Here is a 71797-nt window from a genome sequence, read left to right on the forward strand (position 1 = left end):
CTTAAACTAAACCCATATACAAAAAGCAATCGTTTTAGATTGTGCTGAATGTACTATATCAGAGACACGTTAAGAGGAAGGAAAATCTGAGATATTGAGAATAACATTTACATAAATTAAGACAAAATTATAATTAAGAACAATTAAATAAAAAAAAAGTCTCATCACTATTAGAAAAGGAAACTGAGAAAGAAATTCATATAATACAAAAAAAAGGAAATTTGAAAGAAAAAAAGGCGATATCACGAGACAATAGTAATTGTTTTTATAAAATCACACAGAAAAAGTTAAATTCAAGGAAAAAATCTGGTTGTTATGAGAGCAAGTTGCAATATTTATAAAATAATTACATATTTGAAAAGTTGGAATTTTACAGTTATATTTCAATAACATTGAATGTTCTTTAGCTTTCTTCTCACATCATCATGACTTCTTTTTTAATGATCTTATTTCTTAATTCATTATATTTACCAACTTCTTTTCCTAAAATATCGCAACTTTCTTTCCTCAAAATCCCAATTTCATCTTTGTGACTTTTTTTCACATTATAAATTAGTTTTTGCTAAATATTACAGCCTTTCCTAAAGTAAACAAAAAAATGTACTTACAGAATTCTGACTTTTTCTCATAAAATACTACAGTTTTTCCTCCAAATTACAACTTTACTTTGATAACATAACCCTTTTTCTCAGAACATTTAAACTAAAAGGAATTTGTTTTAAACAGTGGCCCTATTTTGATGAAACCAAATTGGGTTCATGTCCTCTGGCACGTATTCCAGAATGAGCTCCTGTATGTGGCACACACACACACTGTGTGTATGTCTTCAAGATGCTGGTTTGTGAGGCACAAGTAAAGACTCACAAACATGCATTGCCAGATTAAAACACAACAGCTGTTCTTCTACTATTGAAACATCTGTCAACAGCTCCTTTTGTTGTAATTATTCCAGACCAAAAGGACTTTCCCATGTGATCATGCATTCAGACATGAACGGTCTCTCACACAGCAGGGGATGTTAGTGCCCTGACAACATAGACATTTCTGCAACCACAGCCCTCTGACAGCATAAGGTGAAATTAACCAAGAGGAGAAGAAACTCAAGTTGAGGCCAACTAGGGGACACTTCTGCTGCATGAACTGCTGATGGTTGTCCCATCGTGTTTCATTGTCATTCCTCACATCAATGTGTCTGAATTTGTCTCCTTTATTTGAGGCCACATCCGAGCGCTCTAACCACCAAACATCTAACCGGCTGCTATTCTTCTTCTTCCGATATGACGTCTCCCTGAACAAAGGTTCTTCTCTTCTTTTGATGCCGCATGTTTTCTGAGTCTTCTTCACTTTAACCCCCCCTCCTCCTCCCTGCATATTTTTGGTGTTGTGTTTTTGGTATGCTCATGAAAAGGCCCGCAAAGACGGAACAATAGGGCACCTGCCAGAATAATGAGCCCTCAGAGAGAAATGCAGCTGGGCCGAGAGTCATACAGGAACGCTGATGATGGCCCTGCTTTAAAGTGGTCAGAGATGATCCTCAGCCACACCTTATATCCCCCTGGCTGGAATTTCCCCTCTGACACACACACAGACACACACAAAGCAGTCATGCTCAAGCACACAAGGTGCACACACGCTGGGGATAAATATTTTCTTCCTTGTGCCTTGTGTTTGTCACAAAGGTATCAGTGTTGGTCAGAGTGTGTGAGTAGGTTCATTCACACACGCTGCCGCCGATAACTGCCAGCCTATCAGTTAGCAGACTATCGCATATGTAACTTGGAACGGGAACTATGTCCTCGGAAAACAAAAGCCAGACTGTTTACATACTGGTTCTACATTGAACTTCCAACAGCACACGGGATATTAGTCACCAGGATTCCTTTCCCTTTTAAAGGTTTAAAGAAATAAAATTCCATCATCAGACCGAAATACCATCAGCGAGCTAAATTTAACTGGTCAACAGTTCCGGGGGGGGTTAGACAGAGAATGAGGGGGGGCCGCTGATTATAGAGCCACATGGCGTGTTTCTGTTTGGAGCAGATTCTAGGACCTTTCATTTGTGCAGATCAGGATAAAGACGTCACCACTCTGGCTGAAATGAATAACCACTGTGAACCAATGTGAAGATATACAGTTATTATTTCAATAGAGTCATGAGGCATTTAATTGATTCATCAGTTTAAGTCATTTATCAAATAAAAAAAACATAAGTTCTCTGGTTCCAGCTTCTCAAATGAGAGGAGTTGGTGCTTTCTTTGTTTGTTGTTTGTATCTTTTGCCTCTGGGAACTTCTCAATAAGCATTTTCAATTATTTTGTGACATTTTAACCATTAGTTCAGTAGTACAAATTAAGTACTGGACATCAAGGGATAGTTTGTATGTTTTGAGGTGGGGTTGTATGAGGTTCTTCTCCATAGTCAGTGTATTACCTACAGTAGATGGAGTTTGGAGAAACAGACAGGAGAACCAGCAGGAGAGCAAAGCAATACATGGCTATGGATAGGGGCATCTTAGCCAGTAAAGTAAAATACAATTTTGTGGTACTTTACTGGAGTATCTACGTTGTATGCTTATTTATACTTGTAGCCTACTCCTCGTATCAGAGAGAAATATTTGACTTTTTACCGCACTACATTTATCTGACAGCTACTGATTAGCTTTCAGATTATGATCATAAGAAAATAGCAATATATAACAGTAAACAGTAAACGGGAACGAGATGCCTTCAATCCAGTAAGGCTTGTTGTCCAGTATCTTGTTTCACATACCAGTGCCAGAGCTGCAGTACCTGGCTGTTTGCTAAGGTATTAGCTGTAGTTTTAGAAGGTAGTATAACCTCCTCCTACACCTCCAAAGTTATCTGAAACTTAGACCATTATTCAGATGTGAATAATGGTTGGGTGGATGGATGGATATATGGATAAATGTATAGATGGATGAATGGTGATATGGATAGATGATAGATGGATGGGTAGTTGTATTGATTGATGGAAAGATTGAACGTATGGATGGATGGATGGAAGGATGGATGTATGGGTATATGGATATACTAGTAGATATCCATATACGTGGATGGTGTATTGATTACCTTAGAACATTTCCCATTAAGTGCATGTGTAAAAGCCCTGATTTAAACCAAGTACGTTTCTATTCTGTTTGGATAAAAGAACTAACTGATGGTGAGCTTGCACCCTTACTCTCCAACCATGACACCACCTTCACCTTCCATTCCCAGCATTACATCGCTCCACTCACTGAGTGGAGGGGATCCCTATGCAAGCACCAGCCAGCGTTGACAACACAAATGAGGGCTTTGTGGTCCCTGAGTGTGCCTTCAGTACTTTGGGGGCCAGGAGGTCAGGATTGTGGAAAGGTGGGGTGAGGAGGTGGGGTGGTTTAGGGGCTGATGGGGAGACATAGTTCGAGGGGGAGGGCTGAGTTTAGTGACAAGGCTTCAGTTGTTTTGCCAAAAACTGTGAGGAACAACCATGACATTATGACATTGTGAACTAACAAAAATACACACACGCACACACACCATGCACTGTGGCATGCTGACCCCGTCACCTCCTCAGCTACAACATTTAAGAGACAGAAAATAGAAGTACTGATCTGGTAACAGCATTGAGAGGCAGTGTTTATGGTCTATTCTCAGTGCTGGACTCGGTCTGGTGTCAGTCAACTTCAATGTTATCATGGTTGAATGTGTCTGTCAACTGCCAGTAACAATGATTTGTGACGCATGTCCACTGCTTCCCCAATGTTTTGAGTGGATTTGCACATACTGACAAGGACTACTATTTGCTGCATAAAGTCAATAATAAAGCTGCTGTTACACCATTGCACAGACGTTGTGTAGCTGATGAAATCCAACAATATTTTTTAGGATCTTGCCGTCTTTTTAAACGAAACAAAAAGAGCAGACAAAGAGAGAGAAAAGAATGCAGCAATACTGAATGCAGCCATTAAAAAATGATTGGATTAATGAAGTTTTTTTGCTCATTAGTGTTCAAAAATATGCTTTCAAGTTGCAAAGCCTTTTTTCTCCTCCAGTAATCCGCCGTGAGAGAGAGCTTGCAGGGACCTCAGTCCACGTTGCTCCAAAGGTCAAAATGTCACTTTGGGTTGTAGGGAGAAGTAAACAAGGGTGGAATAAGCCTCCTGTCTTAGGGGGCCCACACCATAAATCCTTAGAATAAGAGTGACTCTACATGCTCAATGGAAACTGAAACAAAGCGTCAGGCTTTAATCGGGTCTAATAGAAATCCTGTTGCGTTAGCTCAGTGAACTTAGCAAAGCAAAAAAAAATCTTTGATGGAGTTGGATTCTGTGAAGAAAATTGAAATTACATTTTGAGACTTCCTTTGGTGGAGGATACGTGAGGGATCATAAAAATCACCAGCAGCGTGTGCGGTGCAGTTCTCCAGACCTGTTGTTTATTAGGGTTCCCAAATAAATCAGCAGAATTTAGTTTATAGTCGTATTTTGTCTTTATTTACTATTCAATCTGCAGTACATGTTTGAGACACCTGAGAGGCCTAAATGTTCAAATTGTAACGATAGCTCTAGCCTACCTATAACATTAAAACTAATACTGGAGGCTAGCATACATTCTGTTTGTTAACTGATGAGATGGAATTTAAAGAATGAGATAGCTGGTTAACTCTGCCTGAATCTATTGTGTCTCATTTATTTAGTATTTAAATGTGTTTATGTTTTCAATAACTCAACAAAGTTATGATTTATTACAAATATGTCATCTTAAAGGTTGGTGGGTCTCCAGACAAAAATTGTTTGGGGAAACGCAGCTCCAAACACTGGCGAGGCCGGAGGAATGCCTGGCCCCGAGCAATGAATAGTCATAAATTCATTAGTGAACGCGGACTGAGCTGATTTGGAAGAATGAATGCTGTTGCAGTGATAAACCAGCTGACCCCGTCAACTTGGCAGCTGTCATGACCTCAACCTGTGGCAGTATTAAATGAGGGAGGGCAGAGGGACAGTATTTGTTTAAGCTGATAACTAGGGGTTGTGGAGGTTGTGTGTGTGTGCACGCTAACATGTTTGTGTTTAGTGTCCTGTTTATGTGTGAGTGTGACTTTGGGAAAGAGCACAAGTAATAGAGCACGGTACAAACGTCTACACGAGAGCATGCTATGGGATATATCCATACCTTCGTTCCAGCACGTGTTGATAGGAAGGAGATGGACGCGAGTGTGTGGCCCCGCAGCATGCTTAACGGCCTGCAGCTCCTGCAGCGTCATTAACATTCCAGCTGTGGAGATTTTGGCGTGCATAGGGAAGAATGACAAGACAGCTACACATCTCTCTGCTCTCAGCACAGACTCTCATTTGTCTAGGAGAGGCGGAGGCTCCACTAAGGGGGTTAAAAAACAAACCCAGTCGCTCTGACAGATCATTTATCTTCTTGTCGGGCTGCTTGTCAATCACATGCACCATAATATTGATTTGTTCTCTCCCTTTTTCTGTTTTGTTTTCTTAGAGAGACTTGTTACAGCTGCTGCTGCTGCTGCTGACTCTTCCATCCAGGCACAGGTACAGCTATTTACACTGATCCCTCCCTTACATGCTATTTTCCCCTGCGGGCAAACATAAATGATTGCACTCCGTGGCACGTCCTAATAGATGCATTTAGAGTGATTACCTGGCTGATTTTACACAGAGACATGTGACGTGTCTTGATGGAGCCTCGCAGAGTTGGAACTGTTGGTAGGTGTTGGCCCAGGCAGGCGTTCAGTCGGGCATGCCTCGTGCTGTTTCACAAAGTGTTGACGCGCTGCGCCTGACATGATAGCAACTGTAAACCTACCTTGAGAAACAGAAACATTGTGTTGTGTTGCAGAGGGAGGAGTCGGTGGGTGAACCGCTGTGATGTAACAGACAGCGCTGCTGCACAAAAAAACGCGCCGCAGGAACACTGCCAGTTACCCAACGAGCACACATGTGCACAAGTACAGATACTGATGCACAATTATATCTGGCATGCACACGCAGACACACATCAACATGCGCTGCCGCCAAGAAGAAATCAAGCAGGTATGTGAACGTCTGTATGCTGGCAGCCATGCTTGGATGCCATCATGCTGTTAATCATAGTTAGTAATTACTGTTGTACTCCTGTTTATGAGAGACACTCAGTCCCAACAGAGATGTTTCAACCGGTATGGACGGAGATTCGAGTATTTCAGCCTCTCCTTGTTGTTTATTGAGGTATCAGCCCAAAGCACCTTCTATCACCAACATTCAGATACAGGCACAAAACCAGGAGAACACAAAGTCTTGAATTTAAGTTACAAAATATTTAAGAAAACATTTTTATTTCACATAAACTGTACAGATGACATTTGTTTGACTAAATGATTCTTAGACAGGAACTAAAAATAACTTTCTTATTAAATAGAAAACTTAAACAAAAAAAAATCGATTAAAGATGAAAAAAACGAAGTGTTGCTTATTGTACAAAACAGAGAATGAAAATAGAGCTAAGGAAGGAAATCATTTATCATACCCTGATACAGTGGTAGGCCTATTGCGAATGATCAGAAACAGTATTGTACACACTAACTCAATGGCCTTGCCATCTTAGTACAATAGCTAAAAAAATCTTGGCCTCTTTGGTTCCATTAATTAGGTAAAATACATTTGAAACAAAATTCAATTTACTTCTATAAAAATAACTTTTCAATGGCAGTTTTTGTTTCGCTAATCCCGCAACTTTTCAGTGCAAACGTCACAACAATCATTCGCTTTGGAAAGGAAGCGAAAGATTACATTTCAAGTATTGATAAAGAGTGGAGGACAGAAGCGAGAGAGAGAGAGAGAGAGAGGGAGAGAGAGAGAGAAGAGAGACAGGTGGAAAGAGAATTCAGTCTAATAGAGCATGTTGAGTATGGGTATAGGTTACTATACATTGCATAGCTCATGTGGCACTTAGCGATAGGACAGGACACTCAGTACCCCTTGGAAGGCATTTCTTTATACAAGTGCTATTCAGGGTGTGCATTTCAGTTTCTGCAAGTGCTGCACTGCACCTCGGCGACCCACCAGGGCCAAAACTAGAGCCTCCGCGTCCAGCAGGCCCACATCTACTGAGCCTCAGGGGGCAGGAGGAAGCAGTTCTCTCTTTTTGTCGCTTTCCAGTGCACAAATGATGTGCACCTCAGAGATCCATCTCCGCCTGGTTGTCACGGTAGCAGGGCCTGCCGCCGTCTTGACAGACAGGAAGTTGAGGTCGAGGCCTGTAGTCAACAGCGAGAAGGACAACGGCAGCTCTGTGAAGGACTTTCTTTTGCCTTTCTGTGGAGGGGTATAATCCTGCGAGGCATTAAGCGCTGCCGGTCTAATTCCACCAGAGGGGACAGTCAGACTGTCTGTTGGCATAGTAGGGAAGTGCTGGTGTTCTGAGTTGTATAAGCTGATGAATTGTCAGTGCTTTCTAAAAAACAAAAGTCTGTAATGTGCTCAAAGTACTTAAGAGGGTTGGAGGAGCGGGGGTTGGAGCCAATAATGTCATTGGCCGATCCTGTCGCTTTCCTTAAGCGCTTGTTATCTTCATTCAAGATGATGAGCCATTATTTTTTGACTAGAAATGGCAAACTAGAGCAAAAGTATCATTTGGTGATAATCGTTCCCTTCTCGTCCCATCCCTGACCAGTTGTTGTCCGACGGACTCAACTTGGACAGGAAAGCATGTCACTCAGTCTGATAAATACACACACTCGCACTTACACGTACAAACACATGCATGCACACAGGGACACGGCACTGGTACTTGCATTTGCTAGACATACCAGATGCACCAGTTTGCGTGCTGCTTGCATATACAGTAGGTATAGATATATTGTATATGTGTACCGTACAACAACGTCCAGTTTGTACAAAAGGCCTGTCTGACTGTTTCAAGTTCAGAGATGACGAACGGTCGCGGGCGGACTCAAGCGCAGCCGCACTCCTCCACGATCATGTTGGGAACGTCCCTCTTTACTATGTTGTATTCATCGTCAAAGTAGAGCATGGACATAGTACTGAGCTTGGTGGGGATGCAGCAGGAGTTGACCGAGCCGGGGCTCATCCCTCTCAAACGGTACTGGTTCACCACAGCAGTGTGGAAGGATGAAGCCGAGCCCGGCACACCCGCCATGTAGGCCGGGCAGCTGCCCTCACAGTAGTTGCCATAGTAACCAGCCGGCGCAATGATCCAGTCATTCCAGCCGATTAGGCGGAAGTCTATGTAAAACTGCTGCCGGCAGCATAGGCCCCCGCTGGTGCCATCGCACTCAAGACCCCGCTTACGAATGCGGTGCTTTCCGTCCACCTGGCGCACACGTACCACAAGGAAGGGCCTGTGGGACGGGTCGCTGGGGTCCACCAGCACTGGGACCACGCCGCCTGTCTCGCAGCCATCGCAGTGGACCTCCAGGTCCTGGCGCCGGCTGCCCTTTACGAACACGGCCCGCACCGCCTCCGAGAGGGGGAAAGTATGCCAGCCGCTGCGTTTCAGATCCACCCGCTTCTCCACCAAAGCCCAGCGGCCTGTTCCCCCTCCGCCGCCGCCGCCACCGCCACCGCCACCGCCCTCCGCACCGCCGGCAGTCCCAGCCTCCTGGTAATGGATCTTGACCGTCACCTTCCTCCGGAGGCCCTTCTCAGGACCGGCTGGCAGTACTCGAAAGTAGAGCCACAGGTTGGCCTGGGACACATATAGGTTCTGGTTGCCCTCGTTTGAGACGAGGAAGAACAGACCGGTCTTGGAGGATGTGTGATCATCTGTTGGAAACAGTAAAAACAGGAATGGGTTATTCTCTTTATTCTCTCTGCCATCCACACAATAATTAACCATTCAATGTAAAAGGAAAAAAAACATGACACATTGGTCATTTCAATAGTGTTTTTAAAATGTTCTTTGTTACAATAGAGATTCAAATGTTGCATACGTAACAATCAGTGCATTGACTTGGATTTAGTTGACTAAGAATTCCTAAACAAAGAATGGTTCAGTTATGAAAGGTCACATGATCACAGGTGTTCTTATGGCGGGCGAGGATGATCTCTGGCATCGAATTACCGAAATTCCATACTGAGATCACATGAATACAACTGAACCGTCTCCATGACAACTGAGCCATGAAATGTGACGGAAAGCTTGGGGAAATATCCAGTAAGTGGACCATTCGCTTATCTTTCTTTTTTGTCAAATACATTTATGCTGTTTTAAGGGAAAGGGCTGTGGACTGTTTCCCTTATTCACACATACTGCATAAGCACACATACACACGCACACACACACACACACACACACACACACATGTGCCCATGTAGAAAGCAGAAAGCCTCCCATAAAGGGCACAGCTCCGTCTTTAAGGGCTGTTTTCCCCCTCGTTTTCTCTGTTCACCCTCAATCGCTGTGTCAGGTGACCTCTGTGGCAGCCCCTGATAGGCCGCTGTGACCAGGCCAGTTCTGGGATCAGGCCCAGTTGGCCTCGGGTCCAGCTTTGTAAGTGACAGGGCCAAAAAGAGAGAGAGAGAGAGAGAGAGAGAGTGTGGACGAAGGGACCGGGAGGAGAACAGAGACGAGGAAGACGAAGGAAAGAAGGAAGGATGCAAGTGGGAGGAGGTGGGAGGGTGGCGAGCACCGCCAAGGACCCCAGGGGGTTCATTGAGTTCGCTGTTAGTGCCCCCCCCCCCCCGCCCCAAACCCCCACAACACACCCCTACCCCTCGAACCCCACCCCCACCCTACCCCACCCCTTCCCCCTTCCAGTGCGAGCACCCTGAGAGTGACAGCACAAAGCCCGCTGTGAGGCACTGGGAGACAGCCGTGCTGCAGCCCACCATTGAAACGCGTGGCTTTCCAGCAAAAAAAGCATGATGAAGCAAAAATAAAGCCATTTACATGACACTGGCCACTTTCTACAGCAGCACAATGAAGAGATCCCGGGAGTCTAAAAGGTGGCGATGGGCTCTCCCTGGCACTACTTTTTTTTCTCTCTTTTTTTTTTCTCTAAGCCTAATGATGTCTTCCAAATTACCACTGAGGTAACTTGAAAGGTTTCTATTTCAGGAGATTTGGTACAAGGCGCTCCAGCAGCAGTGCCTTTGAAAGCAGCTAAATGACTTTGTTTGCCGACTGATTAGTGTGTGTCAGTGTCAACAGGTGGCCACCAAAGACGCCCCCCCGCCTCTTTAAGGCGCCTCACGCCTCTTCCTCCTGTAAACCACGGCTTTACATTTACAGAGGGACATGTTCAAACCAGCTCTCCACTCTGTAGCATGTCCGCTGGGAGCTCAAGCACACACACACACACATTTGCACACGACCATGCAAACACGCACACCCAAACCCTGGAAAGCAATACACCAACCATCAGCCTTCTCAATACCAAAGCCCGTGGGTAAAGTATCAAGTGCACAGTGGGAGCAATCTTACTTGCCTCGACAGCTCCGAATTTAGAGGGAAAGAGGGAATCGTTCAGCATAGTGTCAGCGTGATGAACAGACAGGGAGTGGAGCCTGGCAATAACACTTAGCATGAGTCTTCCAGTCAACTTGATGCAGTTTGCTTATAAGGTGAATGGTTCCCTTTCAAGATACACAAGTTACCCTTAAGGGTAGGATCCCTAAAGCATGTGCAGAGCGATAACTGAGGGTCGACAGGTTTGCATTTCGTTAATGGGTCAGTGACACCAGGGATGCTCTTATAGTTGTAAATGTCATTGTCCACCAATCTGCCATATGTTTATCCTAATTAATCTATTGATTAAAAGTCATAAAAGTCACTTTTTCCTAAAGGCAAGGATCATCAAATTGCTTTTTCTGTCCGACCAATACGCCATTACAATCGCATAAGCCAAAGAAAGCCTCAAATCATCACAACTGAGAAGGTGGAACGAGTTCATTGATTATATATTTTGCTAACTTTCAGGTTCATACTTGTATTTTGGGTTTTTATTAAAACATGTTTCTCCTGCCTTTCCAACTGAATATACCTGAAATGCTCTGTTTTAGCGCCTGTCTCTTCACACTCCCCTCCTGAAAAAAGCCTATCTGCTCATCTGCCTTTGGCGTCTTCACGGCACCACTGCAGCCGTGTACTCACTGTGTGTCAACTACATGGGGTTTAGCGGCACCTCTACCGGTGACTGTATAGTTGTGACGGACCTTACAGAAGTCCCGACATCTCATTTAAAAGCACAGACTTGGAAACGGACCCATCTCAGACTTCTTGTCTGTGATAGCTCTAGAATAAAACTGTAGAAAGTGGCTAAATACGACATCTACAATCTCACAACAACTGGCCACAGACGTCTTCATATGCTGATAAAGATCATGTGATATATCTAAAGCTACTAAATTGTCAACTACTGTTTCCAAGGTCAAAAATGAACTGTCAACCAATAGTCTACAGCAAGGGTTAGCAACCTTATGCCGGGTTCACACCGAGAGGGAAACAGCAACAGGCTTCAAGTCAGTTTCAATGGAAGCCGGTTACGTTAAGTGCCGCCCAACAAGGGCGTGACGCTCTACAGAAAAGTTGAGCCCTCTCAGTGCTATTTAACAACATAACTACGTCGACGAGCGCCTGAGCAACACTTTAATGACGATTGCGAAATGCATCCCACTCACGCCTAAATTACCTCCTTCACAGCAGTTGCAAGGCCCTTTTATTTATGGTAGTTGGATGATTGATATTTTCCACAGCCACATACTACGAAGAGCCCTACTCTGCCTCTGATTGGGTTGCGCTAAATTTTATTGACTTAATTTTCTCCTAATGTTGATATGGCACACTTATAAACAAGAAAAGAAATGGCACTTAAAAACTAAAGAAGGTTAGACACCCGGTCTACAATGTATTTGATTGGTTAAATGAATGAAACACTGCAACACTTAACCCAGCTGGTCATTGTGGAATAGAGGAATATGAAGCCCTCACTGTAAGCAGGACACTAAGGATCCCCCAGTAGAGATGTTTCAACCAACCTCAGCGTTTCATACAGGTTTGATCTTTTGGCTCCCTCAGTATTTAGAGCGTATACCAACATACCGCATGACTTATTTCCACTGAGCTCCTTCGAAAGAACGAATTGTTCTCGTCATCCAGTGTTGCAAACAATATGGAGCTGGCTCCGACACGCCCTCGCCTGACCCCGCCGTGGAGAAGTGGCTGGTGAGAATCAGCATGCGGGACACCTGGGTGGGCTTGTGAGCTGCTTCAGCGTGTCCCCACCTGCGCCACCAAGTCAGGGAGGAGGCCGCGGAGGCAGGCCGGCCGCCCCAGAGCTCATTACTCAAAGCTGCTGTCGACAAGACCACACGCCGTGGAAGGACAAGGGCGCGGCACGGAGCATTGGTGGGCCTAACGCGAGCAGAGGCGTGCGCGCACACGGCAGCCGTCCCTCAGGCCCGAGCCTCAGCACTCCAGGAATTCCACATAGGGTGAATGTGGTGAGGGAGGGGAGATGGAGAGCATGGAGCCTTAGGCTCTCTTGTTGTCATTGAAGCTTTACTGCGGGGGCATTTTTTAATAATGTTGCATAAATCATTTAGAGGACCACAAGCTATAGAGAGGCAGCCAGGCCCATTGAGGACTGAAACCTCACTTGTGGCTGAATGTGGAAAACGTCTGGACCAGGTCCAGGAGGGCCGTGACTGACAGCTCCTCATGAAAGAGTTGTGTCCTGAAGTAAACCTGCCAACCTGATCCTCTGGAGGAACCAGGCCGGAGTTAATGACCTCCTATAATGAAGTCTTAATTCCGTGTCTTGGACCACTCGCCACAAGTTCACTGGGTCCGAACGGCTATAGTGAGCAATCAAGAAGCGCCGATCTAAACTTCTCCTTCGACCCCTCTTTCTCTTCCACCCCCTCCCTCCTTTCCTGCCTGTGAACCCCCGCTCCGCTCCCGTGGATACGGGACACCGAATCCCTCGGCGAGGACCCATGGGACCATGTCAGGAGAGAAAGGAGATTGGCACCTGCCCGGGGCCACTTGGCAGACTTCTTCCCTCTGTGCCATCTCAACTGGAGATAAGACTGCTCCCTGGCCGACAAGCACACAGTTAACCCTGTGATGGGGGGGGGGGGGGGGTCTAGTTTATGTGCGGAGCTTACTCCTCCGCACATAAACAAGGCACATAAACACCTAACCACCTCTATAGTAGCTCGCTGCTGTTGGCTAAACATGTTTGCAACTGCCTTGTCCTAAACTGTGACAACAACAATTCTGGCTCCCTTATGCTTTTGGGGAGGGGGGGGGGGGACAAGCTCCCCTGGCTTCAGAGCTTTCTGAAGCCCTTGCCTCTGAGCCATGCCCCCGGCTGGCAGCATCCGATCTGGGGAGGTGGGGGAGGGGGGCGTGAGCCAGCTGGCCAGGAGGCAGACGGGGTCTAGGGAGCAAGGGACCCAAGCCAGCTCCATGGTACAATGCCACACAAAGGCTCAAAGGTGTGAGGAAGAATAGAAGTAGAAAAAAGACACAGAAGTAGAAGAAGAAGAAGAAGAAGAAGAAGAAGAAGCAAAGAAGCCCAGCGAACCTTTGGAACGACAAAAGCATTCTTTACAACATCGCAATATGGGCACACACACACACACACACACACACACAAACACACACACATCCCTTTACCATCACCAACACCATACCCCCTCCACCCACCAGCCCCACAAACTCAAATGTCTCATGCATTATTCTGAGCAATTTCTTTTGTTTTCCTTGCTTTATTTTCCCCCCTGCTCAACGTTGACATGTTGGGTTCAGCAGGAACACATAGTGCTCTTCTAATAATTGCCTGGCTTTTGTTCCCTTGTCATGAGGGTGCTCAGATCATTCCCATTGGAAGGCGGGACCTAGCAGCCCATTCAGGCTAATTGTACTGTCAGAGCCAATAGGGAAACACAGGATGGCGTTTGTGTGTGTGTGTGTGTGTGTGTGTGTGTGTGTGTGTGTGTGTGTGTGTTTAAGATATCCCATTTTGGTGTCTTTAATTGTATGTTTTCTTTTTGTTGAACAAGCAGTTTGTGTCAAAGACGCGGTTCTCAGAGCGCTAACTGACAATTATTGGATTCTGTCAAGCGCAGATGATTTTAGGTGTGTGTGTGTGTGTGTGTGTGTGTGTGTGTGTGTGTGTGTGTAGTAGAGGGGTGTGTGAGAGAGAGAGAGAGAGAGAGAGAGAGAGAGAGAGAGAGAGAAGAGAGGAAAGGGTGTTCTCTTTGGACTTCTGAGAATTAGTTAGATACACATTCTTAGAGGAAGGGATAAATGGCCAATTGAGAGACTTTGTCCGTATTTAAAAGAGGGCTTTTATACATTGCAGTATTGAGTGTGAGCACAGCTTTAGTGATGAAATTGGATTCAGAGGTTCTTTTTATCCCCTAGACAACACATGGGGGTAATTTAAGGACTCTTTCTCTGGTTTCATTTCTTTTTTTTTATTTGCATTTGCTCCTAAATCCAGGAGGATTTCAGAGCAGACACTGGCTGCAGGCCGGAGAGAGAGAGTCCTGATGTAATAAGATGATGGGAGATGATGAACGCACCGGATCCAATTAGTTCATGGCTTGTATTTTTAAACTGCCGGTGTGTCCATCTCATCCATTCTCTGCTGCTTCGTCATTATCAACGGGATAAGCTCAACAGTATGAAATTTCATCTTATGGATGAGAGCGATTTTAAGTCATTAACACACCTGCTGCCCTGGGCTTCCTGTTACATAAAGTCCAAAAGGTGACCTGGGTTCATGGAGGGGTCGCTTTGAATGATTGATTATTACCTGATTCGGCGAAGCTGATGATCTCAGAGTTCTCCGCTTGAACCTCGTTGCTGTACGCGGCCTGTCCGTCAAAGCTGGGGATCTCCATCCGGCCGTCCTCACGCACTTTCCCGGCGTGCAGCCTCCGGAGCGCCGTCACCATCGCAGCCTTCGGGATGGGGTGGGTGATGTTGGGTCTGTCCCGCATCTGCAGCCGGTTCAGTATGTGCCTCTTCACCGCCTCCAGGAAGTCTATGTTCACCCGCTCCGACTGATCCGGAGCCCTGAGGCCGCAGGACGCGCACGACTCCTGGGGCGAGCCCTGCGTGTCCGCGCCGGCCACGGAGAGGACGCACGCCAGCAAACAGCACAAAGCCACGCTGTAGAGGCTCATTTTTGGGAAAAAGTTAAGGTCGCAGTCCAAACACTACAGAAGAGATGGTGAAGGTGTCAGTCAAACACAAAACACACACACACACACACGCGTTATGAGGATTTTAATTTCAAATGTGTAAGTTCCGGAGGGAACATCCACTTGTGCTCCAAAAGTGAGACGCCACACGAAATCCACAGAAGCTAATGAAATATTATTTTTGTTGTTGTATTCCCAAACATACAAGAAGGCTAGTTAACCCGAGTCAGTGTGCGTTCAGGTTGTTATCCAGCGACGCGTCAAATACAAAAAAAAAAAAAAAAAAAAAAAAGTTCATCTCTCTCTGATTGACAGGCGCTCTCAGAAGTTTTTGGGGTCGTGGACGCGCTTCTGTCGCACTGCGTTCCTCTTGTGATCTACCAAAACAAAGTGCAGCGCCTCTCCGACCAGTCTAAACGATAAACCCCCCCCCCCCACCCCAACACCAACACCCACCCCACCCCAACACCCACCCCCCTTTCGTCGTCCAAAGGCGCGCAGTCCGCTCGTTCCCATTCAAAGAGCGCGCAGCAGCAAACTCCGCTTCCACAGTCCTGTGTGTCTTTTTTTCTCCTCGTGTGTACGCGCCTCGGGGCTAGCGTTATGCGATGCGCGCGGTTGTGGACGGACAGCTCAGTGCGCGTTCTTTGCAAGATGCTGCTCACACACAGCCTTTCCTCACTTTGCCATCACGACAACAGGGGCTCAGCGCACCCGAAGTCTTTATACAGGAGGCGAAACCACGTGGGGGTTTCCACCAACTGGACCAGGCCAGGGATTATTAGACTACTACGTCTCCAGAGTAGGGTTTTATTATGGTAACTCAGGTTGCATAATATAATATTCCCCCCCCACACATATTTAAATCTTTGCGTTATTTGATTGACTGAAACATAATGTCACACACAAATTTGAGATTTGAGGTCATTTTTAGGTAGTGTTTGCTTTCTGTCCTGCTAAAACTGGGATTGAGGTTAGGTCCCAGTTTCCAGACTGATCTTAAAAATATATTTGTATCGCTCTATAGAAAGTGATTAAGACAAATATTAAAACTTTTAAATATATATATATATATATATATATTTTAAATAAGCCAGGCATCCATATGATACACAACGTTAATGTTTTTTTTTTTATAAGAAATGTTTGCATATAGTTTAAAAATACAATGTTTAAAACTTAAAATATAAGTGAAATATTAAAAAAAAAAAACTGGGGAAGGAATATTTACAAGTTGGAACTTTAGTTTAGCGTTCTAACCGAACTAACAAGTAAACATCGCCATCTACCGGTATAAACCACTTATTACATATCAATGATAGCTAGATAGATAGCTAGATAGATAGATAGATAGATAGATAGATAGATAGATAGATAGATAGATAGATAGATAGATAGATAGATAGATAGATAGATAGATAGATAGATAGATAGATAGTATACACTGTACAATGACAGTGGCCATTACTATATTGTAAGAAAAGAAGAAGTGCAAGTCGAATAGATATTACTAGTGGTATCAAAACTTTCCTATAATGCATTATAAAAATAATCTCATAGAACAGTATGATTATAAGCACTCATATATATATATTTACATATATACATACATACATACATTTATATCAATTAGCATAACACATTGCAGTATAACGCATTTTTATGATGTTGTTAATCCCATAGTTGTGATGCATTATAATCACTGCTATAATGCATTATAATGTAATTTTAAGTTACCATTAGTGGCCATTGGGTGCTTTAAGTAAAGTAAAAAAAAAAAAACATTAAATCTGCACACGAAACATTGTCAAAGTGATCATAATGCATTATAAAGTGATCATAATGCATTGTGAAAGTGATCACACTGAATTATATGATTTCAATGTTTTATAACAGTGTTCATAATGCATGATAAAATGGACTATATGTAGAATTGTAAATTATGTTACAATATAAAGTCAAGAGGTAGCAAATAATAATAGTAAATAGTACTTGAGGCTACTCACAATTGTTATTCAGGCACAAGTGAAGTGTCTGTTGATGGTAGCATTAACTGTGAACTTAATGACTCTACTGCTGACTCTGAGCTGAAAAATACACTATTTTTACTGTCTAACTAAGAAACAATAATATAACTTTAGTTACACAAAATGACATCTTTATTTTCACGTAAAATACTGAATGTTTTGTGTTTTTCAGCATTTTAAAACCATTGAAATCAAATTACGTGAGAAGAGGAAATCACTTTTGTGTTGAACTGCTCACTGCTCATGTCAGCGCTAATACCACCACCTGTGATAAGGGGTCACTAGAAGAAACTTCAAGGGGTCACAAAGGTCGCTAATCTCTGCCATAGACCTCATAGTAACAGCCAATCAGATACATTATTGTCGCTCGCATTAGACATAAAATATAGCCTATGACAGCAATATGGGACACAGAGAACACATGATGTGACTGTGGTCCGTGAGGTTCACATTATGCATATATGACCTTATCATGTCTTGGTTCATTTACTCTCCAAGGTCCCAGTAGGAGTACTCAGTAGGAGTTTTCAGGAGCAGGTTTGTGTGGAGTGGGAGCAGTAATGTAGGTCAATAGGCCAAACCAAATGAGGCGCAGCAGAAGTGATGGATTAGAGCAGCCTGATTAGTTTACTTTCCTACAGGTAGACTCACATGTACTCCTAGATGACGTTTACATTACCTAATGTCATCCGATAGAAAAAAAAAACAATGTTTACACAAGAGCCCTAGAGTTTAATTAGACATGACTCAGTTATTCCTTATTTATTGTTAGTTTTCTTCTTGGATTTTAGTCGTATTGAAGGGGACCTTATCCCCTTAACAAGCAGAAGGCTGGCAACCTCTGCAGCCAAGAAGTGTTTAGACCCACGGAGGTTTAATATTAAACTCAAAAGTTTTCAAAGATATGCGGGAAATGTGTCTGAAATGACACACGTGACATTCAGAGTATTTCTATCTGATGAAACCATGCAGCCATGAATAAGTCTTGGGTCTTTATAATTCTTGAATATTTAACTCAGCGTATATATTATATTGCTTACATATAGAGCTGGCAGATGTAGATACCAAAAGACATACGATTATGTCAGGAAGTTTCTTTTTTTTTACTGTCAGTAAATAAAAGACCAAAACCAACCATGTTTTAGTCTGTTTTTCAATACTTTCTTAGCTTTAAGCCCAATGTTTCCTAATCTAGATGTAAATATCTATCAAAGGTCACATACATAATTCATAATAACATTTATTAAAGGCTCAGTAATTGTTCTAAAACAGATGGTCACTGTAGCTTTTAGCTTACTTTACTCAAACAAAAGGAAAAAGTGCATTTGTCAGTGACTAATTTCAGCTGTAAATGAATACAGTACACTATTGGTTCTCTAGTGAGTATCTGTGGCAGCAGGATGGTGTGTGTAGGACTGAGTCAAAAACAAGACAAAAGAAACAGTTCACGGTCACCAGCCTCATCTCTTGTTTAAGGTGAAAGATCTCCGTTTCATACTCTTTGGCAGCACTTATGGCCAAAAGCGGTAATTGCAGGTGCATTTGCTGGCTTTCACTTCCCAGAGATCCAAACTGTTGTCGCATTTTTCCAGGGAATGTGGCCACAATACTGCAAATGCAAAGAGCTTTCATCAGCGGGCCATAGGCTTAATCCCTATTATGTGACCTCACCAGGCAATTTAATGGACCCTTTTTCATGAAAAAGTAAAAAGCTTGAAATTAAATCACAGCATGGTCTGTGCTAACTTTGATTTGTCCAATGAAGTGACATCTGATTTCTATTCAGAGGCACATCTGAAAGAAAGAGATATTCTCTGAGTTGACTAGTTGATAGTGGCCATGTTGGCACTGATGCTAATACAGTACATCCCATAACCTGACTCCTTCACTCATAGGTTGGACAGAAGGAGCAATGGCGCCATCATGTGTAATTCAGGTGTTATTATAGGCATTATTATAAACACCATGTTTGCAGTTTAAATGAAATCTCTCTGTTTAACACAGTTCGTGGGGCTGAAATATGTCAGACTTTTAGTGCCAATGAAGATCAATGTGTCACAGCAGTACAGTTTATACAAGAGAACATATGGTGCTGTAGGAGGAGGTGTAGGGTTCGGATTGGTGATCCTGTTTTCTGTCCATTTTTCTGTTCATGTTATGTATGTATATATAACAACTGTAATAATTGAGTAATTCACCTTAATGCCAAAAATCCTTATCATTTATTTGAGTACTGCAAAAAAGAATTGTGTACATTCATAACATTAAAACTCACAACAAAAGTAAAATTTGTAGAAAAAAATAGTAAATAGTAAAAAGTAATTTTCTTGTATGTCAGTAAACTATGGAAGTGATAATCTAACACTGAGGTTTTTTGCCATATTTCTCTCATAGAGTAGATGTTTGTATATAGGCTGCTAAGAGTCAGTCAGAGTCATTTGCCATACGGAGATAGGACTGTGTCCGGTGCACGGTCTTCCTCCCAGCACCAGCAGCATATCGGGCAGATGCTGGGCGACATCTTCGTCCTCCTCATCCAGCAGGTCCTCCTCTGTGCGGCTCCACTGTTTCCTGAAAGCCTTGTTCTCAAAGGTCATGCAGTTTCCGATCCGCTGTGCGTCCGTCGCCGTCAAGCCCTCTGTGCTGTTGTCCAGATTGGGGGATTGTTCGAGTGTTTTGCTACCGTAGCATCTGTCCGGGCTGAACGTCTCCAGCTCTATAGCTCCCTCTGATCCTAGAAACTCGAGTGGGGCAGGGAAGCACTTGTTCTTGAATGGCCTCAGTTTCCCTCCCAGCAGCCCCGGTTGGAGTCCTGAGCTGGAGCAAGGGCTGCCGGTGTTGGACTTGTAGCTGGGACCCAGCCCAGCACAGCAGTGGTGGATCTTGTCTGGGGGGTTGGAGCCCGGGAGTGTGGCCACCTGCCCCCAGCTCTGAGTGGTGAAGTTGTACCTCCACAGGCAGTTCTTTGGAAAGTTCTGGCTCTCACCTCCCCAAAAATAAGCATACTGTCTTTGTGGACCACAGCCGAGTGTCCCATCAGCCTGGAGGGACCGGACCTGAGGGAAAAAAACAAGAGGTGGTGTCAGCAGGAAGGAACACAAACAATGTCTACTGTGTGAGCTGGTTTTCTGTCTTTTAATGTGTGCAACCTCCAGCTGTGACAGTGATGGGGGGGGGAATCCCCAGATTATACTGAACGCATACTGTGAAAAACGCTCAAGAGGATTTTCTAACTCTTTATGTTGACTCTTTTTTCTACTTTATACACACTGCTTCATACAGACACGTCCTCTCCTCGTGTCACCCTGTGTTAGCGCAGCACAGCCGGGTGGAAGCTGATCCCTGGCTGTTCAGCAGCTGTGGAGGCATCCTCAGTATTACATGAAGGGGGGGGATCCCAACTTCGGCGTCCAGAGATATAGGCCTCCCCGACGCCACTCTCCCACCCGCTGGAGATCCAGGAGCCTGAGCGACGGGGCGCAACCACCGCGATCCTCTTCCACCATGCTGACGCTCCAACCCTTCATCCCCTACCCTACATCCCTTCATCCCACAACCCTTCATCCCCTACCCTACATCCCTTCATCCCCTACCCACATCCCTTCATCATCCCACATCCCTTCATCCCACAACCCTTCATCCCCTACCCTACATCCCTTCATCCCACAACCCTTCATCCCACAACCCTTCATCCCTTCATCCCACGACCCTCATCCCTTCCTACCTCAACCACCTTTCGCTTCTGAAGTCCTTACCTCTTACTCTTATAATCCATTTGAATTTCATATCATTATTAGCGTGGAATATGTTAGTGAAATTAAGTTTTATAAACTGAGTTCAGGAACAAGGACCACATCCCTTCATCCATTACCCTGCATCCCTTCATTACATGACACCATCCCTTCATCCCCTACCCTACATCCCTTCATCCCACGACCCTCATCCCTTCCTACCTCAACCACATTTCGCTTCCGAAGTCTTTACCTCTCAATCTAACATGCAATAAACCATTTGAATCTGGAAAGCAGGAAAGCATTGCAGCATTTTAAGAGAATCTACGGAGGCCCGGTGTGACAATCCCAGGAGTAAACATGACAGTCAACACATGTCGCTTAACGTCGAGCAGTGTCGTTAGCTGTTAACCCAAGGCACAAACCTGACCAGGACAAACTGACGGATGAAATCCTCACCTGTTTTTGAGGGAGCTCCACGTGTGGCTGGTGGAATTCCACTTCCAGAAGTCCCTCTGCTCCCGCAAGCATTTCAAACCTCCAAACAGGTACATGCAGCTCTGGTTGGCCACGGCTGAGTGACTGTGTCTGGGGCCCGGGCCTAATGAGCCCTGCTGAGAACCACTCAGCAGGGACCAAGCCATGGTATCTGTCATGCATACAAACACACACAGGCGTCTACAATGAATGCACATACTGGAGCTGGCTGTCAAGATACTGAACACACAGCCAGTGTGTTGTTCTCTGCAGAAATGCTTTGACGATTAAAAAGGCACCTCCCCTTATAATTTGTACAATACAGTGTATGCTGTGTGTCAAAAGGCAAAAAAAAAAAAATATATCTATGTCTGTTTTGTCATCATTAGAAGTGTTTTGATACCTGACATAGTGTCAACATCAACAAATGAAAAAATCTGAGGATGTGAGTGTTTGAGGGTGGATTGGTCACTTTTGCTCCCTCAATTTATCTGCCAACTCAATTTAACAATACACTGCACAGATGGCTGATAAGAGAGCAGATTTCTGCATCTGATTGTTTTCCATGTGGCTAAGTATACATTTCAGGACAATGGAGGACAATGGAGGAGGAAAAATAAAAATTGACATATTCAGTCAGTGAGCTACGGATCCTGATCGATGAGGTGCAGAGGCATTCCTCAAAACCTCCGGCAGGGAATTTGAACGTGACGAGAAACCATATTTGGTAAAGAATGTCCAATTCTGCCAAAGATGGCATGATTCGAAGCGGGGGGACAAAAGTAAAAAAATAGGATTTATTAACTGCGTTTAGCTTTCAGCGCTGATCGTTGTGAACTGGACTGTTTTTCATGAGGCCTGTCTGCATAGAAAAGAGCCCAATATTGTGCAGAATTTCCGTATATAACCTCATTTAAATACGTGCAGCACAGAAGCACTGACACTCTATTCGCTTGGCAGCGCAGTTAAAGGTGAATTTCAGCCTTTATGAACCAAGTGGTTTCTTTTTATTTGTGCAGGTTTAACAGCTGCAAAATCAGTGTTACCCTTTGGTGAAATCGGCCAAGTGTCAAGTGTTTTATTAAATGGGAATAAAAGCAACTCTAAACTCACCGAAGTCCAAACTCCAGAAGTCGTGCGAGGATCCTTTCATGTCTACGAAGCCTCCGTACACCAGCATTGCAGAGCCGACCACCACAGCACTGTGGGCTTTTCTGTTGGTCGGCATTTGGGTCTGGACACATAAACACACATTACATTACATTTACATTACAGTCATTTAGCAGACGCTTTTATCCAAAGCGACTTACAGGAAGTGTATTCAACATAGGTATTCAAGAGAACTACTAGTCACCAGAAGTCATAAGTGCATCTCCTTTCTTAAACAAGCATCTTAAAGCATAAGCCAGAGCAAAAGTATAGTGCAGAGGCAGATTACTACGAAAACAATAATTGCAACAGACTAATACGAATATAGTAAGTGCTACAAACTACTACGAATAGGATAAGTGCAGTAAACAAATACAAATTCAATAAGTGCAGCGAACTGATACGAATACAGTAAGTGCAACAACTAATACGAGTGCAATAAGTGCTACGAGGAAGGCTCAGGGTAGTACTTCTTGAAGAGGTGAGTTTTCAGCCTGCGCCTAAAGATGGGCAGCAACTCTGCTGTCCTGACACACAAATGTACTCTAAGAGTCAGCTGTTTACTAAGAAACCCCAGGGCTCTATTGTCATTAGCAACCTGTAACTACGCTCATCTTTACTTTATATAATTCATTCACATTTCTCTTGTTTAGGTTCCATGGAGTCTACAGAATCCCAGATGTGATGTGGGCCTTGATTTAGGGGTCTGTCAGTTTTATGAGGCTACACCTGAACACATTCTGCTGCGTTCAAGACAGCCGGGAGCTGACAGTCCTCAAAACTTCTAATTCCTTTTCAGGAACTCTGGACGTTGTCGGAGCTTAAGTTTCTCTCGGTTGAACAATGTGAAATTCAATGCCTGCTTATACACGAAACACAGGAAGTCCTGCTGTCAAATTCTCTTTTAATCTAACTTATTTGCCCTGCAATGTAAAAATGTATATTAGTGATATAAGTCATGCATTAAGCATTTCACGTTCATACCTACAAGTCTGTGCCATTGTGTAGATAAACATGAAAGCACAAATCAAAGAAATGAATGTGCTGCACGTTGCTTTCGTTCACTAGTGCAACACACATACTTCTGTTTCTTTGTTCTTTCTTTATTAAAATGTTGCGTATCATATATTTAAAACAGGATTTAGTCCGTATCGATTGTTGTCAGTAAAAACACTTGGCTTCATATCATGTGTTACTACTTGTAAAGTCTCTCCGTACCTGAAGAGGGCTCGTCTTCTCCTGGCAGTGCATCCACTTCTGTTTTGCTGAAACAAACAAAACAAAGGAAAGTAGAGCTCAGTTTATAAAAGAAGCTACAGATCAATTATATTTTAGATAATGATGGTCAGTTGATGTCAAACAGACAGCTGATTGAGATGTATGAAAATAAAAAGAGGTTTTCATACGTTATAAACACAATTGTAATTTGTGCAAACCAAAAAAAATAAAGGTCTGATAGAAAGACCATACAAAAAAAACAGAAAATACAAACTTCAGGTGAAAACATAGTTTTTCATGCACTGGTCAGATTTGAGATTTTGGGCTGTTTTGCCTCTATAACTTGTCTCCTTTCAGACTAGTAGAAAGAATCCCATCCAAAATACACATTTAGGTGTTTGTTTTACTACTTTGTCTATTTGTGTCTGTAGATTTCTCCTAAATGAACCAAAAGTTACCATTACACAATGCCTCATTTATGTATTTAAACAAAAAAAGAATGGTCCTAATGTAAATAATCAACTGGGAAACATATTTGACTATATTGAATTTAACAATCTATATCTTTAAGGCCATTTTACTCAATGAGTTTTCTCTCAGACTCTCTGAGACTCCTATCATTATTCTGAAGGTTTTTACAGAGGGGGTTGTTCATACATCATTCATAGCTGGATTTATAAAACATTGTGTGTTTTTTTTTTGTGGCTGATGACAGTATTTTCTGATTTATGGAGTGATACAAAGAGATCCAAAATCTCCCTCCAAAATCCTGAAAATCAAAGATTTTGTTCTGGAAATGTATGCAAATAAGTACATATTTATTATGTTAGGGCCTTATTTGGATATTTAAACATACATCTTCAGAAAACTTGTAAATCAGAAAAAAAAAAAAAAAAAAAAAGTGATCTATTGGGGAAGTTTTATGGTGATAACTATCAGTAACACTTTCATCTATACACATGTAGTGTCTCCCCTCATATAAGCTTGCATAACTGCTACATAAACATTCTCTTGAACAGTCTCCTATGTGCAGATTTTGTAACAATGACACTGAATCATCTCACATAATTTGGTTCTGCCCTCCTTTGGAAGTTTTTGGGACCAAAGTGGAAATATGGTTCATACATTGTCTTCTAAAAGCTGAACTGGAAGTGCAGTACTTTTGGTGATTTAAAAAGTATAAATGTTGTGGTGAGCAGGACCATCATTCCATTTCAACACAAACATGAACGCAGAGTGGAGTTGTGTGCATTTTAACTCACTAATAAATAGTAGAAACTCTTTTCCACATGATTAGTATTTGTCAGCTTAATTTATATTATGCTGTTATTACAGTTGCTTTTAACACATCATTTTAACCTCTTTGTTCAAACTTAAAAAGAAAAAATATGTGGAAAAGTTCCCAACAGAGGCGTGGGACTGCAGTCGACATGCAGCAGCACGTTTTGTCTGTCAACCCTGAGTATTTGAAGGCAATAGCCAACATAAGTTGCATCATGCATACGCCTCCACAGTGAAACTCACCAAAGTCAAACACCCAGAGGGGACATCTCAACGTGGTGTATGCAGAATCCAACATGCCTCCAAACACGTACAGGAAGCCCTGCAAAGACAACTGTTGTTACACATATTGTTCATATTAGCAGAGAAACTATATATGATAGTTCTTATTATTTTTATGCCATCTAAAATGAAAAAAGAGTTTGTACCTCATGAGCCACCATAGCATGTTCCTCTAGTTCTTCTGGTGCAGCTTCACCGTTGCAGTTCAACTCTGTCCAATCGTTACATACTAAAACATAGCACACAATTAGATTAGTTTCTTTCGTGCATCATACCTCATATGAAAGACTGTAATAATGATCCCAAGATAACAGTCAAATGGTTGTTTTGATTTCAACAAATCCTTTGTTTTTTGTGGCTATAAAGGAAAGCACTAGAGTAAAGGGACAGTAGCTGTGTATGTGGCCCTTACCTACGCTGTACTTCCAGAAGTCCCTCAGACAGCTGTTGCCTCTTCCTCCCAGGATGTACACATTCCCATCATAGCTGCAGCAGGCGTGCTTGTAGCGGTCACACGGGGACCGGCTGCTCTGGGGGAGCCTAGTCCACAGGCAGGGACTGCTTTGACTCATAGCTGGCACTGGACCATTTTCTAAAAGAAACAACACGTTAGTGTTTAGGCAAGATAATATTCTACGGGATGAAGCAATAGCACTTTCGCAACAAGGTGTTTTTTCTTCTGTCATGCAATGTATGAGTGTTACGGGATTAATCAAAATCAAAAATTTCATTGGAAGGTGTGAAAAAATGAAATATTCCAACTGTAATGACCTGTTGAAATTGAAATAGTGCAGTCTCTGAGCACAACAGAGCGTTTGAAGTAGTTCGTCTTGACGATTAGCTTGACCTATTGATCTATCAGTAAACTAAACTCATAGATAACACCGCGGAGGACACTAGCGAGCAAAACCATGCTAATCTGATAATCACAACAATAAAGCACCTGAGAAGCAGAGCCTGGAAGTAGTTCTGTTTCACGCCGTGGATGGCAAAAAGACGAAAAAAGAAAAGGATGTTTGCCTACTTTATAAAAAAGCAGATGCTCAACAACCATTACAAATCTGAGGACTGAACTGCTACCTTACATCCCAAGTGAGACATCCGAAAAGAGTGGAGCAACTTGAACCTATTCTGACTGCCTACTAAAGACATGGGAAAATATTAAGACTCTACTGAAGGGTAAGACATGGCAGAGGCTGCCGCAGTAACAAAGACAGCACTGGTTGAGACACGTTCGGACAGTACAAGGAGAAATACGTCAGAGTGATCAGAGTGTTTTCATTTTAAAGAAGAGCAGAGAACCCCATCGCTGCTCCTCCAGAACATCCTGTGGCTGAAATCAACCAAACAAGCTCCAGGGGGAATCCCCTTCTGTTCAGCTCGATATAAAGCACGATTATGCTCTGAAAATAACAGGGGCCTTGCAACGTTATGGCTCCCAGAACAGGAACAGAATAAGTACTTATATCAAAGTTATAAATCCAAGTAGCACTGTGTTACTGTGTCAGTTAGGTCAACATGCATATTTGCATCGTGTCGAGTTGAACTTTGGTGAACGTCCGGGAAAATATGGCCTGTGTGACCGAGCCCTGAGGGAGAGGAAGAGACAGGCTCGGTTCCGTCCAGGGTGCAAAAGCATGCATTGCACCCTCAGTTTAAATTTAAATTCATCTTTGAATGATAAAATGCCAACTGCAAGGAGGTAAGAGCACAGACCATGTGGTCATCTCTGTGCTGTGTTCTGTTTGGGTTCATGTATGTGCAATGACCACATGTCAGTCACATCACTGCTCTCATAGTTACTCCTGAGTAACACTGCTGTTGTCCTTCCACATCTGATGACACCTGATATCCTCTCTCCAACTGCTGTAGCCTCCTACAATGACAGAGTGCCACATGGCACGACAAGCCATTGTGTGTTAGCAGGGTAGTGTTGGTTGTTATGGTTGTAGAGAGCTCTTATTAGTGTTCAGCTGGGACTCGGACTCACAGATCACCTGACTGCTGCTATAGGCCCTGGTGTCAGGGGAGACACCCAGAGCCAGAGCAGCAGAGCTCTGGGGACAAGCTCTCTCGTTTATTATACACTTGGCTCCCTTTAGCTACAGTCAGGATGATTTGTTTTTTGTATTTATAAGACCACTTAGGAGGCAGAATTGATATAACAACACTTGTGGCATCATTTAGATCAGTCGTTCCCAAAGATTGGGTCTGGACCCACAGCTGGGCCGCAGGAGATTTTATGAGGGTCGCCAAGTAAATGAGTTTCTTACATCGTCTTTTATTTAGCAAGTACTTCTTGATTTATATCACAGAAAGTGGGTACCCAGAAAAAAACTTTTGGGAATCACTGATTTGGGATTCTGGGAATAATATCAACTTCAGTTGACATTCTAAATTAAATACAAATATTGATATTACTGAATTAGTTGTGGATACAATGGGGTTTCAAGAAAAGTTACATTTCATTATTGATTTTATAAAACGGGAAGCTCAAATCAAGCAGTCTGATTGGTTCATAGCAGAGACTCTGTGAAAAGGACGTGGTCTTCGTGACATCACCCATTGGTTTGTGGACAGCAGTTTTGGCCGTCACCATCTTGGATTATGGCTGTCGCCATGTTGGTTTTTTGCAACCATAGAGGGGAAGTGACCATATTTGGAATGTGGGGGGAGTGACGTAGGGAAGCCGTCTACTGCTCTGGTGGTGGCAGCAACCTGTCAATCACAGTAAACCCTCACTAAATAATGATCTGCTTTATGGTCTGTTTGACTCTAAATGGACCATACTTTACTAAATGAACATCATGCTGTATTGAAGAAGACTTGAAACTAGAGATTGAGACCATAAACTCATGTTTACAATGTTTACTGAGGGAATAGAGCCATTTTCTTATGGACTTTTATACAAACAGGCTTTTAGCAACCAGAGGAGTCACCCCCTGCTGGTCAGTAGAGAGAAAGCAGGTTTAAGGTACTTTTGCATTGGCTTCACACACAGAATCAGAAGTTGCTGCTTGGTTCATTGCCGTGATTTAATACCCACATATCACTGATATGACGTCTACTTCCTTCACTCTGTGATATGTTGTGATTATATCACAGATAAGGGTGATGTCGTCCCTCTGCTTCACATCAGGCCAAACAACAGCCGTGATATGCATGAATGTTAGTTAGAGTCTGATGGTGGCACCTTGCATGGTAGCCTGTCATCAGTGTGTGAATGGGTGAATGATATGTAATATACTACTGATTGTAAGTCGCTTTGGATAAAAGCGTCTGCTAAATGACTGTAATGTAATGTAATGTAATGATATAATCACAATATACCACAGCCTGTGGTGAGCGTTTGCTTTAGTGCAGCACTAGTTGTACACACACACACACACACACACACACACACACACACACACACACACAATACTAGAAAAGCAAAGGTTGCGAAATCTAGAGTTGTTCCCACGAGACCAGTATCTAAAACCTAAAATGCTGGATCAGGTATCAGCCAGTACATGAGTCAATCTGATATCACATTATCATATCATTTATCAGCTCATTTACATAATATAGGAACAACAACACAAGTCACTTTCTACCCGGTCCATACATCCTGAACAACTCTGAACAGAGATGAGAAAGAAGCAAGATGGCTCGCTCCTTAGCTACTTCTACTATCAGCTCCAGAAATCTGTCCAACTAGATAACAACAGAAATTCCAGATGCGTTTTATGCTGTTTATTTAACCAAAAGACTGACAATTAAATACTATACTGGAACAATAAAAGCAGGATGTGATGGATCCTCCTCACCCCTTTGTCAGAATCCTGATGTACAAGTCAACAACCAAATAATGTGGAACCACAGCCATATGCCCATTAGCGATGGTAACAAAAAAAGAACAACACAGGCTAAATGCTCATTTTGGCTCCGACAAGGTCGGTTAATGTTTTGCACTGCAGCATGTCTTTAATGAAAGGCCATTTTAAGAGAAACAATGATGAAGTTGTCGTTGAAATTGGAAACAAACTAGATAACACTCAAATAAATTAACCAAATTTTGGGGTTGCATTTCATTAAATCTTATGGAGGTAAGCTTATTTTATTTTTAAATAAAGACTGTGGATATGTTATTTGATCCATGGCACTGACAGAGCGCAGGGGTAAATAATGCAACATGCACATATGATATGATAATTATAATTTGGATCATTTGCTTGATCTGTAAAATATCTGATATCGATATAAAATGATCAGACATTTAGTGTACTGCATTGTTCCACAAGGACAAAGAGCGAATCGTCACATCTGAGAAGCTGGAACAATCAACATGTTTGGCATTTTACCCCGATAAATGACTTAACGCGATTAATCAACTATCAAAACAGTTACTGGTTAATTCTCTGTCAATCAACTGATAATTAATCCACCAATTGTTGCAGCTCTAAAGTACTCAACTACCTGACTCTAACTAAACTCAGTGATGCAATACTATCCAGGCAGTTGCTCTTTGTTGCATTTGACCTTAAAAAAGAAAAACCCACAAGTGATTTACGTAAGAGGAAGAAATGATGATGACTCACTTCAGCAGCCTTTTACAGCATTCATGAAGATTCCAAGACGAGGTTAAATATTTTAGCTCTTTGTGTTTCATTATCCACAGTAATTTTCCACTCCACAATATCTACACCCGGGGAACTGAACTTTTCCAGTGACACAAGAGCCTTGAGCTGCTGCAAAGTTCGCTCCTCTACTACATCTTATCAGAGTGTCACATGAGCAAACGGCTCCGAGGTCGTGGCATTGATGTGACACACCTCCCTCTGCCTTGTTAAACACCTGATTGTTACTTATGTATAAAGAGCGATGTGGTCAGTAAAACAAACAAAATCACTTTTCTGTACAGCTATTTTGTTTTTAAATGTCCCACTGAAAATAAATAAAGGCAAGATAAGAAATTATTAAATACATTAGAATATCAAATATACATTATCCTCAGTCATGGAAGAGGGATGTAGTTTGTGTTGTTTTATTGACAAATATTATTTTAGAATTATATTGGAAGTCATTTCTAATATTTTTGCTCTCCTGCATGAAGTTGATTAAGTGTCAAAAAGTGTCTAATCTTTTGGTCTTTCTCTCTCTCTCTGTGTGTGTAATAATAATATAGTTCAGTAAATGTTTCTAAAACCTGGCAAATAGTGTTGAAAAAGCTTTGTTTTCACCCTGATATATCAGTAAGTAGTTTATATCTTTCAATAAGTTTTCAGCTTTTAATCATAAAGGAATGTATCCGAACTGAGTACTTGACACATGTCGGTTCATTAGATATAATAATAATAATAATAATAATAATAATAATAATAATAATCATTATCTATGTAGCACATTTCATATGTAGCTCAAAGTGCTGTACATATAAAAACAAATAAAAACAGACAAAAAATGAATAAAAGTGGTAGGAGGAAAGCGTGCATTTTGAACATACATTTTAAGCGTTGATTCATTCTACAGATGAATCAAAACTGGAACACATTTTACATATAATATCAGGGCAACTCAGATAAAAAATTGGCTCAGATTATTTAATTCCTTTGGAGTAGATGCTTGGGAAGAGAGGAAAGATTCATTCATAAGTAGGGTGTGGTTGTGGCGTAGTGGAGAGCAAGGTAGTTCTCCAATCAGACGGTCGGTGGTTCGATACCCGGCTTCGGCAGTCGATGTGTCCTTGGGCAAGACACTTAACCCCAAGTTGCTCCTGAAGGCTTGCCATCGGTGTGGACTGGATGTTGCATGAATGTTAGTTAGAGTCTGATGGTGGCACCTTGCATGGTAGCCTGTCATCAGTGTGTGAATGGGTGAATGATATGTAATATACTACTGACTGTAAGTCGCTTTGGATAAAAGCGTCTGCTAAATGACTGTAATGTAATGTAAAAGTAGGGCTATCTTTGTTTTTTTACTTTGCACTATCTTTGACTAGAAACAACTGTATCATATTCTGTGGTAGGATACTCACCAGACCTCCTCTTGCTTTAATGGAACTCCAACAGCAGAATGTCAACAGAGAGGCTCACCGCCGGGTTCAGGATGCTGGAAATGATGAGGAAAGGTCGGAAGAGTCAGTGTCTGTAGCGGGGTGTGTCCCCAGTGTTAGCCTGTTAGGAGATCACTGCAGACGAGTCACCGACAAACTCACGGTTCATCTCAGTTCACCACACCGGGAGGAAGCAGCTCGCTGGCTGGCGTCAGAAAGAGAAAAAAAAAAAAAATTACTTTAATGTTCTTATTTCTAAAATATCCAAAGTATTTGCGTGTTTTGTTAAGATATTAACAGCACATTTACACCTACTGTGATCCTTAAAACTCCTAGCTAAGCTAACATTTTGAACATTAGTTTAACGTGTCGGGTAAACTGGATTACTCCAACACACATGCGTTCATCGTCCTTAAAAGGAGCTAGTCCTTAAAAGGAGTGTGACGTAGCTGTGAGTCACTGGCATAACGACCGATAACAACTACTCCGGGAGGAATGCGACCCGTTAAACACGACCCGTTAAATGCCAAACACGTATTTAAACGTTTTTAAATGAATAAAAATGTACGTAACTTTACAGTGGTAACGTAAAGTATCACTCTGACTAATTAAAGCGCAAACATTGTCACGTTGGTAACGTTACGTTACGTTAAAGTTCAAGAAGAGGAAACGAGGAGATGAACTTTTTTTTCTTTTAGAGCTTCCTTTGCAGATAACCTAGTAAGGTTATCCGATGCAGATAAGACTTAGGACAGTCTGTGTGTCAGTGCCGAACTGCTTTTATCCTGAAGAAAAAAGAGTGTGACGGCGTTTCATGCGTGAAGAAAGTTGCTGTCATCAATAATTTGTTACTTACGAGATCCTAACTGTTTCTCACGGCCTGACTGTCGTCTCTGTAAACGGGCTTTTGCTGCATTCAGGGTCTCCTCGTAAACTGTGACTTCTTGCTTGGAAAGTCCTGAAAACGTAAACATTCCATATGTGTCCCAAGTTTATCTCCTTTTGCAGTGCTTTTTTTTTTTGTAAAGTTTTGTTTATGTATTTTTTTTGGACAAAATACATGGTAAACATATAACAAATACGTAAACAGATAATGCCAGGCCAATACAGCTGATTCTGATTCTGAAACAGATCAGTGACAGAAATCATAAATTGGTTCATAAAAATGACAAGAGATAAGATAAGATAAGATAAGATAAGAGAATCCTTTATTAGTCCCGCAGCGGGGACATTTGCAGGCTTACAGCAGCGTAGGGTAAAGTGCACACAAGAGACATAGTAAAAGAAAGACAAGATAAAAATGAAATAAAAAAACAAGTATTATAAATAAGCAATAAAAAACTTATTAAAGCTATAATTGCACAGTGTATTGTATTGCACGTGTCACGTGTCATGTGGTCTGCTGGGAGCAGAGCTGGTTGTGCAACCTGACAGCAGCAGGAAGGAAGGACCTGCGGTACCTCTCCTTCACACACCGGGGGTGAAGCAGCCGGTGGCTGAAGGAGCTGCACAGAGCTGCCAGGGTGTCCTGCATGGGGTGGGAGGTGTTGTTCATCAGGGATGACAGCTTGGCCATCACCCTCCTGTCTCCCACCACCTCCACCGTATCCAGTGGACACCCCAGCACACTGCTGGCCTTCCTGACAAGTTTATTCAGTCTCTTCTTGTCAGCTGCTGAGATGCTGCTGCTCCAGCAGACCACTGCATAAAAGATGGCTGATGCCACCACAGAGTCAAAGAAGGTCCTCAGGAGTGCTCCCTGCACTCCAAAGGACCTCAGTCTCCTCAGCAGATACAGTCTGCTCTGACCCTTTTTATACAGTGAATTTGTATGATTAGTCCAGTCCAGTTTATTGTTCAAGTGAACACCCAGGTACTTATAAGATTTCACAATCTCAATGTCCTGTCCCTGGATGTTCACTGGTTCCGGAGGACAGTGTTTACCCCGGCAGAAGTCCACCACCAGCTCTTTGGTTTTACCAGAGTTGATCTGGAGGCGGTTCCGCCGGCACCATCCTATGAAGTCCTGGTTCAGTTCTCTGTATTCCCTCTCATCACCGGCGGAGATGAGGCCGACGATTGCAGAGTCATCAGAGAACTTTTGCAGGTGGCAGGTAGCAGAGTTGTATTTGAAGTCTGATGTGTAGATGGAGAAGAGGAATGGAGCCAGAACGGTTCCTTGTGGGGCCCCCGTGCTGCAGGACACCCGATCTGACTCACACTCCCGTATCCTCACATACTGTGGACGGTTGGTGAGGTAGTCCAGGATCCACGCAGTGAGGTGGTGGTCCACCCCGGTCTGCTCCAGCTTGTCCCTCAGAAGCAAAGGCTGGATGGTGTTGAAGGCACTGGAGAAGTCGAAGAACATGACTCTCACAGTGCTTCCAGCCTTTTCCAGGTGAGAAAGGCATCTTTGTAGCAGGTAGATGACAGCGTCATCCACCCCGATGCTTCAAGGTTTGCTAGCATTTCTAGTTTTATAACATATGATTGATGCAATGTATTGTTTTAATTCATTTTCAAAAATTAAAAAGGATGGTTTGTGATTGGAAAAGTTAGATTTCTGTATATTTTGCAAGTAATAAGCTTCAATTCATCATATAATATTGATTTGCTGCAATCTGGAGCCAGATGACAAAATTAGCAGTCCACATCAATCTCCATTTTATATATTTTTTAGAAATATCTTGGATGGATAAATGAGATGAACCATTTAAAAAGTTATTTCCTTAACCTTTTAGGTTACACCGCAGGTGTTATTCACCCAGAATATAATAGTTCAATTTATAACATGATTTATATGCAATTCAATTCAATTCAGTTTATTTTGTATAGCCCAGAATCACAAATTACAAATTTGCCTCAGAGGGCTTTACAATCTGTACACATGAGACATCCTCTGTCCCGGAACCCTCACACAGGAAAAACTCCCCTAAACCTTTTAACAAGGAGAAAAAAGGAAGAACCCTCTGGGAGAACGACAGAGGAGGGATCCTTCTCCCAGGATGGACAGAATGCAATAGATGTCATGTGTACAGAATGAACAGCATAACAGAGATACAACACATTCAATGCATATGACATAAATTATTCATATAATAAGAGTAGTAAGCAGAGTAACAAAGGGGAAAAAAATTAAGACCAATTATAATAACAGCAGCAATTATTATAGTAGAATTATAATTATGGTACTGTATATAAAGTATACAGTACCATGCTACTGCTAATACCACAATTGAGCCTGATAGTGACACTAGTCTCAATTATCAACAGTTTTTTTTATCAACGCTGAGCTAATTGAAAAAAATATATATTTATTTTTAAACAAAAAAAAAGCGATATTCAATAACAATTTTTTTTTTTTAACCCAATATAATATTTTTGTGTGTGTTGTTTAACACCGCAGAGTCAACATGGCAGGCAGCAGGTACATTAAGAGACACTGTTGAGAAAAAAATAATAGTGTCCTCTGTTCATAGATGAGACAACGCAATTGACTTAAGCCTTAAACCAATAAAAATGTTTACTTTATTCATAGTAGTATGAAAATCGGGAGAAACATGTTTTTTTTGCAATCATGGTTACAATGAAGCATGAGAAGTCCCAGTATTTCCATCAGTAAGTGAAGGCAGCTCCAGTGCACCCATCAGGAGGAGGAGCAAGTGTGTGAAAGGAAGGGTGTTGGTTGAGCTCCATGTGGGGAGGATGTGTGGCTCAGCTCTGTCAGGGACAGCTGGGCCCGTTCATTACCACATGACAGCCCGTCTATCGTGCTAGTTTTGTGACTGTCGACTGCTTTGCTGTCACAGCTTGGACTTTGGACAACTGTAAGAAATGTGATTATTTTATGGTTGAAAAGCAATATGTTTCTGACCTTGTACTGGGACTATGTGGCCTATAAATGTTAACATTTTACTACATTGTTACGGCACAAGACACAAATCTACATGTAGCAGTTTTTCAGAGGGGCATCAGGGTCAATGTCATTCGAAAAATTCAAATATTCTCAAATATTCAAAAAAAAGTTGTCAGTCTCCTTACTATGACTTCTACATCAAATGAACACGTACACTATAAAAGCCGAGTTAACAAATACTACAGTTTAGTCAGAGAGACTTCAGTTTAGACAGAGATTTCAAAACCCTCAAGAATTAGTTTGTTGTCCGCAACAGATTTCAATTGGCCGCTAATTCAAGCAAATTGTTTTTCTATGCATGGGAAAAAGAGTGAGTATAATTGCCTACAGTTTGTTCTAAAATACTGGCTCATGGCTCTCTGATCAAAACTGATGAGTTGATTCTTTCATCGTTTGTGCCATCACACGATAAATTATCTGTACATTTATCAAAATCTGTCAGTCATATTAAGATTACGTCATGCCACCGTGTCATGTCATGTCACCTTGACATGGTGTTAAGTACGGTGAGGAGGTACAATTTCTTGTGTTTTACTGAGCTACCGCAGTTTCTTTCATTGTTACAGCAGGGTTTGGTTGTCTTATGTCTATGATTTAAGATCAAAGGGGGATTATCTGTTTAAAGTACATGTAACACATTGCTACACATATATATATATTTACTGCATGTCTTTCTTATGTGTACTACAGTGTATTAACTTTTCCCTGTAAACCTTCAGGTAATGTTGAAAAGGGAATCTTAAAAGCTCAGTGTGACACACAACAGCATTCGGTTAGAAAACACTGACATTCTTGTATAGCACACTAGCAGTAGGTGTCCACAAAAAAGTAGAACAAAACAGAGATCAGTATATACGAGACCACAGACTGTATAAGAAGAGGACATAGTCAGCAAGAACCCATTGGTTTGTGGACTACGATTTTAAACCTTACCTGCAATGAAAACATATACACTATAGATAGATGGATTTTCAATTACAGTTACTTACTGTAGCAACAAATACTTAGAGTAACGTGAGAAAAAGAAGAAACTAGCTGTACACAAAAATTACAACAACTAAGGAAACCGATTACCTGCTACTCTATGAAGTCTAGTTATTCAATAATTATGAAATTACATCAACTGAAAACTATTTATACAACAAATCATTTTGTGGAGAAATCCACAGTTCGGTGGCAAACAGTGAGCTACACATCTGCTGTAAAGTAATTTGTGCTAACTGATGCTTAAAATAAATTTCCTTCTATGTTCTCAAATATGGCAAAATAAGTGAACAGTGGAATTCTAATTGCCTTGTAATTACTATATTACATTTGCATGTCAGTTTGTCATCCATCATCATGCCCCAAACTCTCTTTTAATGAACTCCATCTATAGGCAGTGAAACGTTTTTGGTCAGCAAAAAACATAAAGTTAGTTTAGTTTAAATTTTGGACAACTTATTTTCATCAATATTTTAGCTTAAAGATTTACTTTGACATTGCATTCTGCTAAAACTTTTAAATCAAATCTTGAAATAAAAAATGGTGTCATCCGCAAACATTGACGTGTCTAAACTGTAATATGTTTATTGAGTTGAATACTCATATTCACATCAAAACATGAATTGTTACAACAAAATACAGTACCAGTCAAAAGTTTGGACACATCTTCTCATTCAATGGTTTTTCTTTATTTTTGTTTTTATTTTTTTCTATATTGTAGATTAATATTGAAGACATCCAAACTATGAAGAAACACATATGGTTTTATGTGGTAAACAAACAAATGCTCAACAAACCAGAATATGTTTTATATTTTAGATTCTTCAAAGTAGTTGAATGAGAAGGTGTGTCCAATCTTTTGACTGGTACTGTAGGTAAACAAATTACACAAAAATGTAAGTTTTTGGATAAACACATATCATTTAAGAAAGCACGGTTCTTAAACATAATAGGAAAGCAAAGATGTTTTGTAAAATACTTTAATATACATCCATGAAATTCTGAATTTTCTTACATTTGCACAATACAGAGGGCGAATAAATTAGCTGTGAATATGTTTCATAAATAGATATGTAAAACCACAGGCTTACGTATTTCCAAATGCCAAGAATTAGCTGTGCCCCATTAATGAGGAGTAGAAAAACTGTGTGGAACTGAAAGAGCGGAAAACACACAACACTAGTTTACATCAGGGCCCAGGTCTGTAGTAACCACTGATTTCACCTGCTACATCAGAATAGAGAATAAGTATAACAAAGAATACATAAACTTATTTTAAAAAGATAAGAGCATTGTGCTCTGTTAGATGGTTTGACCACGGTGAAACATTGGTTCTCACATTTTTTGTCATTTGACACAACTCTGTGTATCATCAGATAAATGTTGAATGTCACATAAAGACGATACATTTGTATTCAGTTGTATATTATATAAGCCCTCTGAGGCAAATTTGTAATTTGTGATTCTGGGCTATACAAAATAAACTGAATTGAAATATTCCACTGTTCAGCGCAAACTGAAGTAATCTTCAGTCTGCATATGGACATTTGGCAATCCACATCAACAGCATTACATATTATGTCTGAATTATTGATAAGACATGTAGAGAAGAGGTCAGTAAATGTGTTGATCAAGGAAAATGGGCCCAACATGCTTTCTGACAGAACGCACGGAGGAAAGTTGGTTCAAATGCTATATGAATAAATTAAGGGAAAGGAGGGCCTTCAACATCATATAACCCGGTGCGTTAGTTATTTATTGTTGGTAATACTAGGGAGGATATTTTGGCACCCCTGCTCTTGCCAAAGGTTTTTAAAGTAGATTAGAACAGGACCTGTAGTGCACATCTCCAGTCTGCAGAGTGCAGTGTGTGTTCACACTGTTGACTCATGGCTGCTGTCTTCAGTAGTGCCGGGGCCGTGGATGTTCATACTGAAAGTCCAAAGTCTGTGATTTGCAGGTCCTGATCTCACAGCTGGGTGATCTTTCTTATGTCCTTACCCTTCTCTTCGTTGTTGCCATTGTCATCAAACTCAAAGGCATTGTTGTCCACAGCGTGTCCCTTCTTTGTTTCTAATTCATCTTCACCAGCTTCCAGGGACGGAGCCTCAGTGTCGGCATCAGCTGAGCCACGGCCATATAACCTTTTATATGCCTGGTAGGCTGTAAAGGGAAAAAAAAAACATGGATTCAGAAATGTGATCAGCCATCTTGACATGTATCTTTCAAAAAAGGACAAGAAAAAGGAACTGGACTCCACCGAATAAGTCCTTTTTCTGATTTTTTTTCTTTCATCTAGGGCTTGTCCTGTTCTCGTTAAACCAGTTTTTGCAAGAGCCACTGTTGTTGAAAGTTACATGATATAATAATGAGTATAGGAATGTCGTGACAATGCGTGTTGGATTTTCACTCAGCAGGCAGCTGTTCTTGCCCTGTGTGAAACCAAAAGTAAACGCTGAGTTCTTTTGGTGGTAGATGACTGTAAAATGCAGAATTGTTTGAAAAACTGTCTACATACTCACTACGAACAGATCCGGCATATAAATGCAGAATCCATTTGTAAGCAGCGGGACGAGATTTTGATATTGAAAGCCTTCTGGTTTCCATTTGCAGTCAGAGTATCATTCACCAATCGCATTTGAGCAGGCTTTTGTTGAACGGAATGGAATTGGCTGAAGTGTTATCTGGGAACCCACTACCTATTATTGATGATGATTTAGTTTTATGTTGGTTTAAAATTAGCTCGTAAACTGGCTACTCGTAAAACAACTGCTCGTACACGTCATCTTTGAACTCCAACTCAAGTTGGGCATTTCTCAACCTGCTAATCCAACTGTTAATAATGAGCAGCGCACAGAAAAGTCTTGGCCAAGTTATCTGCTGCCTGCACCAGAAAACTCAAAAAGTATAGAACCTTGTCCCTAGAGGCTTATCGGACCGACAGCTGTTGAGTTCCGAGATTTTTGAGTAAGTATCTGCCTGCTTAACACTCACATCCCACAGATATGACTGCCGCCACCAGCTGGAAGATGCTGTAGATGAGGGGGAACGAAAACATGACCTCCAACTCAGCAGGACTGAAGGACAGCTGGACAATGGTGCTACACAGCTGGGAGTTCTGGAAACCTGTCTCCAATGCTATGGTGCGACATCTAAAAAAGCAGGGAATGATAAGTCAGGTTATTAGTTCATATGTTTGTTGATGCACAAGCTATCTTATTTATAAAGCTGAATTAAACAAAATTAAGCTGTATTAAACTATGATATATATATATATATATATATATATATATATATATATATATATAAATACTATGTTGTCACCCTACCTGTTCCAGGGTTGACCCGTGAAGCGGGCCATGAAGAACCCCAGGCCAAAACCAATGAAAGGGTAGATGGTTCCAATAATCCATAGGGCGGGAGCAATGGTCCAGGAAGACTGGTAGAGAATACCTCCAACCACAGCTATGATGATAATCAGACAAAAGCCGGCAATGGATCCTACCTGTGCACAGCAGATACACAGACAGTCAAAGGATTTAAATTGAATAAAGCCATATATGTATTTGTCACAACAAATACTTTGATCAATAATTATATGAGTGATATTCATGTGTCACTCTCTTGCATAAAACATTCACATAAAATCCTACCTTTAGGATCTTTTTCGCCGCCTCGGGCCACCTGCGTTTAACATACATTCCCAGAGCAATTGGGATAAGAAGGGACACCAGAGTGATACCTGAGTATACACAGAATTCAAATCATCACATAAATATAGGGTTATTATAAACCAGTAAAGGGCTTTGGTTGGTACAAAACTACAATACAACAGAACGTTTTTAAAATAAACCATGTCTACAATTTGTATATACATAAACATTTCTAGCAATCAGCTTCAAGCTGCTTACTTACCAATACTGTCGTATGGGATCTGGATGGTGCTGGTAGAAGTCCAGGCGGAGGTGTAAATGAGCAGGCATAGAGGCATCATCCCCAAGGCCAGGATAGAGGAACATGCGGTCATGCTGATACTAAGGAGAGATTATATGGACAGTCTGTTTGTCAAACACGCTTCTTTAATAACAAAATATCGTTCAAGCAGCACATGTGAAGTAAGCTGTAATTATTCAACTGTTGCTGTGACGATCTCCTAATCAAACTTACATCCCACTTTGGGGATTTGCTCGTGGGGGTTAATTTGGGCCCAGTCTTTAGCCCATATTGTACACAGTACACTACCTTATGAGGACAAAAAAGGGGACCTGGGACCTAAATGTTATCCTGTCACTGACCCATGTTGTTATCCTATCGCTGACCCATGTTGTTATCCTCCTATCACTAACCCATGTTTTTATCCCATCACTAACCCATGTTGTTATCCCATCACTAACCCATGTTGTTATCCCATCACTAACCCATGTTGTTATCCCATCACTAACCCATGTTGTTATCCTATCACTAACCCATGTTGTTTTCCCATCACTAAACCATGTTATCCCATCACTAACCCATGTTGTTTTCCCATCACTAAACCATGTTATTCCATGACTAACCCATGTTTTAATACCATCACTAACCCATGTTATCCTATCACTAACCTATGTTTTTATACTATGACTAACCCATGTTTAGAACACTATATGCATAAAATATAAAGTCATTTTTTTGTATTTTTTATGTCAACTTTGGGATCTGCATTTGCTTGTATCACAGACCCTGTAACATCCATCCTTATAGCACTACTTTTTGTGCAGTCTGAGCCACTCTCTGCCACAAATATTTGCATGTGAACTATAGAGTAAAAATTGATTACAGTATTTTTTAATCAATACAGTATCTCATATGCACAAATGTATCTATATTTTGTTACAACCCTAATAAAAATGAAAATATTTTAACTTGTGATCAGTAAAAACTCAGATATCACATTGGTTGTCTACTTTATGTTTCCATAAAGTGGGAGAAATGCCTCCATAATCTCTAGAAACATGGTGAAACTATAATTGTGTTGGGTTGGAAAGATAAAAAAACAACAACTTAGATCAAGAATCAGTTTCTCTTGCCAGACTGTTAAGCCATTAACAAAAAATACATCCATGCGTGAGGTGGACAGCTTTTTCAAATAGTTTGACAGCGTTCAGTCATCCAAACAACACACCGTTGATTATCATTATCCTATCAGACCTTCCAACTAGCCAGCTTGCCCAGCTGGTTTCTTACCTTAGGTCCATGTCTCCATCCAGCCAGTAGCAGATAATGTTGGAGCCAGAGCCCCCAGGACAGCAGCCCATGATGATTATGACGACGGCCTGCACAGGCAGCACACCGAAGATCAGTGACAAGGCAAAGGCTGTGAAAGGCATGATGCCGAACTGGCAAAGGAAGCCGATGACGATGCCCCAGGGTCTTCTGATGTGGCCCCACAGCTTTTTGGCATCCACATTGCAGCCCATGGAGAACATGACCATAGCGAGCATTACAGTGAGCACAACGCTCAACACCAAGCTCAGGATGTCATTGAAGTTACTGGGAGGAACAAGGCAGTTTGCGCCCGAACACACTGTGGAAAGAAGGTCGCAACCAGCGGGAACCGCAGTCGTCGCCATGGATATGGACATTGTGGACAATGTAATGGGAGAAGAAGAAAATAGACAGTGACTCCCAATCTGAAAAGAGAAGACTGGATGAGAGCTGGTTACTCTTAGATTCCACGAGACTACTCCAGTTTTTCCTTCTCCGATATCCAAGAAGATGAGGGCACCAGTGACAAGACTGTCCAGCCTCCGTCTCTTTATGCCAGCCCCACTACAGCCAAATACAATTGGGAGGGAAAATCAGCTGGATAAAATCAAAAATTAACCAATACTTAATGTTTTTATGGGTTCAGTGTTCAGAAGCACATGCATATAAAAAGGAAATCATTCTGAAATGTGAAATGTCATTGCACTGTGGTTCCAACTTTAACTGCCCTTTGGCCTCTTTAAACTTTATTGGGCGGCTCTGCTATGCAGCATCATCATCCTTCAATGACACTAGGGAGGGATGATGCTTGCAGTCCTCAAAGAAAGGCACACCCTGTAAGTACAAGGTAGTATTTGCTCAGTGCCAATAAAAATAACCCCTCTTGGAATAACCCTAATCCTTTATTTAACCTTTTTTTTTAAACCTTAAATCACTCAGGGTATGAAATAAAGATTTTATGACATTGTTTAATACAATAGAGTCTTAAATGTCAAAAGAAAACCAAGACTCAATTGATCCAAATCCAAGTTTAAATATGAAACACAAATTCAATGACAAAGTGCTCTGTAACACAATATTAGGTTTATAACTTTCCTGGCAAACTTTAAGTATAAGGAGCATTTCAAAACAATTGCAAAATAGTTATAGAAAAATATTGCAATGCCCCAGAGATGTCTCTCATACAGGAAGGTCCATCAGGGCAGAGCTGTTAATATGTCTGTGTGGGAGACATTGATGGAGTTCGATGGAAGACACTTAAAAGCAACTGTTGCCCAGGTGATTTACCAGTCACTGCTTATATATCTTTTTTAAACACACTGTGTATATATAGAGAGAGATAGAGAGAGAGAGAGAGAGAGAGAGAAAGACCCTATTCTCCACTCAGATAGACATTACTCGACTATATTCATACATTGATAATAGTAGTTTGCTGCTATATTAATGTTTAAAATGTTAAATACATACCCACCCTGATTCAATATTGTAAAGCAATACAATATAAAAAGTTCGAAGTAGGAGTAAATATATTATATAGTCACTTTACGTCAACATGCCAAGTGTGCAAACAATAAAAAGTGTGATTCAGATCACAATGATTTACAGCTGACGCTCATTTGCTGTGGCTTTAAGTACTTAAGTTTGCCCATGAAATCAAGGAGTGCCCAAGAGTTCCAAAACAAAAGTTTGCTACAGGACAGGAAATAAACTGCTCTCTTGTTCATTTTTTGTTTTTTCTTACCTTCCGAATCCAACTGAAGAGTCTGTGTCTGCCTCCGTCTGGAACGGATAATGATTAATTGTAAAGTAAAAAGTAAAGTTGTGGTCTAACTGTAGAGTCTACTGTAAAGTTAAAGGACAACCAGTTACACCACCTGAAGAACGTGTTATATATTATACTGAAAATAAATGAGCCACTATAGCTGCATATTTAAAACAATGGTGTGTGCTGGAGTCTGAACAATAAAAGCACTGGGACATTTCTTCACCAATAAGTTGCATTTTGTGGATACATTTTTAGACTTCTGTGCAATAAAATGGAGTAGATAGAATAAAATGAAGAATGTGATTTGTATAATTTACTGCGATGCAACATTTACATTTTATGACACTTAAAATGTCTTTGTTGAGACTGCCACACAAGGTTTGGTTCAATGGGGCTCTTGAAAGCTGCAGCTGCTTTTCTCACCTGCATCTCAGGGCTTTGGTATAAAGAGAAATATTTGTGTAAAGATATTTTTAAGCCTCAAGAAGGTTACACAGCAGTAAAAGGTTAGGAGACCAATGATGTGAATAATTCATTTTTTGATTAATAAATTCAACGTGTATTTTAAGCACATTAAGCGCACAGATCTTCTCCAGACATGTTCTCAGACATAACTGTGACTGATGTCCACCATTTCTTTTCCCTGCAATACACACAATGTGTTATTGATGTTAACCTCCAGTGTCAAGATGAGCAGTTTCATAGAAGTTACATTCCAGTTTCAGGGCATTTCTTTTTTTCACCTTTTTGTAACTACTCCTGAAGTTTTGAATTTCAAAAGCTTGTTTTGTTGTTTTGCATAATAATCTTAAATTGCTTTGTGTCTCTTTTTAGTCATTTTAAATCTCTTTGTAGTTGTTTAGTGTCTCTTTGTTTTTCTTTTAAGTTTCCTTCTTGTAATTGTGTGTCTCTTCCTGGTCTGTACGTGTCTCTTTGAGTGACATTCTGTAGGTAAAGGCCAGGGGGGCCCCTGACCCCTTGGGCCCATGAGCCTGCGGTGATTCAAATGATTGTGCACTTCCCATAAACAATTAAGGGGTGTGGAGAGTACTGTTCTCTCTGTTTGTCTAAATCAGTGTGAGGAAAGATCAGTGAAATACTTATGGTAGCCCTTCAGAGGGATTCTTATCATGTCTTTATCTTTATCTATATCTGTCCTATCAGCTTTTATCTTTTTCTCTCCATCTCACTTGTCCTTCATTCAGGACGCAGTAAATGTTAAGTATCTTTCTGCTCTTCGGGTGTGATTGAGTGTGCGAAAGTGTGTGTCACGTCAAGGCCATTATCTTAGGTGATCTGATGCAGATAACAATCTATTCTGATAGGCCATGCTGTACTTCAGGTACCAGCTCCGCATTAAAATAAGGAAGTAAAGACACCTTTGGGAAACCGTCCCACTGGCAAAAAAAAGAAAAGAAAAAGAGAGAGGATACAATGAGATTTCTAGCATGTGGCCTTGACCGCTTGTCAACCAGCTTCTATAAAATGTTTATGACTGCACATCTGCTGATCTGGTATGCAGTCTTCTACTTCCATGTTTGCCATCATATTTATACGTGTTGTATTTCCACCAGCTAGTTTGAAACTTTTTATTTTCATTCCCAAAATATAGTTACAACACATGTCACAGACAACTGTCCACAACTGTCTCTTCATTGTCAGCTTCATTTGAAACAACACATTTCTGTGAATTTTAAAAAACGGCTGAAACTAGTAAACATTTTGGTGAGTCATAGTTAGAGGACATGGACATTGATTCATTTAACATGAAGAATTTGGTGTTTTATGTTTGTGTCAAAAAATAATCCTCTCACTTTAAAGTAAACCAATAAGCAGGGAAGAGGTTTAATAGATGTGAAGAGTTGTTTATTACTGTATTTAAATGGGGAAAAAACATGGAACGTTTTTACAGAATTAGAACGCAGTATAACAGGTTTTGCTGAAAAAGAAATACTAATAAAAGAGTCCAGTTCAATAAAGGTTATTTAAAAAAAAAAAAAGAATAGGGGATAGCAATACCCTTTTTTACTTTGTCAAAACTGCAATCAAGAAATGTAAAGAATGAAACATTTAAATTTGAATGGTACCATTTAAAAATGATATATTATGTTAATATTTAGGGGAAATATTCATGCATTATTTAAACACAACTTCTTCAATTAAAAAAAGAGAAAGAAATAATTTCACTGCATTCATTGTATTCTTGGCCACTTGAGAGCAGCAGAATCTGTATGAAGTCATTATTGGGAATAAACAACAGAGCAACATTACCTTTAATTTGGAGTCACGTGTCTGTCCACTTGTCAAAATGGAAACTTTGTATTCTTAAAATGTATTCTTCCAATAAAGGTTCCCTTAAAGTCAGATATTCAGTCTCCTCTTAGCTATGCATCGATAAATTCCTGCAGGAGACTTAAGAGTCACTAATCATTCACTGTGGCTTCATCAGGATTTTTAAACTGTGAATGCTTGATTTTGGGGTCATCATCTCTGAACCACAGGAGCCATGTTCCCACTCAACTGTCAAGCAAATTTTAAGCAAACTGTTGAAACGTCACAAAAAAAGAAATGTGAATAATGTGTTTCCATCAACTGGTTTGTAGGGAATAAAAAAAAAAACTAGGCCACAGCGTAGTTTGGACAGAAGACGGTGCTATAGGCTGCACGTGGCTGTTTATGTACAGCTTTTCTAATGCAGTACCTCAAAATGCACAAAAAATAAATGAGTAAATGGACACATGGCTAGTGTCTGATGTTCAAGCAGTGTTAAACATTGTGATGGGTTTCATAACGCTACAATGAGTTAAATCCATGGTCTCTATTGTGTGGTTTATAGGATAATAATAAACCTTAGTACTGCAAGTAAGTGATTATACAACATAATAAAACAATAAAACAATAGCAAATATGATAGCACAATGGTTTTAAGGATGAACCTGTAAAAGGAACATGTCGGTTCACATTTAATGCACTTCATGACAGAAAATTCACACCGTGTTGTTGAGGAAATGAGTGAAAATTCAGACAAATGCAAATTATGCTCTGTGCCTCAAGTCACACGTTTGAACTCTTCTCCTATGACATACAAGTGTTTTTATTTCATATACGATAAACAATATTGTACCAATAAACTACATTATATGGAGGAGAATTCAGTCAATATTCAGTTTATGACAAGTTTGTTCTGAGACCAAATCTGTTTCATAATAATAATATTATTCATAATCTTAGGAAACTCACAGCAGTACACGGAATGAACCCCTCAAGCTTTGCAACAAGGTTTTGACTGTCTAATGTCCGTACCAAAAGGCATCCTGTCACAGCATGACAAACCTCCAGCTGGTTTCTTTTGGGTCTAATTCTCCATGCAGCCAGTAGCAGATACTATTGGAGCCCAAACCTCCAGGATGATGATGACATCAGCCTGCAGCACACCGGAGGCTGAAAGACACGGCACATGATGAAGAAGCCCCAGGGATTCTACGTGTGGGCCCTCATATTTTTTGGCATCCACGGTGCTCCACGTGGAGAACATGACTTTAGCAAGCTGTGACGAGGATAGCTGTTAAACTGGTAGACAACGAGTCACCAGCATGAGAGAAGACTATCGCCTCATTTCCACTGAATGATTTGGCTCGATTCGTCTTGACTCACTTCTTGTTTACCAGGTCTTTTTCTTTACTTGGGTTAAGTCAAGTCAGTGTGGGCGGGATTCTCAGTTAAACGCTCCAGTCTGCTTCAAGCAGAGCCCCACCCTGATGTACACGTTATGGCTTCAGGTACATATGTCCGTCATTCTTCCTGTCCACATACTTTTATCGACTTGTGCTGGTTGTTTGTTGTTCTCGGTTGGGACTTAGCCCTTTAATTCCCGTTAACTGAAGTCTTAATGCTAAAACATCAGTGATGATTTAGACAGTAGTGTGCATCTTGCACTTTGGGGAACACCCATTCCTGAATCCACATGACAATGATCCCGTGCACAAAGCCAGCTCCATACAGAAATGGTTTTCCGGTTCTGTGTGGCAGAAGTTGACTAGTCAGCACAGAGCCTAGATCCACCACCTTTGAGATGAACTGGACGTGTCGTTGATCTGCACTAGTGGTGCATAATCTAATACCTAAGATTTAAGTAAAAGGACAACCAGCCAGACAAACAAAGGAGTGTTTTCCATTTTTATTAGAAAATAAAAGCCTCTGAAGCATTGTGGATGTGCATGGATCCAGCCAGTGAGCCTAAGCTGTCCTCTGGTCAGCTCTGAGAGGTGTCCGTTAACCTGATGCTCCCTGTTACATGAGCAATGAAGCATCTCAGGAGGTAGATCCCCCAGAACTGGAGGGAGCTGTTGCAAAAAGAGAGAGAGAGAGAGAGAGAGAGAGAGAGAGAGAGAGAGAGAGAGAGAGAGAGAGAGATTTTCAATAAGGTACCATTTAAAACAGCAATATTATGTTATTGCTGTTAACACTTGTGCTATTGATGAACCTTTGGTTGATCTCTGCGTCCAAAGTCCAATATGATTCTTTTGTGACATGTAGTCCTCTTCTTTATTCAAATCTTATTGTTTTCCTATGCAAAGAGAATTTTTTTTTTTCTTTACCTTTAATGTCCTAAATAAACTTACGATAATTTTAACCAACGTTCTTTATAAATACCATGTTTTTGCTTTCATTACCTCAATGGTCTAACAAACGCCCTATGTGTTTTGATGAGTAATACAAATACACTAGAGTGTGAAGGATCATATCTCCCAGGGCAACTGTGAGGCTCACTGATGTGTTTTTAATAGTTTGTGGACAACAATGGAGCTCTATAACACAGAGGAATCACATATATCAAGCTTTAGATACATAGACTTGTTTTCAAGGATTATTCATGGTTCATCTTTTTATAAGCTTTGTTATTGGTAAGACACATTAAATATCATCAGCGTTGTTCTTTAAGCAGTCAGAGAGAACGTGAGACTCTCACCTGACCAGTATGGGCTGGGGGAAGCAGCTTGTGGTTTGTGTTTTGACCACATCCTGAAGATCCAAAAGGTTTGTCAGCAGTGTTCCGTAGCCACATTTGTCAATCTTAGTCACCACCATCTGCACGACAAAATGTTTGGCACATTACAATCCTACCTTCATCCAAAAATAAGAACATGGAGCTATCAGCACGCAAAAGATAGAATAGACGTGTCAGCAAATCATTCAAAATTACAACAGGTAGCATTGTGATTGTGATTCTCATTTCTCATAATTTATGAATCAAGTAATCCACAGCTGAGATGACTGCAGTCTCTGCTTTCAGGACAGCAAATTCACCAGTTCTATTTCCACAAGTTTCAGTGTCTTCTGTCAGAAGATGTGACTGAATGCTGAAAATGAATAAATAGATTTGATGCTTCACTAAATTCCAAAAGTAATTCACTACAGTCACTACATGACAACTTACTGAGCTGCTGTTTATCCTATTCTGCATCTTATCCCATCATCACAACAGAACAAAAACAAAACAACTTTTATCTCTAACAGACTTAAACCTGTGAGATGTTGTGTATGTGTGCATCTGTCCGTCTGTCCACGGTTAAGATAGCATACCACTGGATTCATCAGAATTTTTTTTTCATGTCCTCATTTATGACTGGAAGCTCAAGGAGCTGACATGGTTGCAGTGATTTCACACTTTTTGAAAACATAGTTTTATTGGCGGTTTTATACCACATTGACTGCTGACTCACTGCCATCAAACGTCCAGTAGGGGGCCACAACTGATCAACAACTAAATTAAATCTTGAATTGTTCCTGTCCAGATTTGCACACCAATTTAAGCTGTTAGCGCGGTCCAGTAGCGCTCCTGATATATTTATATTTCCAATCTAAACTGATGCATACCATCGTGGCTCAATGGGGGAGTGTGTGTGGTTGAGCATGAGAGAGAGACAGTGTCTGAGCTCTGAGCAGACAGATCCACACAGAGGGAACTGTCTAGGGAGTTTTCTTGTGGCAGGTAGAGGAGAGTCTGTGTGACTACAAACCTGTCTTTGGACAGAGACAGCACCCACTAGTCTGCAAAATCTAGATAAATACTTTCCTGAGAGAAACTTTCTTTAAAGTGTGTTTCAGGTTTGAAAGTGACCGTTTCAGGTCATTCCTTCATACTTCCTTTGCCTTTCAGCAGTGAGAGTTCATCTTTGTTAAAAGTGCTACTGTCACAGCCTTACTAATGGTCAAAGTGTTTAATAACCGGAGAGCATGAATAATTGACTGCAGAGTGCGTAGAGAGTGGGAGTGCTTCATTATAACGCCTCAGCGTTGGCATTTCAGAGGGAACGGCCGTTTTTAAATAGCTGAGTGAGAGCGTTCAACATTAATTCACTGTGGACTTAATGATGAAGATTTGTAAGAAGAATGAGTACAATGTAAAAAGTGGGGGAAAGCTGGTTAGCGTTGGCGCCCACCGCCTCCACCAAATAGCGGAGACCGTGTGTTTCCATCATGAGCAATATGCAATCTGCCATTTCTCAAGATTTGAAGGTGTTACATTTACGATCTGGTCTTAATAAAAAAACATTATCAACAGAATGTGAAGAGGTTACAGTCTCGATGTTATGTCAAACTGTGACGTATTGTGTTGCAGAGATATCTACTGAAATCAGCATGTTAACCAGCTAGCCCCAGTGCTTCCAGTCTTGTAATAGCACTTATACCTCGAGAGGCGATAGTGATGAAAATCTAGAGCTGTCTCCAGGGCGTGTCAATATCACACCCATGGTCTGTGTGTGTTTCGATGGTTTGTTAATTTAATTAAATCTAAATCAGCAGAAACTGGAAAACGACTTACACCCTCCGTTGCCGGGAGGCTGCTCTTCAGTTAGCAGTTAGCTCCAATTCATACAGTGCAAACCCCGGCACAGGGACTCGCTGTGACTCCCAGCGCTGGGGTTTGTGCTGGATAAGATAAGATAAGATAAGATAAGATAAGATAAGATAAGATAAGATAAGATAAGAGAATCCTTTATTAGTCCCGCAGCAGGGAAATTTGCAGGCTTACAGCAGCATAGGGTAAAGTGCACACAAGAGACATAGTAAAAGAAAGAAAGACAAGATAAAAATAAAAATGAAATAAAAAAACAAGTATTATAAATAAGCAATAAAAAAACTATTAAAGCTATAATTGCACAGTGTATTGTATTGCACGTGTCATGTGGTCTGCTGGGAGCAGAGTTGGTTGTGCAACCTGACAGCAGCTGGAAGGAAGGACCTGCGGTACCTCTCCTTCACACACCGGGGGTGAAGCAGCCGGTGGCTGAAGGAGCTGCACAGAGCTGCCAGGGTGTCCTGCATGAGGTGGGAGATGTTGTTCATCAGGGATGACAGCTTGGCCATCATCCTCCTGTCTCCCACCACCTCCACCGTATCCAGTGGACACCCCAGCACACTGCTGGCCTTCCTGACAAGCTTGTTCAGTCTCTTCTTGTCAGCTGCTGAGATGCTGCTGCTCCAGCAGACCACTGCATAAAAAATGGCTGATGCCACCACAGAGTCAAAGAAGGTCCTCAGGAGTGCTCCCTGCACTCCAAAGGACCTCAGTCTCCTCAGCAGATAGAGTCTGCTCTGACCCTTTTGTAAAGTGCGTTAGTGGGATGAATTTGTGGCTACATGTTACACATTGCACCTTTAAGCAAATAACATACTAGCCAAATAATTTCATCTGTGCCCGCAAACATATTTTAATGGTTTGTTTTCTCTACAGCTCTCACATTTAATAGTTTGCTCCTTTCTGACCTTGGTTGGGGTTTGTGTGGTCTGTTGGTCTGTTTCCAGGCTACAGGCAGGTACAGGTAGGTACTGTGAGTTGTCACTCACTATACGGGTGTGAGAGGTTCTGATTTGCCTATCGCAACATGCAAACACACACTAGACTGCTCTCTGGCAGGAGTTCGTAATTAAATAGCTAAAATGTCTTGTTTTGGCAGCCATCAGTCCAAAATCCAAAGAAACCCAAAAATATTCACAGAAGAGAGGTCTGAGTCAGGGACTTTGGGCATTGATTATTATTGATTATTATCAAAATAGTTGCAGATGTGTTTTCTGTTGATCGATTAATTTACTAATCATTGTGTCGCTCTGAAATTTACAGAAATTATAAAGCAACAAATGCCATTTGAGCATATGATATGGGGATCAATTGAACAGAGAGCTTAATTTTAGAATCATAATAACTATGACTCTGGATGGATGAAATAAATATAATCTTTAGGTAGATTACTTTAGTTATACCCTCTATATGAACATGGTGTTAGTATTTCTTAAGAAGACAGTGTGTGTGTCCTACCACATATGGACGTCTGATCTCCTCACACATCTCCAGGGCGATCATGTCGGCCTTCTGAAGACCAACGCTACCATCGACCAACAGGAACGTCCGAACCAGACTGAGGGAAGATACATTGGTCAAGGTTTATATGAAGCAAAGAGCCGGTTAATGGATAGGACTGATGAGCTTTTCCATATTCATAGAAATAAGAACACAAGCGTTGCCACATCAGGGGCTTTGGGCCATTCCTTTGATGGTCTGTTCAATAATAATTATTATTATAATAAGCTATTTAAAGAATTATTACTTTTTGGGGATTATCTGTTAATTTAGATGACTTCCACTTTAATTGTTGTTATTATTGTCTTTTATTACGGTACAATTTTAATAATTTATAGAAATGTGTCCCATATTATAACTACCTAACATATATGATGGACTCCCCCCCCACACACACACACCTACACACACACACACACACACACACACACACACACACACACACACACACACACACACACACACACACACACACACACACACACACACACACACACACACACACACACACACACACACACACAAAAAGAACCCAACGTACCAACAAAGATCTTCAGTTCTTCCAAGTGTTTTGTTCATCATGGCCAAAGTGGTTGTAAAACACAGATACATTCTAAATGATAGCACAGTACCCACTGGTAGTAGAATCCAGAAGGAAACTTGTTGTAGCAGGGTCTAATAAAATTTAAAAAATGACTTTGTCCCAAGCAGAATCCGACCTCATTAGCATACAGTAGACGGTATTTATCTGCATACAGATCATTTCTATTGAGAGGTTGGCTGCTGCCATAAAATAATAACATAACTACATTTTTAACTACTGGGGTGGAAAAATAGGTAAATAAAGCATTAGAGGCCAAATAGTAGATGGCATTATTAGTAAGACTAATTCATATTATTAGTCACATTACTATTACTATTCCCTGTACTATTACGCTTATTGGCTTTGCTTCTACCCTGAAGCCCTTTTTGCTTTCTCGCCTCGCAGGTTTCAATAAATCGTGGCTGTACCTGGACCGTGGTCGTGCCTCCTGCTGTGACCCAGCTGACATCCACTGTTACTTTTATTATTATTATTATTAGTCACATTACTATTACTATTCCCCTATGATTACTTCAATTACACTATAGTCATTGCTGCTGTTATTATAATTAGTCTTAATTTTTTTCCCTTCGTTACTCTGCTTACTACTGTGATTATATGAATCATTTATGTCATATACATTGAATGTGTTGTATCTCTGTTATGCTGTTCATTCTGTACACATGACATCTATTGCATTCTGTCCATCCTGGGAGAAGGATCCCTCCTCTGTCGTTCTCCCAGAGGTTTCTTCCTTTTTTCTCCCTGTTAAAGGGGTTTTTTAGGGGAGTTTTTCCTGTGCCGATGTGAGGGAAGGACAGAGGATGTCGCATGTGTACAGATTGTAAAGCCCTCTGAGGCAAATTTGTAATTTTGGGCGATACAAAGTAAACTGAATTGAATTGAAATTAAGACAACAGGTCAGTCTCATTGCTTTAATTCTGGAAATGGTTATTAATACTTACTTACTATTACTATTAGGTCGCAGTTAGTTCAAAGCTTGATAACACTTCGGCTATGGCGAATGTCATTTTTTGAAACAACAAGGTTTTTGAATGAATCTTCGACTGTCATATTTTTATGATGTCATTAATCTAAAAAAATCCTCGTCAGTGTGTCCTCCCTTTGGGTGCAGCAAGCCGGAGAACAAGCTGTTTTTTTTTTACCCCAGTGAAAATGTTGTTTTGAAAAGCTAAACGCCAACAAATATGGATTGAAGCACAATATACTGTATAATTGAATTTTGGAAATGATTACATCTATCAATTTGGACTTTTGTTCGTAATAGGATGTCTATGGACAAAAAACTTGCTATTAAATATCTCTGAAAACAAGTGAAGAGAAAAGTGTGCAAGAGTCTTGTTCGATATTGACGACCTACGGGTGTGTAAGGTTGGCTCTTTATGATGACTTTTATTATGACTGTTGGACTTTACAACGCTCTAGGGTTATTGGAAATGTTTGGATCACACGAGTGGGAAGGAATCCTATGCAGCCACCACTGAAATAGAAAAAGAAAAAATGCTGTGCAGCATTCAAACTCTTCGTACAGTCCTAGTGTGTCCAGGGCTAACCACAAATGGAACACAAATGTCTTTGCAGAACATGCATGTCTCACTTCAAATAATTGTCCTTTTGTTACAAATTAACTCAACGTTCTATAATTTGTTGGCCCAGTGATACGTTTTTGAGTGATATCTGCTCAGAGTTTAGTGTTTCTACTGAGTGCTTTGGTATAACTGATTATTTGTAATTCTGCTTCTTTGTCTTTGTAAACTTTCCACAAAAAAATATTTCAACCAAAGAATGAAAACTATAGTCAATAGATAGTAAATTATGACCATTACTATACCACACCCAGACAATCATTCATGTATCTTTCTGGTCTTTTATTGTCATATATGTCGACTCCCTTGATCATGTGTGTATGAGAGCTTTTTATTGTCTGTTTGTGCTCAAACCTTTGACTTCTCCAGGAAGTTGACTGAAGTAAATGTCTTACTTCTTCCTCGTGTGGAGATACGGCTCCACCATGTCCACAAAGTCTTTGGGTGCTCTGTGTCCGTAGCCTGGCATGTCAACGATGGTGAAAGCTTTGCCCACTCTAAAGAAGTTCATCTTCTTTGTGTGACCCTGAGGAGGAAAGACAAAGAGAGAAAGACAATGAGGTCAACTCTGATCAAGAACAACTTTTTTGTTTTTCTTTACATATAGAACGTAATTCAATGTTATGATTATCTACCATACAGCAGACCATGAATAGGGTGTCATTTTTATTATTATTATAGTCCCCAAAGAATTTTCAAGACTGTAAAAAAGAAAATGTGAGGGTCACAAACAATATATAACAAGGATAAAAAAAACAATTAGTGGAATCAAACTTCTTAAAGGAATAGTTCAGACTTTTTGAAGTTGGGTTGAGCTTTCTCCATAGTCAGTGTTCTACATGCAGTAGATGTCAGCTTGCCCCAGGTTTGGAGAAACAGACAGGAGTACCAGCACAGGAAGAAAGCAATGTACTGCTGTGAAAGGGGGCCGCAGCTAAACCTATATTAGAAACCCACAGAATCAATATAAGTTAAAGTGTACGCTGTGTTTAGAATATTTCAACCGCTTAACCTTAACCTCGTAATTTACCTCTCAGAAGACAGTAGTTTCTGGTCTAACGCTGCCTCGTTTGAAAGGTGAGTTTGTTTTTGTTATTGTGTGACTTTGATGTTTTAAAGGGTAAGTTCGGATTCACCAACATCTCAGAATAACACCAACAAACTGATTGAGGCAGTGGTAGACCAGCAACTCAAATGTTCTGGTAAATGACTTCTTTCATCAAAGCCCTCTGGTGGCTATGAAGAGAACATAGATAATGTCAGAAAGGGCTGAAAATATTCTTAATATAACGTACACTTAAACTGATATTGATTGTTTTTAAGGTGTCTAGAAAAGGTTTGTTTCTGTCCCGGTCCACAGCAGAACATTACTTTGCTCCTGCTGGTTCTCCTGTCTGTTTCCCCAAACTTCATATACTGTAGGTAAAACACTGACTATGGAGAAGAACCTCATACAACCTCACTTCAAAAAATACTAACTATCCTTTAAATAGTGACGCAACGAATAAGATGTTTTGTACATAGCATTTACAAGAGGTAACGGCAATATGGGCATCGATTTTTTATCATTTAACAAAATATGTCAAACTTCTCTATACTCGTTTTTTTTTGTTCTCCTCACAACCAGTCACACAAGACCTTTGACTATATAAATGATTAGTCTTCAATGAGAATAGTTAGAATTTTGATATTAAAATATATTCTTTTTTATATTAAGCAAAATGATAAACCAACACTGTAAAACTGCAGAAATGATGCTATTTAAACAGACAGTTTGGCGTATGCTGTCTTTTGTAATTAATAATTGAAATGAAACCATATAAAAAGTAAATGCGACCTAGAACGTGTTCAGATCATCAGTAACGTTTGATACTAGGCAGTCTTTGAGACTTGATGCTAAGGATTATATTACCGGGTATTGAAGTTCGACACCCAGCTCTGCCTAAACGGGTTTAACTTCAAAATAAAGAGCATAAACTACACACTGTTATTTGTAATTTAATGTGTAATTTGGCACTGAAACAGACATACTGGGTGTGGGCTAGGACTACTCACTGGAGTTTTGGAGACTCGGACTTCTAGCTCAGGAGTGAGGGAGAACAGACCTTTGATGAGAGACGACTTGCCCACGTTGCTCCTGCCGATGAAACACACCTGGGAACACACACACACACACACACACACACACACACACACACACACACACACACACACACACACACACACACACACACACACACACACAGTCTTACTATTACTGTGTTAATGGTGTGCTGGAATTTTTTCAGGTTGTTCTCATAAAGGGAACACTTTAACCAGCACACCTGCTCTGACTGTTACGAGCTGCTACGATTGGCTGCTACCAGTTTGCTACTGCAGTACCAATATCCCGCCTAGTCCCACGGGACACGGCTCCGGCTCATCCATCTCTCTGACACACGACAGATGGATGGAGGCTCGAGCTGCCAGTAAGCCACAAATACATCATCCTCTGACAGAGCGGCAGAGTGGGAACTCACTCGGCATGCCAAAGAGTCCGCGTCGTCCCCTCAACACAATGTTCCATTCTGAGCCCTCCGGTGATCACCTCTGTCCATGAGGTTATAAATCTGCTCATTTATTATCAAGTGTCAACTCCTGCTTAGTTATGTATGAGGCTGCAGGAGGGTAAAGAGACATTAGGCTGCATTTTTCACGGGCTGAGGTTCCACGTGCTGGGTCGAGGAAGGGCAATGTGAACCACCACGGGTTTATAAGTCGAACAAACAAGATCATCCTGAGTGTCGTGGTGAGTCGGAGACAGATGTGGGTCGGTTGAATTACTTTGTAATGTGAATGGATTAATAAATCCTCCACATGCTCAGCTGTCGGCATGTTGACAGCAGTGTGGAGGCATTAAATATGCTCTGAATTTCAAATTTAGCACCTCTGCTCATGGGAACAGAGAGAACAAGAAGTCACTTTAAAAATGAAAACTCCACTCATAATCTGTACAAAGTTGCTGCACAATTTGATTTTAAGTTACACATTTAAAAAAATGCCCAGAAGCTTGCAATCAAAAAGAGAGGATATTTTGTAAATGGATTTACAGCAAACTGTATCAAATGAATGGGTAAATGTGTGAGACATGAGGCACGTTGTTGACTTTGTTCCACTGTCTGCCCCAGCACAACGATTCCCTCCACAAAGAAGCATCTGTCGGCCACAGTATGAAAACGACTTAAATCATACCGCACACCTATTTGTGCCATCTCTAGCTAGGTCAGACCAAAATACAACCCTGCATTAAAAAACACATGGGTTGAATGGGCGTGTTGCTTCAGGTTACTAGTGAGACTTTGGTCCAGTTGGGAGGGACAGATCCATTGGTTTAAAAGATTATCAGCACACTATGAGGCAGGATTTTACAACTCTGCAAAATGATCACAGCAGCAATAATTATTTCGACGTTTCGAGGTAATTGGCAGGAATACGTGTTCATGTTAAAAAGTAATCTACCAGGAACGTATGCTTGCATGAATGTGATTGGTCAACGCAGCATCTTGCCAGATTACGTCACAGTGTGTTGCAGCAAGAATTTAGCAAGATTCAACTTTTTTCCCCAGACGACCCTGCGGTTCTTTTCCTCTGCTGCACCGTCACACTGACCTCATTCACATGAATGAAGGGAGCTGCTTTTTTTTAAACGCAGAGCTAAAGCCAGTCTGAATGCAGCCTTAGTCGTGACATTTTGGCAGCACAGTTGTTAACAGTGTCACTGAGGCTGCCAACTAACCTCGGGGGGTTTCATTGCCGGTACATGGTCCATCCTCTCTGCAGAGATGTAGTAATCAATCTTATGAGACGGAGAAGAGCAGAAGAGCTTCTCTGCTTTAACCATGTCCTCCAAACTGGGATGAAAGAGCTGGAACTGTGACCTGTCCACAGACCTGAAATAAAGAAATAAAATCAGGCTCTTTAAGGAAACATGCACAAATACACGTGAGTCTACTCAATTCAGATCTAACAAAATACACTACCTGTCCAGGTAAGCCTCCAGTGCGCTAAAGGGGTAGAGTAAGTTTTGGACTTTCTTTTGGGGAAGCGCTGTGGCTTTATGAAGCGAGGCAAGTTTATGGACACTCTGCCATGAGACGGAGAAAACCTGTTTCCCAGGCTGAAGCCACAGGGTCAGCCTGAGACAAAACATCCTCCTCTGCAGATCTCAGACCAGCCTGCAGCTTAGAAAAATAACAGTGTGATTAACACCCACAACTTTCATGTAAGCGAGTCCTGAACTAACATAACCCTTCAGCTTTAAGTTTATTCCATTATTATCTCAATTCAAAGTTTGCATGGTGTCTCCACAAACCAAAACACGTGGGAGATCACCACGGACATTACGAATGGAAAAGGACACAAGAGACATACTAAGGAGCTTGTGTTAGTAACCATGTTTAAAAAACACCACTCCGACTTTAAGTTCTTTCATAAAAAAAAATTCCACACATATATAAATGAAGTATAGTTAGCCTACTTGATGCCTCCTTAATACGCTGTTTATAAATGTGTGTCATTTTGCTGTAGACCTGGTGTTGTCCCTCAACAGTATGGCTAGCAAGCGATCAAAACATGAACATGAACATGTGACGTGAGCAGTTACAATGCGTTTAAATGAACGACATTTTAAAATACGGGGTAGTTTCAAGACTTACCAAAATTCCAAAAGTATCATTCCTTTAAACTGACATAATTAAACCTGTGTTGACAGCAACTTCCTTTAAACAGTTTGTTTTCAAATTGTTTTCACTGTCCTCCATGATGTGTGCAGCGCTCAAATGAGTCCGACTGAAACTAAGCAACAAGAGTTCCGCTGTTTTTGTTATCACTTATTTGAGTTCTTTATGTAATAAACCAACTGAAATAAAGTAAAATAAAATGTATTTTTTTATAATATATACTCCTCAAAACTGTCCAGAAACAAAAAAATGCTTTTATATGGTTTCTTTTATTTATTTACTTACTTACTATATGTTTGTTTTTTATTTTATTTTTTTATTGGCAGTAGCAGCTGCAGTAGGCATTTTTTTGTGTACTAGTGTTCTAATGCTTTCACTGCTTGGAAACATTACTGTAATGTGCCTACTTAATTATTTTGCTAACAAGTTTTTGCACTATAATTCCAGCTGATAAAGCTAATACAATTCAGTTTCAATACAGTTTATTTTGTATAGCCCAGAATCACAAATTACAAATTTGCCTCAGAGGGCTTTACAATCTGTACACATGAGACATCCTCTGTCCTTCCCTCACATCGGCACAGGAAAAACTCCCCTAAAAAACCCCTTTAACAGGGAGAAAAAAGGAAGAAACCTATGGGAGAGCGACAGAGGAGGGATCCTTCTCCCAGGATGGACAGAATGCAATAGATGTCATGTGTACAGAATGAACAGCATAACAGAGATACAACACATTCAATGTATATGACATAAATGATTCATATAATAAGACTACTTATAATAACAGCAGCAATTATTATAGTAGAATTATAATTATGAAATAGTGATAGTAATGTGATTAATAATAATAATGGAAGTAGCAGTGGGTGTCAGTCGGCTCACAGCAGGAGGCACGACTACGGTCCAGGTACCACAACGATTCATGGAAACCTGCAAAGCGAGAAAGCAAAAAGGGCTTCAGGGTGGAAGTAAAGCTAATATGCGTAATGGTACAGGTAATAGTAATAGTAATGTGACTAGTAATAATAATGGTGGTAGCAGTCGGTGTCAGCAGGGCCATAGCAGGATCATAGAATCTCCCCTCTGCTTAAAATTAAAAACTCACATATTTAAAAGAAAAACAAAGCAATAACCTGGGAAGGCAGTGCACTTTTTTGGATGTTTGGCCCTCAAAACCTGTTTTCTCTTTAGTAGTTTTTGTGGTCTAATTTGAGACAGCTCCAGAAATAAAATGTGAACCATTATCTTAACACTTTGGGCCCGCTTTGTTACATCCCAACACCCGGATTATCAGGGGGATATGTCATAATGTAAAAGTGTGAGGCCGTGAGAGTAACAGACAATAGGAAGACACCCTGAGGAGGCTAAAACAAGGTGGTTGCAATTACATCTCTATCCTCTGCTATTCTAAAATTGCATGGGCGATCCAGACATAATTAATGAGGATGAATCCTCTTTTAGATCCAGCAACATTCTTCAAATTGATGCATAGCTGGTTAAACACACAGAAACATTCCTGCTAATGGGGGGGGGGGGGGGGGGGGACGTCTCCCATCCACTGAGGAAGGTACAGTTCTAGCTGTCACACACATCCTCCATCACCCTTTTGGGGGGGATTATTTAGGATTACAAAACTGACGTTCACGTAGAACACGCCAAAGAAACGTCTTCATAAATTTGGTTGGAAGAGGTGGCAGTGATAAGAGCGACTTCAGGCTTCTCTCCCACTCTGCATTCTTTCGCACTGAGCCTCCTGGTAGGAAATGGAGTTTCATCAACAGACAGGAAGGTGGTCAGGTTTCACAGGTTCAGGAGCACAAAGTGGTTAACCTCCTCCTCACAGTAGTTGCTCTCAACATTCCTCCCTACGGGGACAAGAGACCACTTTTAATATTTATCCTGCTTTGATTGATAGTTTGAAAAGCAATTTTTGCTTGAGAGGTTTACAATATTTGGCACACTTTGTGGCTCTCTCACTTTTAGCTATCAGCACTTCAAAATTAATCACAGTTTTGAGAGTCATGGCTCTCCCGGAGCTTGGCGAACCCTTTCCTCTCCACATGGTGGCAGTGCAGACCTGTGAAAGCACCGCACGCCGGTTAAATATCTGCCTTCACCACCTTGTGCCAATCCTTCCCTCAGCTCCATCTGGCTTTTATGACCTGATGTGATTCATAGGAAGTTCACCGAACAAATTAATTCACACGGTATCCAATTACAGCTCTCATATTCTCCCTGTCCTTTTGCGGTGGGGTCTTTTATATTCTCATGTAATGCCCGAGCCTCTTTTCATTCATCACCCATTTAAGAGAATACCATATGAAACGAGTGCCTTATTAAACTAGAGAATTAAATATGTAACTGATTTATTCCCTCCATCTCTGTCCGTCTTTCCCGTCTCCTTTATTGCGTGTGTGTCTTGTGCATCGTTAAATGAGTGTTACGCATGTGTTCGGCGGTTAATTAAATAGCTTCAACTGAAATAAGAAGAAAAGGAGGAGTAGTTATGTGCTCCTTGGATTACTTAGCACATTAAAGGCTGGCGGCTGCATTACTTAAACGCTTCATTATTGCACAGGGAGAAGAAGATGAGATGATGTGGAGCTTAACAGGTGAACGTTTTTAGCCGTCAGCCATTTAGAAGGCTTTTAGCACCAGAGAACCCGTGGACAAAAACCTTAAAGAACCTACACCTAAGATGTTTTTTTTTTTTAGGAGGCACTTGTGTGGGAAACAAGACAGTGAGGGATGTACAGCAACAGAAGGGACAAATAAATGATGGAAGGAGCAGGGAGGAGGGGATAAGAGGGACTGACAGGGAACAGAGGGGAGGGCGGCTATGGGTGCTCTCATGACTCCATTGCCCCATCCTTCACTGTAGATCAAATGCCAGACCGATCAATCGTCCACCAAGTAGACATCTATGGCACGGACCGTGATGGCATTTACCTCCCCAGGGTGCATATCAATAAAATAAAAAGAAAGATATCATACAAAATTGATGTTTCAAAACAACCTGCACACCCACACCATCAAGCCAGCCTCTCACCATCACCATCACCATCATCATCACCATCATCATTTGTTCTTTGGCTCCTCATTCGCTGTCTGTCTCTCTCAAATCCCTTGTTGTGTTTTTTGCCTCTCTGTCCGCTGCAGTTCTTTCATTGAGCTTGATTGATGTACGACAGGCAACGTTTGCAGAGCTTAGAGGCACCATGCAGCAGACCCCTAAGAGTCTTTGTGGTCTTTTTGACAATGTAACGCAAGGAACAAGTCCAGCTGCAATGCTGACCAGCCACCCACCCACAAACACCCACACACACACACACACACACTGATGACGCTCTAATCTGACACTGAATCATCACAGAGCTTGACCCAGGTGACCTTCTCAGACCCATTAAACCGTTCATTTACATGTTAACCACCGAGGCCTGGCCCTATCCCCCCCTCTCCTGCTCAGCCTCCGATACTTCCCGCTTCACCGTGACAGGGGCACAATGGGGCGTGTGCTGCCAGAATACCAAAGTCAAATACCGAAGCTTTTGTTTGTCCAGGGGGATGAAGTACAGAGGAGTTTATCAAGTCAAAAGGTCAAACCATCAATGCGCCTCATGCAAACACCCACAGCTGCCACACACACTCGCGTCAAGGGCAGAAAGACAACTGGAGATTAACACAAGGCTGCATTTGGTCCTTCAGCCCATCTGGCCAGCCCTCCTCAATCTACCCGGTGGTCAGTGTGTGGACTTGTGGACAGTTCTGTTTCTAGAAGCTGTATCATTTAATAACGCCCAAGCCTGCTCCCTCCAGCGTTTCCTCTCTCACTACTCTCTCTGTGTCTGTTAAGTAAACAGAATAATCAGAGGAATGGCCTCTTGTGAAAAAAGAAAAAGGCTCTGTTACAAATGAGGTGAATTGCCCAGCACATCAATAATATTCTGCCTTCTCACCAAACTGAGCTGAGACTGAAAAAAAACTGACCTGTACTGACTCTGCAACATTTAATAAGAATTGCATTAAACTTTAAATCACATGAGATCCCAGTGTTCTACATAAGATCCTACCTGGCCGCCAGCTGTGTCTTTACTTGTTCTTCTCTGTCTAAGCATCTCCCATGAATACAGCATAAATATTTTGGCAGGTGGTGTTTGGAGGATATTAGAGCACAAGCGCCCAGTGCTCAGGGATATCGATTCAGCTTTAGCGGCCAAGAGCCACGGCTCTACTGGCATCGATAAGCAGAGGAGAGGAGGTGGAATGAGGAGGAGGTGACCTTGAGCCAGGAAACAATCCTGACAAATAAACCCCAGGGAAGGAAATGCGGGGAAACAAAACACTGAAGATGTCAGAGTGCAGAGACTTGGGCGTGACGCTGTGAGGTCTACAGAAACACAATGAGGGGGACAACACAGATCAAGAATTTGGAGTATTTGGTGTTCGGAGCAATCTCCTTCCCATTGCTATTTACCTCTGAGGCAAATTTGTAATTTGTGATTCTGGGCTATACAAAATAAACTGAATTGAATTGAACTTAGTAGCAGGGTTCCACTGGGGGAAGACACGTAAATGTCTGTTCAGGGTGGAATTTTAGTGCTGCAAAGATACATGTAAATGTTTATGTGCATCTATGCAGAGAAAGTGTGAAACAGGCATCCTTGGAGGCAGGAGGATCACAGAGGAGGCCAGCATAACACCTCATAAATCTCAAAAGGCAACGGAGCAGAAAAGAAAAAGTGTTGACCTTGTATAAGTCCAAAATAAACAAACAACCACAGCAGCACATGTTACTGCAGCCTGTTCTCCTAAAAATGATGTTACCCTACATCAAAACTGAAATTGAGTTAATTATGTTTCATGGGAACATATCATCTTTGGGATTACATTTTTTTTTGACGTATCCCAAATACATTTAATCCAAAAACTTATAAATCTGTGTGGGGAAGAGGTCAGGGCGGATGGTCAGGTCAAACACAGGATTAATACACAGGTGTAAGTTGTGTACTTATTTTACAAAATTTGTTTTAGAAGAATTATTTATTTATCTTACTAAATTTTTGTAAACCTAACCAAGAAGTTTTGTTCAACCTAAACGTGGTAGTTAAAACATTATAATCTTGATATAATAGTTTGTAGAAATGTTGATGTTATCTAATTCTGGCATGCAGGTTGGGTCAAGTGTTCAGTGGATATTTAACACATGATTTCTTTCAATTCTATCATGCTTGTTAAGAAAACTCATTGGAGACATTGAGAAAAGTTGTCTAATCAATCAAACAATCATTTTGCAACCTAGAAAGAATGCAGGTTTAAGGCATGTTGTCAGCAGTAAGTCTCGCGAGAGTGTGCGCAAATCTAGGCTAGACCATCTAGATATGACCTTAATGACTCCAGGCTACCTGGCTGAGCTGTGGTGAAGGGTTACTCTATGTCCTGGGAGTCACATGTAGGTTTGTTGCTCAAGCCAAATACCAATACGGGTCTGGTAACACTTGAAAAGAACTAAGCAAAAAGCGTTTAAAGCCAATCTTAAACGGCCATCCGGAAGGATAGGTGAAAAGCCGGCTCGCATAAAGATTTAGGGGGATGAGGACCTATCCTTTCAGGGTGAGACGATATCATTAATGCTAGAACTTCTGTCCTTTAATGATGGCTGTCTTAGACCTCCTTTAGATTCCTGGCATTGTAGCTCATCTGCTTCTTTCTGTACAGTTCTAAGACACACATTATTACAGCTCAAGGGGAAATGGAGCCTAACTGATGTTTACTTGCTCCAACAATAAATAGCATCTGAAACAACAAGCACACACATGATCTTCCTCTTACTGGGTCATATGAAAATACATCCGAGACCAATTAAAAACCACAGGACACCATTTCCTCAGAAGCAACACTGCAGCTCTGTACTTTGCTGCTGTAAAAAAAAGGAAAACTGCATGCTGAAGAATATGGCACTGGCTCTTGAACTTGTTTATCCATCTGATGAATTCATCCATGTGGAAATGAGGTGTGAAGAAACGGCGGTACGGGCTCGGAGCTGTAATATGCAACTCTGTGAGGTAACCTTTAGATTTTGTGGGTCACGATTCAGGATTTAGACTGCTCCCTCACTCAACAAGACCATTACCGCTGCCAGCACCTCACTTTCTCTTCTCTGTATCCGTTCTTCACTGCATCTCTGCTCTCTATCGCTTCTTTTTGTCGGGCACACACACACATACACACAATCTTCCACCGCCTCTTTGTGTCTACCGTCTTGCTCTCTTTCATTCCACAGAGATGATTTATTTTGTTTCTCCCCTCTCCTCCTCCAGTCCTCAGCCGCCCTCGGGGTCAGCGCTGAGCTCCATCACTGTCTGGATTCTTAATCCCCGCAGTGGAGACGCCCGTGCCAATACAGGGGAATAACAGATTAAAAAACTTCAGCCCGAGCCCCGAGTATCTCCCCTTTCTCTCCCTCTGTCTCTGCCTCCCTCTGTCCTCACAACAGATAAGTGGAAAAATAAACGTTGGGGAAGCTAAGCTGGAGTTGAGAGGCGAGTCATTGAACCAGGGATGACAGAGAAGCTTCCAGCACGGTGGTTAATGAAGGTGATGCAGCAAAGCAAGGCCCTCCGCAGAGGCTCTCTGAGTTATAACACTGGAGCCTTGGGAGGTGACACGACTGCAGGCGGGAAGGTTTCCACTCGGCTGCAATTGTCTAAGGAAGATACATGGTTGACCCCAGATAAAAAGTATAAGAAGCTGAACATAAAAATAATGAAAGCTGAGGCTCCATTTTCACATAACCAAAAATAATGGCTCCTTCACCTATAGGAGGTCATTGTCAGCCATGACTCCAAAGTGAATGGAGGGAGGACAGAGTATTACAGTTAATGGAGACAGTAACTCCATGGGATCTTATTACAAAGAATATAATAATAAGAACAGTGAAAGACATTTTTTTTTTGCAGAACGGCAAGAAAAAGTGTCGATTCTAGAGCCCGGTCCACACGTACAAGGTGTTTTTGTAAGAACACTCGTCCAGATGAAAACACAAAAACACAATTGAAGTGCTGTCAAGGCAATATGTCAAATGACCATAATGTGTCAAAATTACGTGCCAGCCCGTAGAACAATGCCAATGGAAAGTCAATTTTGATACCTTTTGTTGGTGGACCAACAGATCAAATGCATCCGTGTGGCCACTTTGCAACGTCATAGCTAGTTCTGTGTTATCAAACAGTGAAAAAGACGATGGTGATGGGGATGGGAGGTCTATGGCTCAAACAACACAGGATTTTCAACCACAACAATGGAGTTATTTTGAAGTTACATTTGTGACATTTTTCCTAAACCTAACTAATTGGTTTTGTTGCCCGAAATTTATGTTACATCATTTCCATGGTGCATCATTTTAACACATGCCAGCACCGCCTAATGAGGAGATTGTGGTCCTTTCTCATATTTCTCCGACATCACTTTGGTCAAGGTCAGTGGGCAGGTTGAGACAAACAACGGCAACGGCGACCTTGTGACCTCCGTAGCTCATTCTGACCCCTCTGTTCCTCAGTATAGTGGAAGAGTAACTGTACAAAAAGGCGATAACTCTGATGTTGCATACCAAAATGTTTTTCTTGTCTACGCATCAACACTGAAATCTCATCACCCGAGGCAGAGTTTTACAAAAGCTCTGTTTTAAGAGACCAAGAAAGTCATTTTGTTGAGGACGAAAGGTCAAACTCATAGCTACTCTTACATAAAATACCCACATACGGTGGATATGGCCTGGAAGTCATATTCACAAAAACTCCCAGAACAGCACCCCTTACCCCTGCTCAGAAACCAGTTCCGCTTGGACTCATGCTGGTATTTGCATGCCTTCACAACCCGACCAGTCACCTTAAACCAAGATCTTTAACAAAGCGGCTGCAGTCCTTTCATTCTGGTAGGAGACCCCGTCCCTGTTGTGTGAGAGATGGGCAGGGGGAGGGGAGGGGAGGAGCAGAACAAGACAGATAATGGCTGTGTCCGTTTCACACTGCTCTCCTCATAAAAGCTGAGCCAGGAGGAAGCTAAGAGGGAAAGGGGAGTGCATGTGTGGACGCGTGCACGAGAGTGTCTGTCCATGCAGGGCTGCATACGCCTGAGTGCATGTGTCTGCATTAGGTGAGCTCGATCTATTGCCAAAGTACAATTGTTTTTACACTGACCTTGACACCTGAATTGAGGTTCATCATTTTCTTTTCTCACACAAAAGTAGAAAAGCAAATAGGTTTACTTTGACAAAGAGAGGCAGACAGAGAGGGGAAAGTTCCACTCAGCATATCTAATTTAACCTTCAGCTTTTACAAAGATAGAGAAGAATTAACATTAGTTTAAAGTGGGATCCAATCCAAAGGACAGGCTCACATATTTTCACGTCTATCTTCAAACAATGGTGACATGTACATTTACTGTAACTTATGTAAACTTATGACTTTGTCCCCTGTCTCCTTCATTGAAATCATGAATATTAGGAAGGGCTTTCCTTCTGGCCTCTAGAGAAGAGAAACGACTAAGTGAAAAATGGGAGTCCATCCTTTAATGCTGTAATGAAACATTAGTCAGCTAATGTGCAGTTTTTGTATGTAGCAGCAAAGTGGAAGGGAACGCTGGTTCCAGAAGTGATTTTCTTTCAATGATGTCTTTAATGACACTGTCACTGATAAAGTATCAATCACATGAGTTCATATTCCGACCAGAAGTTTTAATTATTTCATCGTCTCTTCTGAGAAATCATGAATGGTCACTTTGCCATGGCAGACAGGTCTAAATACTATAAAACCCATGAGCAGAAAGTGCAGAAAATCCTGCTGAATTTCTAAAAGAAACATAGGATTTTGGCTTTATGGTGCATGTATTTGGTTATTTGCTCTGACAACTGCATACAGATACAGTTTATGCATCTCTTACAGGCTAGCTATTCTGCTATTCAGTATATGTGTTGGGTTACCAGGCTTTAAAAAACTGCCAACTCTTTATAAAACCTATTATTCTAGGTTTTCAATGCAGAGTTTTGGTGTCCCAGACAGCTTCTCCACTCTCAGTAGCAAACCAAAGCACTTGTCTTTTATTTTCCAGTTTAGAAATTAAAGTATTGGTATCATGCTTCAAAAGACAAAGAAAGAAAAGAAAAGAAAGAATACAGAGGAGGTTTCTATGTCTGACCGTGTGGGCTCATGCTAACAGGCTCATTGTTCACTCCTCCACACCTCTGTGACTCTGTGGGAGGACAGAAGGGTGAGGAGGGGGAGCACTGTCCTCCAAATCAGCATCACCCTTCCTTCCCCTGCCTCTCTGTCTCACCCCCTCCGTTCCCTCTGGTCCTATAGAAAGTCTCAGGCCCTGGCGGCGGGGCACCGTTGTCCCGTGGCTTCACTGCGGCCAGCGTTCACGCTGTCGGCTCATTGTGACTCGCTGGACTCTGACAGCACAGCCTGAACTCACAATGTGTTTATTGGACACGGCTGCCTGTGATGCCCGTGTCCCCCTTGACTCCCCCGAGCCCCTGAGCTCCGTCTGTGTGCTGCCGACGGCAGGTGGGGGCCAGGCCTGGGACGATGGGGACAATGAGGACACATTGTATGTATTTGGACATAGAGGGAAACAGAGAAAGGAGAGTCTCTCTGCTGGAGCAAACAGGATGAGAGGTGAGTTCAGGGAGGGAGAGGTGAGGGAAGGTAGACAGAACTAGAGGAACTCTTCCAGGTTCCAGAGGGAGGTACAGTTCCATATTTGCCCCATTCTTACCTGACTGAATTCATAATAATAACTTTATTATCACTCTGGATGGCGTTGGAGCCAATGTCTTATCACAGGAAATGGTTCTGTAGTAAACAACATTATTCCATAAAAATAAAAATAAATCAACATTCTTTTTACTAATACTATTAATATTGTAAGTATTATTTAATTAATTCCTATTATAGCATTCTTCTTAAAAAAATATTATTATAATAAATTTGCTTGAAATGATGAAGGCACTTGAAATGATGAAGGTAGTACAAAACGTAAACCATTCTTTAAGAAGAAGAGGAAGAGGGTGTTTGAGAGGTCAAAGACATAAAGTCCACCACATATAGAATCATTTACATGAAAGCAGACGATCATAGACACATTAATGACATGTGGCTAAAACTAGAGCAGCCTATTTGATGACCTTAAAGAACAAAGGTGATGTCAGAGTAAAAAACATCATGCTTTGGTTTAAAATGACTACAAAATTGAAACAAGAAAACATAATCCCATGAAACACAAATCACAATGCAGTTTTGTTTAATCTGGGAACATAATTTATGGACTGATCACAAAACTGAACTCAAAAACGTTCCTCTGATATCTTCTTCCTTTGCTCTTGTCTTTGTAGATTAATAAACTGAAATGAAAAGTGGAGTCATAAAGCTAGAGGAGAGTGAATTGTCTAACCTCCCTTAGTTCGTGGTTGCCAGAGCCAATTTCAGTCCACTCATGTCTTTCTATTGATTTTGTTTGCAATTGTGCCACACTGGACTTGAACACACCTTAACATATAACTCTGCGTGCGCAAAGCCTTTTTAAAAGGTGTCTGTCTCACCAATAAGTGCATCACAAACTCAGTAGAGGTGAACAATCAAACACAATGAAAATGAGTTCCATAAAATCCATAAAGACAACATTTTAAAGATGAGAGGGCACTTCAACATTTCCCAAAAATGATCTTGCACACTTATTGCTAGTGCGCCATTGCTACCTCATTGCTATGATTGCCTATCGTTGCTTAAGCAGGTTTTTGCAGGTATGTTTGTCCTCAACTAAAGTAATGGATCACATTTCACCCCGGATGGTGACACTAGAAGGGAAGACACGGGACCGGCAAACAACCCTGTACCTAATTTCACGGAAAACAGTTCAAGACTTAGGAAGATATTTCGCTCTGAACCTAAAAATATCAACCTGCAACAACCACCATCCCTAAAAAGAAAAGAGAGAGAGATATCTGAGACCGAGGAACATGAAACACATTAGAGGGCCGGGTCATCGATGAGGTCACAACCTCACCAAGCCACACACAGACTAACCCTCAGAGAGGTCGAGCGGATAGAGTTTTTACCGCCTGCGAGTCTTTCTCTTTGAGGCGTCAACGCGCTGCCCAGCGTCTCGTTAGACCTCTGATTGATGGAGCGGGTCTGGCAGACCTGAGCCCCCTGCTCGGTTCATTTGTTATACATTTATAGTTCATAATCCATCTGCTCTCTCCTCTTCACATTCCGTGTAATTTTTCATCCTCCTTTTGTATCTGGGAGGGGGTCATTTTCTTCTATACAGCTGTGATAGATTGTTTAGTGTCTGCTGTCTATAATTGGCCCTGATAGTGGGAAGACTCACATGTGTTTATCATTAGAGTCCGAGGCTGTGTGCAGATCTCTTCATCATCGCTCACAATGGACGTCTAAACTTCAATTATTGAGCTGAATTGATTCATTAAGCCATTCCTGAACCTGATGGTGGGTGAGATGGATGCTTCTTAAAAGTAGTTTTCATTAACTATTTCACACAATGGCAAATAAGGCACTACTTTGTTCATTATTTGTAATTTGAAGTGAAATCCTCCCCGCTGCATGTGACCAGCAGGTGTCAGTAGAGGACCATGTATGAAAGAGCCGTGGCCGAGTCACCCAGAGTTTACCATCTGTTGCTCTGCAAGAGTTCCCCAGAGATGCCAGACACGGGAGGTAGACCTAATGCTTGTTACTCTGGCTCATCCCCGTTTTTATTGTTTTAATTTTTTATTATTCATCTCCAGCAAGGTCTTCTCAGCCATGTCACTTTTGAAATTATAGTTTGAATTACAGAGCCCGAGGCAGGCTGAGGTTTGTACGCGTTTCCAACATTTGGGTCAAGATAGAAGTGGGACTGGGAGATAAAAAACCTCCACCACGCATATTTGATTTAATAATAGCTTAGCATTATTTTCAAATGAAAAAACCCCCCACAAATCAACAGGTTATTGGTTGCATTCAAGCCGATGCTAAACAAACCCGTCTGCCAACGGGTCGGTTTGGAAAGCTGTTGTAGCAAAAGCAGCTTGGTCTCTCACCTGAAAAGTGAAACATACCCCATGTTAATACGGAATTTTATTTATTACAAGTTTTCTGGTTCATTTTCTTGGTTCATGAAGATTTAAACTGGCGACTGTCTGGTTCCAAATCCAAGTCCAATTTAAATTTGCAAATTTGCAAACTTGCAAACATAAAATATGTGCTAATTTGCATTAATTTCCAAAACATGAATCTGAACATTGGATGAAACCAGGTTCAGTTTTCTTGTTTTATAATGTTGACATATTAGAGTCAAATGTTTAAAAAGAGGGAATTTTTGATATCTCTTTGTATAACTCTATAATCAGAAACTACTGTCAGTAGCCATAAAAATAAAAAAAGAAATCACCATGTTTATAGCAACTTAATGTTACACAAATCAGGCTATGAATGATATATGAAGAACCCCTTCTGTAAAAACCTTTAGAATATAGATAGGAATGGAACTGATCCAGAGATTTTGTAAAAATTCACAACAGACAAAAAATTAATTATAGATATCACCATGGAACTTTCACAGTTGACAACTATCATTAAGACAATTATTTTTTGAATTACAAGTTTTCTGAAATGTTGTTAAAATATGTAAATGAGGCATTATTTATTGGCAACTTTTTGGTGAATTTTGGAAAATACAGATGCAAATAGACAAAGTAGTAAAATAAAAAACTAAATGTGTATTTTCACCAGTGCCTGATGCACAATGTCTTTGCCTGTAGTGTCCCACATAACAATATACATTAGTACAAAATACAGGAGAAGGCTAAACAACATTTTTTTTATGTATTTCAATTGTGGCAGCCACATGAATTTTCTGACCTCAATTTGTGGTTGTCTGCCAAAAACGGTTGTAAAGATCTGGGATTAATGTTGACCTATTTCCTGAAGAGAGATTCTTCACCTTTTCTTAACCCAAGAGTGATAAAAATCCAAGCGCAAGCTACTGCTTTGAAAATAATACGTTCCCACCATTAGAATTCCAACTTGGACGTTGCAGGCACTTCGCTGGCTCATTTTTGTTACAAGGTTTTACGAAAGAATCAGCAAAGCTGCAGCCAGCTGTGGTTGTTTAATCCAAACCACACTAATACTAACACAAATGTAATTTTACTCATTGCTATTATGCTGTAAAATTAT

General features: G+C 41.2%; 4 protein-coding genes across 8 annotated transcripts; all 4 read right to left on the reverse strand.

The window, feature by feature from the left end:
- Positions 1-7943: 7943 nt before the first annotated feature.
- inhbb (inhibin subunit beta B) lies at positions 7944-15169 on the reverse strand. The gene is made up of 3 exons (XM_054615640.1): positions 14791-15169; positions 8606-8788; positions 7944-8554 (listed from the first exon to the last, which is right to left on the reverse strand). The coding sequence occupies exons 1-3, from the start codon at positions 15161-15163 to the stop codon at positions 7956-7958; spliced, it is 1155 nt and encodes a 384-aa protein (XP_054471615.1). The 5' UTR covers positions 15164-15169; the 3' UTR covers positions 7944-7955.
- A 4726-nt stretch (positions 15170-19895) lies between these two features.
- On the reverse strand, positions 19896-32328 carry si:dkey-3d4.3 (actin-fragmin kinase). 5 transcript variants are annotated; one of them, XM_054615316.1, is made up of 9 exons: positions 32237-32328; positions 31363-31585; positions 25759-25938; positions 25493-25575; positions 25308-25386; positions 23784-23830; positions 22530-22650; positions 21399-21588; positions 19896-20264 (listed from the first exon to the last, which is right to left on the reverse strand). In XM_054615316.1, exons 3-9 carry the CDS (start codon positions 25916-25918, stop codon positions 19988-19990), a joined length of 957 nt encoding a protein of 318 aa, XP_054471291.1. In that variant the 5' UTR covers positions 25919-25938; positions 31363-31585; positions 32237-32328; the 3' UTR covers positions 19896-19987. The 5 variants fall into 5 exon arrangements, with proteins under 5 accessions (XP_054471291.1, XP_054471293.1, XP_054471288.1 ...); XM_054615318.1 differs by having other exon boundaries at positions 31363-31436; positions 32237-32255; XM_054615313.1 differs by lacking the exon at positions 32237-32328 and adding an exon at positions 31696-31818.
- A 5921-nt stretch (positions 32329-38249) lies between these two features.
- On the reverse strand, positions 38250-41916 carry slc10a2 (solute carrier family 10 member 2). The gene is made up of 6 exons (XM_054615920.1): positions 41504-41916; positions 40196-40314; positions 39934-40022; positions 39610-39785; positions 39275-39432; positions 38250-38443 (listed from the first exon to the last, which is right to left on the reverse strand). The coding sequence occupies exons 1-6, from the start codon at positions 41899-41901 to the stop codon at positions 38250-38252; spliced, it is 1134 nt and encodes a 377-aa protein (XP_054471895.1). The 5' UTR covers positions 41902-41916.
- Positions 41917-47451: 5535 nt separating this feature from the next.
- Positions 47452-58634, reverse strand: gtpbp8 (GTP binding protein 8 (putative)). The gene is made up of 8 exons (XM_054615432.1): positions 58536-58634; positions 57861-58061; positions 57617-57770; positions 55897-55995; positions 54237-54367; positions 51610-51709; positions 48259-48377; positions 47452-47632 (listed from the first exon to the last, which is right to left on the reverse strand). The coding sequence occupies exons 2-8, from the start codon at positions 58028-58030 to the stop codon at positions 47542-47544; spliced, it is 864 nt and encodes a 287-aa protein (XP_054471407.1). The 5' UTR covers positions 58031-58061; positions 58536-58634; the 3' UTR covers positions 47452-47541.
- Between the last annotated feature and the right edge of the window lie 13163 nt (positions 58635-71797).

The sequence above is a fragment of the Anoplopoma fimbria genome, chromosome 16 (genome assembly GCF_027596085.1).
Source record: "Anoplopoma fimbria isolate UVic2021 breed Golden Eagle Sablefish chromosome 16, Afim_UVic_2022, whole genome shotgun sequence".
NCBI classification, from domain to species: Eukaryota; Metazoa; Chordata; class Actinopteri; order Perciformes; family Anoplopomatidae; genus Anoplopoma; species Anoplopoma fimbria.

Coding starts and splice junctions, on each gene's coding strand:
- inhbb (XM_054615640.1), bottom strand. CDS start 15,163: ATGAGCCTCTACAGCGTGGCTTTGTGCTGTTTGCTGGCGTGCGTCCTC. Junction 8,789..14,790: donor CATCAGCTTCGCCGAATCAG/GTAATAATCAAT, acceptor TGTTTCCAACAG/ATGATCACACATCCTCCAAG. Junction 8,555..8,605: donor GGAGGCTGGGACTGCCGGCG/GTGCGGAGGGCG, acceptor GAGGGGGAACAG/GCCGCTGGGCTTTGGTGGAG.
- si:dkey-3d4.3 (XM_054615316.1), bottom strand. CDS start 25,918: ATGAGTCAAAGCAGTCCCTGCCTGTGGACTAGGCTCCCCCAGAGCAGC. Junction 25,576..25,758: donor CTTCTGGAAGTACAGCGTAG/GTAAGGGCCACA, acceptor GCTATGTTTTAG/TATGTAACGATTGGACAGAG. Junction 20,265..21,398: donor TGGAGCTCCCTCAAAAACAG/GTGAGGATTTCA, acceptor TTTTTCCCTCAG/GTCCGGTCCCTCCAGGCTGA.
- slc10a2 (XM_054615920.1), bottom strand. CDS start 41,901: ATGTCCATATCCATGGCGACGACTGCGGTTCCCGCTGGTTGCGACCTT. Junction 39,786..39,933: donor CGGCGAAAAAGATCCTAAAG/GTAGGATTTTAT, acceptor TGCTGTGCACAG/GTAGGATCCATTGCCGGCTT. Junction 39,433..39,609: donor ACGGGTCAACCCTGGAACAG/GTAGGGTGACAA, acceptor CTGCTTTTTTAG/ATGTCGCACCATAGCATTGG.
- gtpbp8 (XM_054615432.1), bottom strand. CDS start 58,030: ATGTTTTGTCTCAGGCTGACCCTGTGGCTTCAGCCTGGGAAACAGGTT. Junction 54,368..55,896: donor TCCGAGTCTCCAAAACTCCA/GTGAGTAGTCCT, acceptor TTTCCTCCTCAG/GGTCACACAAAGAAGATGAA. Junction 48,378..51,609: donor AGATCAGACGTCCATATGTG/GTAGGACACACA, acceptor TTTGTCGTGCAG/ATGGTGGTGACTAAGATTGA.